The 72,089-nt window shown below is 42.1% G+C and overlaps 1 protein-coding gene across 1 annotated transcript; it reads right to left on the reverse strand.

Annotated features, from left to right (window-relative positions):
• Positions 1 to 4,307: 4,307 nt before the first annotated feature.
• On the reverse strand, positions 4,308 to 35,302 carry NAMPT (nicotinamide phosphoribosyltransferase). Its single transcript, XM_075712191.1, has 11 exons — positions 35,243 to 35,302; positions 23,642 to 23,798; positions 22,194 to 22,297; positions 19,258 to 19,386; positions 18,621 to 18,779; positions 18,121 to 18,257; positions 15,248 to 15,473; positions 13,944 to 14,063; positions 8,636 to 8,776; positions 8,354 to 8,488; positions 4,308 to 6,627 (listed from the first exon to the last, which is right to left on the reverse strand). The coding sequence occupies exons 1-11, from the start codon at positions 35,300 to 35,302 to the stop codon at positions 6,514 to 6,516; spliced, it is 1,482 nt and encodes a 493-aa protein (XP_075568306.1). The 3' UTR covers positions 4,308 to 6,513.
• Positions 35,303 to 72,089: the final 36,787 nt, after the last annotated feature.

Here is a 72,089-nt window from a genome sequence, read left to right on the forward strand (position 1 = left end):
CTGCAAAGCCACCCCTCTTCTCATGCTGGTTTACAGCACACCTCATATTCAACAACCGTATGGGTTCTTGTCTCAAAATGCCGTTGGGCAGGACCCCGTTGTAGCATGGAAGAAACTAAAGAAACTCTGTCCAGGCCTTGCCTAACCTAGTACGGGCTGTGAAAGATGGGTCAGGGATACAACATGTACATGCTTTCTTACAACAAAACAGCCACGGGAATGGTCTCCACAGCTAGAAGCAGAGCCGGAGCTGAATTAGGCTCACCAAACCCACCAAAAATGCTTTTTTAACTCTGGGGTTCAAGATGGCAGCATGACATGTTATTTCATATAGCGCTGGACTTTCTCACGATGAATCTGGCCGAGACTGGTGAGCCAAGAAGCAGCTGCAGAAACCAAGCTAAAGTGTTTGAGTATTCAGCTGTTTTATTAATTACTAGAAAGATTATATGTGTATGTTTCATTAGATGGCATTTATAAGGAAAGCGATTTTTAAGAGAACAAATTCTCTTAGTTTTGTGAGCTCTCATGTGTCTATCAACATTTTCATGGTCACAACTCAAGACACAAAAGGCAGCAAAGGGACAGCTTTCTCTTTTGGTTTTACCATGTGAATCTATTTGCTTCTGTCTGAAGGTGTAAAGATTGCAAAACCTGGTACAGAGGTAAAATCTTCCTTTTTATCTTCTGGAGATTTATAGTTGTGCAATAAAAGCAAATAATGGTCTTCAAGCAACAGTGCTGGAGGTGAGGCTGCAAAAACCACAGTGTGTCGGTAGCTTTAATGAAGTTTGTCACTGGCATTTGGCTTAACAAGCCAAATTCAAATGGATTAAGGTTCGACTGGGGCACATTAACAGACCACTGCTTTGTTATCACACGGGCCCGGCCACGCCGTTTTAGTTGAACAGCCTCCATGTTTTCACAGCAGATTATAGGATAGGCTTGAACCTGCTCAGCTGAGACAGAAATCGCGGGGAGGCACCCTCACCAGAGGGAGATTAGTTGTCATGCTCTGACCTTTCTGTGACTTACAGACATAGCTCTACCCAAAGCCATCTGCCCAGAGATTATCCTCTTAAATTGCTGGGGTATGTCATCCTTCTGACACATCCAACAGCGAGCCACAACTCCTTATGCTTAAAATAGGGTAGCATCTTTTGGAATAGGGAGAACTTCCTTGAAAGGGAAGAGCGTGACAGCCTTGTTCTTTACACTCAGAGAGCAGAGGAAACTGCATCCCAAACGCTCTGAGAGATCAGCTTTTTTCTTCTCCCTGTTCTGGGAAAGGGAAGGAAGTTTGAGACTGATGTTCTTCACTTTTCCTTAGAACATAGAAGGTTTAGAGTCTACGCAGCTCACCTGGTGTGAGAGCATAGTACTTCTATTAATCTTTTGGTGATATGAATACTCAGCCACTATAAAATAAGTTTCCTCAACTCCTTTTGTATAAAAGAGCTGATGTGAAAGCTTTAAATAGCTACACTAATAACCTAAACTAGTGACAAGTAAGTAAAAATGTCCAGCCCTCAGATCCTTCCATGCACTTTAACTACCCACTCGAATTTCTTAAATACTTTAATTATAGAAAATTCTGAAGCCATTTTCAATAATTTATTATTACCTGGCTACATACATTGACTTGACACAAGCATAGGAACAACCACCAAGAAGCAGAAATTCAAATCCCATAGACCAATATTAATCAATGAAGCATAAGAAAATGCAAAGTTATGCATATTAATAAATTAGAGTATGCTTGTGTAAATATGTTTAGTGATCTAGAAACAGCTTGAATTGATTTAGAAACAACTTAAATTGCTGGGAAAAAAAGGAGTTATACAACCCAAATTTTCTGGGTTTTTGGCTCAAAGGTAAACAAACAACAAACTTGCCCTTCTAATCAGAAGAGTTGTATAAGAGGGAAGTAAAAATATTGCTGGAGGCATGATGGCTCCCTATCTGTCCTTAAGAGACCTCTCTGCCCCAGCCAAGGGCAGGAGAGAGGACTGCTATTCTGATTCCAGAAAACCTCACCATAAATTGAAAATTCTAAAAATTCTATTCAAAATGCCATTAGGAGTACTCAGATAAAGATTGGTAAGGAAATGATATCAAACAAAATATGTTACTTGAGAAAAATCCAGCTGACTTCACTCCCATATGCTTTGAATTGCTCTGGATTTTGTTACAGTGGAAATCAGGTTACCTTTCAACAAAATACTGCACCACAGGAAAATACTTTTTGGAAATGCTCTATTGCTAAGTGCTTTTCATCCCTTACCATGAATTAAAACCAAACACCTTTAGATAACTGTGGAGGGTGTTTTAAAATCATTAACAAGGTCAGCTGTGCTACTAGTAAAACGGGGAAAAAAATGAACATAAATAACATCCATGGTTAACAACTGTGATTTCAGTAAGTGTGACTTTACAGAGCATCTTTAATCTCAGTATTTCCTTATTTCTGATCACCAGGTTATTTAGAAGGCATGCAGCTCTCCACATAAGCTGCCTCTTCCCACCAGGTTTAAGACAAGAGGAGCATCTTTCACTCACGTGTTTACAAATGTCACAGAGAAGGTGTGCACCTACAGGACACTGACGGGGCTCTTGTGGACAAAAAGCCCCCCTACGTTGCCAGGCAGAGATGCAATTGCCATTGCTCAAATGCATCCTCCCAGTTCCTGCCCTGAGCAGCTCAGCACAGATACCATTTTATTTATTACAGTAGAATTAGAGGACATCGGAAGAGACACATTTGTGAGTCCCTTGCCTTCTCCTGCACAGTCTGAGGCCTGGAATTTCCCTGCAGACTCCTTTGTGTGATGACCTGGGAGCCAACCACCGCACTCTCACCATTAATCATTTTTAACTTGCACAAACTCTGATTAGCGTGAGAACAGCTGGAGTGTTGTAGCTGGAGGTTTTTACCAGCATGGAAAGGAGGAGGAAGAGGCCTGGCACTTAGGCTGTGCATGTTCCCTGTGAAGATAATGTTGCAGAGACTTTAAATTTAAGTGCTAGAAGGCCATTATTGTAGGCTGCAGGGGCCCCTTTTTACATTACAGTATGACTTGAAGGGACCAGCAACAAATGATGGTAAATAATCTTTCACTAGGTACCTTATACATCCATATTAACAGCATCTGTGTTTGTAAGGTACCCTCTGCAATTTAAAGTTATATAGAAGTGTAACTTCTTCCAATTATGAAAATCCTGTCCGAAGGGACATGAGACATTCCCTCTGTTGAAGAGCTGACATTTTTTGACAGATACTGAAGTGAACGGAAGGCTGCAAAATCTTTGGTTAATTTGCTTTTAGACAAGCATTTTTAGTAGCTTTAGTGGTAAAATTTAAATAATGAATCTTTATTTGAGAAAGGATTATGGGAAGTATAAACAGAGGATAATTCCTTGTATCAAATTCAATTAGAAGTGCTTCATTTTTAAGCACAAACACGCAAGATGCTGAAGCACAGATGCGCTCACACCCTAAAAAACATCCTCTTCTCTAGGGCTGAGCTGACTGTAAATTCAATTACTTAACCACAAACAGCAGGCAAGCCAACTGCGCAGCTCTCCCACAGAGGGCTGAGATGACAGCACAGCTATGCTCCAGTCTGTGTTTGGCAACAAAGAGCACAGGAATGAAATCCAATGCCCAACATCACAACTTTAAGACACAGTCAAATGGCTATTATTTTCACTGCCAGAACTAAACTTTATTTCCATGTGTATTACATACTGGTATTTGATGCCAAGTACATTAAAATTACTTTAACAGAGGATTTAAGTGAGGAATATTTATTCTTCACTAAACAGTTTAAGAAGGAATGTAAAAACCTATAAGAAAAAACTGTTTAAGCTTTGTTTTGATTTTGGCAAACCAAACAGTTAAATGCTCTTCTGTTCCTTCCTCAGATCTTTCAAAGAACCAAAAAAGCATCTTTTCAGAATCATGCAGCTCAAGAAAGAAAAATAATCTTATAAAAACTATTTCTTATGATAAATATGGTTACAAATAAGAGTATTAACACAAAACTCTCAACTCCTATTTTTAAATACAAATACTGTATTATATTATGAAATGGGGATAATTAAAATATATCAATGACTACAAATCTAGTAATTTAAAGCAAACTTAAACATGCTGTTTGCTTTCATGTGGAAGAATTAGGATATTGTATGGTTCAAGCACTGCAGTAATTTCTGTCAACTCCCTGATGGCCAGAATGTCAAACCACCAGACACATGTATTCAGGTCTGAATAGCACCAGGTGTTTTTCTTTTTCTCTCCCCCCACCCCCCTGCCCTTTAAAGATATTAACATTTAATAAAATGAGTGACGTGACCTTCTGTAAGTGACATGCACAACTAGACAATTTGCTTTAAGTCTCAAACCATTAAGCTAGAAGTTTTAGACAATACTGAACAATTACTAATGTATTTCATGGTACACAAGAAAACAGTGCTTCCACAGTATATCCTCAGTTCTCAAGTACAAAAATATCGGTTATGGGTAGTCAATAGTTATCAAAATTTTTATTGGTACAGAATGAAAGCAGCATTTAATTTATTGTTTTTTAAACCATACATCATAAAATTCCCTAGTACACATGTGGAGGAGTGAAATAGGCTCTGTACTATTTACCTGCTACTGATCCTAGGTCCAGATTTAAAATCTTTCCTGGCCAAATACAAACAATATCATTAATAGCCAAGGGAAGGCAGTTCCTCAGTGTGAAAGGTCAGCATTTAGAGTCCTACTAAAGCACTATTTTTGAAACAATACATCACTTAAATGTATAATTACATACACTACAAGTGGAAAACAAGTTTTTATTAACAAGAACTATTGAGACTGGGCATAAATGTCTTAACCACAAACCCTGGAAATATTATGGGTGCTTTGACGTGGCCCTTTTTGGCAAGAGAACAAGAACAATGAAGTATGGCTTTTCAATCTTTCTTTAAAAGCACGTTTTATAAAATTTTGTAGGCTTAAATTATTTTAGAGAACCCCTAACAATTTTCTGTAACATCGTTTACTAATTAGAAGCATTCATTACATCAGTATATTAAGCCATTGGCTGATAGTTGATCACCAGCATAACACAGGAGCCATTTGCTTTTGCTGTTGTTTTTTGTTTAAGGGAGGTACTTTTCTAGTGAGATTCATCCTACAGTACTACCAAACATTTCAGAGGTTACTACATAGCTTCTCAAATAAAATCCTCAACAGTTTTGTTTTCCAGCAGATACTCAAATCAAGCATGTGCAGAGAGCAAATACAATCAAGCGCAGACAGTTCAAAAGTCTCTCTCAAACGTATTGTTTTACAGTTACCCTCTGCAAAATAAAATCCCCTCTCTTCACCCCAATGACACGGGGCGAGAAGGGGAAACAGGTCTGCCATTCATGTAGGAGTTTGGCTAGCATAAATTTTTATTAAAGTTGTTAACAAAAATAGTTAAACATTTTTACAATTTAACATCCAGTCTGACAAAAGGCAAATCAATGAAAAAAATACAAAAAAGTAAAAAAGTGCACTACCCAGTCCAGTATTTTGCTTTAAAGTCATGTCACTTAGAGTATATGAAAAATAAACCCAGAAGTGTAATTACTTTAAAATACACCGCTTCCATATTTCAGTATTTTACACATATATTCTATAGTGGAAGAGGAGATCTCTTAAAAACTTTACTCTTAAAATATTGAGGTGCATATGCCAAGTGGGATAGACTTGGCAAGTTAAGTTGCAGTAGAGAATCCTTTCAAATTTGGCATTTCATTTACATACCTTACAGTGCCAGCAAGGTCTGTAGTTCCTAAACCTTCTAGTAAGAACAGTAATTTTCTTTAATGCAGATTTACTAATAGAGACAACTACAAGAAACGGTGAGGTCAGCAATTCTATGGGATCTTGAGGAGATATGAGTCCTGATTTAGTTGTCAAATGGTACAATGTCACAACAAACTTTAAGGCCATGTTTTATTTGCTGATTAATGGACAAAAGGCAATGGATTCCCCCCCACCAAATATTTTCTTGAAAGTCTGTGCTCATAAAAATCATGAAAAGTTGGAAAGACTTAATTATTGAAACTTTAAATATATTTTACACAATCTTGTTTGTACAAAAATACAAGTTAAATATAAACATAAAGCAATTATGATAATTTTATGTAAATCCATTTTGTGATATTCTGTTATATATAAAAAAGTTTCTCAGCTCTGTCTCATTTGTGAAAAGATCAATACCAGATTGAATCACTACTGGCAAAGGGCCCTAAAAAGCACACTTTAGCATTAAATATGTTTTACAATGTAAGTACCACTTCCTGATTTCATCTTTTCTAAAGACTGGCAAAAGATAGGGCAGTATGTCCATAAACCAACAAATAATTTGGCTACAATGTCATAAACACAAACACACAAATCTGTACAATAAACCCAGTAGCTATGCAGTACGTACTCGTTACACACACACATACACAGACATGGAATGAAACTTAGTGAGACGCCACTTCTAGTTCACTGTTCTTCAGCCTGGCATTTTGTCTTACTTCATCAAATGAATATGACTTCGTTACCTTTCCATTCTTAAATACTGTATGAAGGAGATCCTGCAAGAAACACCACTGCTTTAGCAAGAGTGATTTGGCAAATGAACAAACAACAGAGGTTACACAAACTCAAAAGCGAGCACCCAAATCAAGCCTGGTAAGACTAGAGCTTTAGACGGTCAAGAGATAAAATCTTTACAGCTTCTTCTGACTCCTTTCACTAACAGTTAGGCAGAAGAAAGGATTTAGGCCATCCTGTGCACAGACAGAAGCTTTGTGCCAAGTAGTCCCTAAAGCGAGTTGTCCACATCTGGCCAAAGCCAGAAACACACCTGCCAAATATACCCTGCTGGAGCCGCTAGTAACAAAGGAGATGCTCAGCCAGTTAAATTCCAGAGGTTTAAATGAAGTCTTTATTTCCTCTAGAGCAACTACTGGGGGGTGGGGGAATCTTTCTTTGCAGTCTCCTTTGCACATATATTTTGCAAAACAGTGTATCAAGAAGTGCTTGCAAACAGCACACAGAGAGAGCAGTAAGCACAGCTTTATACAGAAAAGTTAGCACAAAAGCTATGTTGAGTAGTCGCTCTGCTTGATGACCTATTGCAAAGACCTGTGGCTTTAGGAAAATGGGCCCACAAGAGAGTACATTTCCCTGTCATTTCCCAGGGAGCCCCAGAATGTGTACCACACAAATAACCCTCTCTATCCCAGGGCAGAAAATTTCTTAATTATTTCACCTGTCAAAAATGAAGGAATTATATATTGCCTAATCTCAGAGCCCAAGTCTTGTGATTTAAGAGATTTCTCACCATCAGGTCCCTCCCTGTCTACATACGTACTTATATATATCTCTCTTTCTCTGAATGTTCATCACAAACATATATACATGCATATGCATATATATGACTTTGAAAGTCTTTTTTCTTCGATCAGTGTACATAATTCAGTTTGTTTTCTGTCTTGAAATTTCTCAGAGATACCTCAGTTTTATGCTTACTGTTGCATAAAACAGTATGCCTAGTAATATCCCTCTGCCTAGTAGCACAAAAATGTGCTTCCGTATATCAGAGAACTCAAGAAACTTCCATCTTCTACAGGCTGAAGTGTAGTTTGATAACTTATTTTCAGTCCTCTTAATTCAGGAAGAGACTCAACACACAGTTAAACATTTCATCGCTTGCACACTGCAAACGTTAAGAGATATCAAATTGAAAGCCTGAGATTGGCATAAAGTCTGTGCTTATTTTACTGAAATAGTATTTCATTTTGCAATTGTAGAGAATTAACAGGGAAACTGAATTCCTGGTTTAAATTTACATCTTTGAAAACTAGGCAACTACTCCACATACAGAACATTAACACCTGAAGGAACTATTTAACAAATCTCAGTGGGGAAGTAGAAACAAATTTTAGTTACATCTGTCCCTCTCCCACCTCCAACTCGGGTCACTACTCAAATTGTGCAATACAGCCCATACAAAACTACTTGGCTAGCATATATTCTGCAACATTGAGACAATCGTGTGGGGAAAAAGCAGCAGTGTTCTCTAGTTTCTGAAGAGAAACAAAGAAGAAAAATCTCCAATTGCAAAGCCTGAACATTCTACTGGCATTCAAACATTCTGCTGTTACTGAATTTGGCACTGTGGGAACTTCTGAGGTAATAAGACAGGAGTTGAACAAAAAGACAATAAAAAATAAATTCTGAAATTAAGTTATAACCTGCTTTTTCTCAGTCTATTTTTGCATGAAGAATGATGTAATATATTTTGAAAATTCCTACCTGTCCATACTCCTCAAGATCTCCCTTGCCTTCTTCAAGTGTCACGTAATCTCCAGCAGGCGTCCTATGCAACGACAGTCTGCCTTTCTTTGACCTTTTGTTCGGATCGGCAACCGGATCCTTGAAGACATTTACCTAAAACGAAAAGACTATTTTTTTAAAAGGAAAGGGGCTTGTGAACCTAATGCAGATGGTGGTAACGTAACAGAAAACGTCAAATGGGTTTTCAAGTGGGGAGGCCCCTATTGAAAACATAACAGTAGAAGTTGTAGAAAGACATACCCCGAGACCATTGGTCACCACATAACTGCATTTGAAGGAACAGTTTAAGAGATCTCTGGTTAGTTTCTGCAACAAAGCTCCACCAGATCCAAAGGCAATATTTTCAATACTCCATTTATTCTTCTTCATTCCCTCCACAATCTAGTAAGAAAAAGAAAATTATGATGGAGCATACTTTTAGGCCATGCCGTTTTTCCATAAAAATACTGTACTACGTAAACAAGATGCTTTTACAGACAATTAAACCAACTAACATTCAGTTTCCAGGATATGTATGTAACAATTCTGTCAATACTTGGCACACTGCTTTCAATTTTATTTGTGATTCCAGCATGGCATAATTATAGAAAGTTTTTGCTATAAAACTATTGTCATGCTGGCATATATATTTTCCAAACTAGGGTAGCACAGTAATGCAATGCCCAGACAATCAGAGCTCTAAAGAAAATAAAAGACTTCATGGGAGTATGTCAGAGCCTTCTGATTTCTCAGAATTATGGGAAGACCTCAAAGCACAACATATATCCTGAAACAAAGCAATCATCTTGCTCATCGACTCCAGAAATGTATTATCCACTTTGACCAGTGACTTCAACAGAGCAGTTCTCCTGAAAGTCACGTTGGCTAGAATTAGATTAGCAGTTTCGAAGATAGGAAATGGAAATACGTAAAGCTGCTCAGAAAGTTTGCTTTGCCACCTTCTCAGGCAGATACAGATCGATGTGAACTGCACTGCTATCAACAGTCAAGTTAAAACTTGCTATGTCACTTCCCCCCACCCTCATTCTATCCAGACAAACATGCCATCCTCTAGCCTGGAGTAATGGGTGCTGCTTTAGTCATGCTCATACATGGCCAAGATTTGTTTTCCTGACCTGTTACCCTTATGACAGCCTGAAATGATGGTCATAGTGCAAATAAGAGAGTGAACTCCCATCTCCTAACCATTTTACTAACAAAAAAAGGAAATACCAGAGTAACACTGAACAGGACTGTTTCAGGAGCTACTGATGTCAAGCCACTTTTTTTAAGGGACAGCTAAGGCAAAATTTAAGTTTCATAAGGAGGAAAAAAAAAAAGGAGACAATTCCAATTTCAGACAGTGGCAAATAGGTAACTAATGTAAACAAAAGAGTATACTATTATTTTGTTTATCCATTTAGTCACATGCAGACAGTCTCTTCACAGATACCTTCAAAGTCTGAATGCCTGACAGAGGCCAGCCAGCAGCAAGAGGCAGACTGCAGAGCCATAACCTTCTGAGGGTATGCTCTGAACACCTTCCCACTACATTTTTAGCAGAGATTTCCCCAGTAGAGATCTCATCAGCGGCCTTCCATCATTCTAATGGTACCAGCTTATTCAGCCTCATGCAAGGAGCCAAGCAAAATGACTCTCAGGCCCTACCACCACGACTTTCACTTAAGGGAACCCTTTGGAAGCTTTGTATCCTGAAAAAATACCCCCTCAATATGTGACAATCCTGTGGATCTTAGCAGTAGCCACCGTATCCTTTCAGACAGTGACTGTGCACAAAAGGAATCTGTATTTTCAGGTTGTCCTGGAACCAGTTAAAAGGGATACTCAGGGAGGATAAAGGACTGAAATGAAATTCTCCCTTAAGCATCTCAGAAGTAACTGAAGACAACAAAGGAAGGGTAAGAAAGGGGATTTTGTATACCCTCTCTTTAAGCATAAGGCCCAACAGTACTGTAAGAAACCAGATTTGACTGGGCCTGGATATGGACTCTGCTTATCTACACTGTCTTTTGAAAAGGCAAATGTAGGTAAACTCCACCTGGACTCTGATCAAGTTCTGTCCAGACACTGACCAAGCCTGAAGCAGTGTGAACTGTTGGCCAAGCCTGAGCCAACATGTTGTACTCCTTTCCTTATCCAGTTTTATAGATCAGGTCTGGCATTGAACTCACTTGAACATGCCTGCAAGATGTAGCACAAACTACCCTGTATAAACAACATCCTACCAAGGCACATGATGCTTAGACTTAATGTTCAGTGATACCTGTAGGTTAACAGATGCTAGTACAAATATAGTGTAGCTGAGCCATGGCCACTTAACCTTCTTGGCTGGGTGAGAAAAAAAAACGTGATCCCTCCCCCCTTTCAGCTAGTGTTCCTGCTCTCATTTACAGATGGTTTGTTCATCTTGTGCCACAGGCACAACTCCTCACTTACCTTGGGTGAGGAACTGGCTTCCACCTTTCCACTCTCTCCCAAGAGCTTTCCTTACTCAGACTGATCATTGGCTGGTGAGGGGTGGAAGGGGAGGGAAATCGAGACTAAATTGAAAGACCGCTCTGACTCTACCAGTGACCCGCAGCAGAGGCCCAGATAACAGCTTCCTTAGGTATGGGGAAGAGATGGCAAACAGCAGCAGTAATAGGGAAGAAAAGGGGGAGATCTGAAACAACTGAAGCCTCCCGCAAAGGAAAACAATACAGAAGAATTTGTCTCACACTTTCAAACCTATACAGGGGGAACAGTTCAGGTGTCAAGGTTTTGACCTGCTTCCTCTGACCATTATGAGCATGATTACTATATCAACTGTGACTCCAGATTAGAGGATTTTCTCTGTATAAAAATTCAAAAGACATCTGGAAATTGAATGTTCAAAGAAAATCCTTTGAAAGTGTAGTATATTGTGGAGTTAGCAGATTGGAATGATTTTAAAAAGTGAAAATGCTAAAAGAAAGTCAGAAAAGGTTCCTTACCTGTTCTACCAGCATCCCCTATTAAAACAAAGAATTTTAAAATCCAGTTTATACTCTGAGTTGGTTTTGATATTGTTGTTTCAGCTACTTTGGATAGTTAAATGAGGCTGATCGGTCATTACTTATTCTAGATTTTCCTATTGTACCCATTATCTTTAATCTGATCCGTAACAATAAATCATGCCTAGAATCTAAGACTGATATGGAATAATTAGAATAATCACTTCCATAGTCTGTAAGAGAGGGGAAAAAAAAAGATGGCCACAACAATATATTCGTATTTGTTCATGTAAACTCCTTTTTGAAAAGGATGAATTATACTTCAGGTTTGGGTTAGTTGGTTTTAGTTTTTTGTGGGTTTGTTTTGTCATTTTGTTTGTTTGTTTGGGGTTTTTTCTGGGTTTTGTTTTGGTTTTTGTTTTTTTTTAACATGGCAAGCTATTACCCATTCTTCCAAAAGTCAGCATGGTAACCTTGGTTTTGCTGACATAAGAGGACAAAGGGATCCATGAAATTGAGACATGACTAAAATTAGGCTGCAGGATCATGGTCTTTTTGTTTCAACATGCTGCTGTCAAATGAGAAGTGTCTCTTTCCTTCCTGCCTGCTTCTCCCAGCTCAAAACAACAGTTTGTTTTCTCTCCTGTGTTCTGGTGAGTACTGGCCCCTTTTTTGGGCCAATTTAATTCACTAAACCACAAAATGGATCACTTTGGGCTAAGTTAGTTTGCTGCTACATGTGTGGGCTATATTAGTTTAATGACCAGTGTTTCAACAACCAAAGCTGACATGAGGTGTGCAGCAAGACTACAGTCAAGAAGAGATAAGAAGGTGGCCACTAGGCAGCAGTGAGTTACGCCTGCTCTGTACGTCTTGTGGAACTGGCTCTTCAACTCTCTTCTATGTATTACAGGTAGGCTTTTGCTCATAATCAGTTACAGTCTGATGAGGAAAATATGTAAACAGGCAGATCATCTGAGCAAAGAATTGCTCCCTCTGCCTTTTATCCTCTTCTATCCTTTTCCCTAATTAGCTGCTGGAATTATTTTCCTCCTCTATTTAGAACTTGGAGAGCAGTGCATTTTTTCCATCTAATGTAAAGATTTTAAATACTAGTTTTAATATTTTGATTACAATCGATGCTATATGAGCATCCTTGAGTTTTGTCCAGTATAACTTACAGAAAGTGTCCTTTGAGACTTTGCCTAACACAGGCATCAGTCCTGTTAAACGGCTGTTGAGAACAAGCAGGAGTTTATTAAAAAAAAAAAAGTGGAAAAAAACCCAGTCTCTTCCCCTAGTATCTAATGATAAGACTTTCTTTCCAGCTATTAACCTCTCATGCTTGTGTTCTGTTAAGCACATTAGCACAGTTGTATATTATCAAAAAGCTACATGGGACCAAAAAAATAAAGTAAAATAAAGTTTGCTTTAAAGGCTATTGGAGGAGGAACAAAACTATAGTGCGTGACTGCACTACAGTTGGCCTATCAGGTAACAATCTCAATATTAACTGCTGTCTAAGGATCTGAGTGACAAATTTGAGTTCTGTCATTGAGGTTCACATTATGTGCCCATGCTAGATATGCAGATAGTTTCAGACTAACTAAAAAAAAAGCCTGATGTCTCTCTTACTCCTAATTTTGAAGAGCAGCAAAAGTCAGCTTTGTTAAGAACCACCTAAGGATGTGTCAATCTAGAAAGCTAAGACAAGCATCAATAAAGTCAAGTAAAATTAATCTTAAATTTATGCAACTTACTTCTGTTTTTGAACTCTAATACAGCTGAAGATGAACGATCCAAGACAAACCTGATAAAGTCAAGTCCTCCTCCTTTTACATGCCCCTCATCACCTGTAGTTACTGCAGTCTGCACCTTTGTAACCACATTATATTACCTAGTATATCCATCTAGACAATGGTGGTGAATTTATAACTAGTTTCAAGCATGCAGCATCTACTAAACCAATTTTTATCTTGATGAAATTGCACTTTTGACTCAGACTACAGTCTAATCTGGTATACATATTTTCTGGGCTTTCAACAATCCTTATTCCACTAGCTGCCAAATCAATGAACTCAGCTCCTTCACCCTTGTTTTTAAAAAGTCTCCTTCAAAACTACACCTTCAATATTTGAGTGCAAGCACACTTCAGATGGTACGTGACTAATGAGCCAGACCAGTTAATTACTACTATTGCTATAGCACAGCAATCATGCAGTGTGCCTTAGATATCAATGGAAGGACCAAACACTGCCAGATTTTGATCTGAATTAGACTTGACAAGCAGGATGAAAGCAAACAAAAGGAGAGACAGTGGGAGGAGAAGGGTTACAACAGGGGGATTAGGAAATGTCTTTTAGGGTTTTGTTTTTTTTTTTTTAATGTATCTTAATAATTTCCTGTGGAATTTTAATGAATTTGTTTTATGCATTAGGGTATCACTGCCAGTGTCTGGAATGAAGGGCAGTGTGGGGTCAGCAGTCTCTGCTGCAACATCTGACTAGTCATAACAGAGTCCAGATTAAATATCAACATTGTCAGTGTCACCCTGACACATGAGCAGGATCTCCTACCTCTTGCAATGTGTTGATATCCACACCATCCCCTTGAATAACTCTGAGATACGGTGGCAACAACTTGTAGCCTTTTGAGTTCTCTGTAATGGGAAACTTCTTCCCTAGGATCTCCAAGACCTATTGAAAAGGGAGACAGTTCAAAATAAAAATCTGCCATTCCAATAAAGAAACAGAATTTCCACATTTGAGTCATGCTCTCTCTCTCAAAAAAAAAGTCCATAAATATACCCACATATCCTGCTGTAAGTCTATCCACATAGGCACACAAACAAAAAGCATGTCAACCATTGTGGTGGAAGCCATTAGATTAAAGCAGTCACAGACCATATGGCCTTTGTGAACTTGTACCCGAGAGCTAATCAGAACCATGCTGCCCTCCTTTCTCTCTTTGGTTGCTGCGAGTTTTTACTATTGAATGTGTCAACTGAAGATTCGGCTCTTCTTCTGACCTCCCTTAAGATGGCGGATGAGGCTTTCAATTTTCTGCGATTTTGTAAGCCACCAATAATTAAAACGGAACACTTCAGTTAGGAGTTTTTCTTATCAGCTCTGATAAAGATTATTCAAAGTTACTATTTGTGATATGTCACTTATCCCAAAGGAAAAAAATAAGTGTTAAAGCTGTATGGATCTAATTTGATAAGAGTAGCAACATAACTAAAATCTCCCCTACTTTCTTATTGAAATAGTGCTGACAGCTACTCCAATTCAGAGATATCAACAGCTTTTATTATAGAACTGTAACAATCATTATGCTCTCTAAAGAGCTACAATGCAAGAAGCATTTTTCAACTTGAAGGTCATGTGCCACTGACTCAAATGCACATCTTACAAATGGGAGAAGAGTGCTAAACTTGTATTTGTAGCATAAAACAGTGAATTACATTAATACAGGACACCAAGATACCTAAACTTGGTGGTAAGAAGCCTTACTGGCCTAGCATTTATAATACTCAAGTTGCTTCCCATTTTATTTGTTATTAAGTGATGAAAGTTTCTCTTTATAGAATCATTCCAGCATCATTAGACCAGCCAAACTGGTAACTGTTGTAAAAGCTTCAAGAATGGTATGCACGGGTTTGATGAAAAAGATTGACTATTCAGACTGTAAGAGTTCCCATATCTATATTGAGATGAGGTAAATGTTTACATTTCTCATAGGTCCAAATTATCCAGCATCAACTATATACTATGCATACCAAGTTAGAGCATTATGTTTCCTACGTTTGTTAGCCAGTCATCACAAAACAAACAATTGTCCTTCCCAATCTTGTATAGAAATGACTTCAAGAAAGGATTACCTTTAAAACCGTGTCAAGGGGATTCCCGGAATCTGGTCTAATAATAAGCGGTGCCTCTGGACTTCGGGCTTCAATTATATGCCTTAAGTCATCACCCCATATTTTTTCACAAGCATTGTAAATGTCGTAGCTGTCACTAACCACGGATACAGGCACTGAAGAAAACTGTGTCACTATGTGTTCAAAAGCATCTTTTTCATGATCTTTCCCCCAAGCTGTTATGGTACTGTAAAGTCAATTGAAAAATCCATATTAAAGCAGCATTTATATGTTAAATGACACATTCTGTATTTCCCAGCAGCAACAGTTCAAGGTAACGATGATATGATTACAAGACAGCATAAACTACGTGCTTATCAGCAATGAGTTGTGTGGATAGTAAATATACTATATACTAAATAAACAGCACCCTGGATTTATCTTTGGCAACTCCGACAAACACTTGACACATGAAAACTTCTTTCATATGTAAATGTGGGGTGTTTGGGGTATTTTTGTTTGTTTTGGGTTTTTTTTAACATTTGTGAGAGAGTTTCTCTTTTAAATCTGAAATTCAGACAGTTAGGGAACTACAGGTGTACAAACAGAACAAGTGCTCTGGCAACTTCAGACTACAAAATGGGAAGTAGAAGACTAGCAGCATATGTTAGAAAAATCTTAGAAGAGAACACAATTTATTTTTTTTTAATAGTAATTTAAAAACATTATGCTCACTCATACAAACATTCTTCTAGAGGAACCTCAGGGCATTACCTGAGGTAATTGTACATGGCATTACCATGTACAAGGGTACAGGCAAGCACATAAAACAGAGCTGCTAAGAGAGGTAGTAAGTTACTGGATGCCAGCTGATCTGCAGTAGCTGACATAACTGACTTCAGTAACTTGTGTGTGAACACCTAAAACGCTCTCATGCAAAGCACAAGTGTGCATTAAGAGCTAGCGGGCATTGAATTTTTACCACAAAATGCTACCATTAACTACTGTGTGGACAAGCCCCAGATCACAGTAGTGAAGAGACAAAACAAAATTTGTTTCAAAGAAGTTGGGGTGTCTGAGGAACAACCCTGGCAGCGTGCCAGAGGCAGGCACTGCACTCACAAACCAACCTCACATTGGAGGTTGTGGAACAGTAGAACAATTCTGGAAAAATTCAGGTCTCTTGCATGAGACCCGTTTTGTGTATTAACTTGGAATAGGTGACTGCAGTCTGCATTTGGCAATGCAAACTTTAACTAGGGCAGTTTAAGCCATCTGCTCTCATACCACCACTTCAACATGCTGTGCAAAAGATGCTTGTTATGACTCTGCGTGTTTGCCTTCATTACAAAGAATTTTATAGTTGCTTGGGCCATCATTTTCGGATTTAACTATACTATTAAGCTAAGGTAAGAGAAGACGGTTCAGACTGTGCTGGTTTTGGTAGAGTCAATTTTCTTCATAGCAGCTAGTATGGGGCTATGTTTTGGATTTGTGCTGGAAACTGTTGATAATACAGGCATGTTTTCGTAACTGCTGAGCAGTGCTTACACAGAGCCAAGGCCTTTTCTGCCTCTCACCCCACCCCACCAGCGAGCAGGCTGGGGGTGCACAAGAAGCTGGGAGGGGACACAGCCAGGACAGCTGACCCCAGCTGACCCAAGGGATATCCCACACCATATGATGTCATGCTCAGCATATAAAGCTGGGGGAAGAAGAAGGAAGTGGGGGGACATTTGGAGTGATGGCATTTGTCTTCCCAAGTCACCATTACCCATGATGGAGCCCTGCTTTCCTGGAGATGGCTGAACCCCTGCCTGCCGATGGGAAGTGGTGAATGAATTCCTTGTTTTGCTTTGCTTGTGTGTGCAGCTTTTGCTTTATCTATTAAACTGTCTTTATCTCAACCCACGAGTTTTCTCACTTTTACTCTTCTGATTCTCTCCTCCATCCCACTGCGGGGGAGTAAGCAAGCAGCTGTGGGGGGCTTAGTTGCTGGCTGGGGTTAAACCATGACACAGACAAAATTTGTCACTTCTACTGATCAAGCAGGAGTTCTAGAACAGCACTACAGCAATGGTCCAGAAAGTTATATGAAGCAGTGTTCCTTTAAAGATGATCACTACCCTATGAGGGCCATTCATGTAAGTCTTTCCATTACCTGTCTTGCAATCCTAAGTGAAAACATTCACTATTTAAAAGCACTAGATTTTGTACTCAGTAAGAAAAAATACAACCATCCCTTCCTTTATATTCTGCTCATTTCAGTATGCAGACATACAAGTGAAATCCAAGGATTTGCATTCACCCCTGACCTTGTACAGGATTTGGATATAAAAAATGAGAGCTCTTCATCTCAAATGTCTCTTCGAGATCAGTTCCTTACTCTCAAAAACTCATTCACAATTCCTAGTGAGAGATCAAGGATTTACCATTGGCTGAATTAGTTATGCTGATGGGAAGCTTTAGAGCAAGCGCCTTGTCTGTAGGGAGAACATGACCTGGGAGAGTCCAGAATTGCAACTTACAAGGTTTTTCATTTTATGTTTAAAACAAAATTTAAAGTTCATAATGTGAATCCTCCATATCTACTCTAAACTGTAAGCCTTCAAGTCCCTCCTAAAAAGAATCATCCAAATTTACTTAGATGCTGATAAGAAGATTATAGTTAAAAACATTTAAATCATATTTATAGTTAAGAACAACCATGCCACTGTCGTGCCCTTAGAAGAGGCATCAGTATTGAACTTCAGCCTCAACAGCTGGATCAGTCATGGCTAAAACTGTGTGATGTAAGTGAAATAGCTTAATATTTCTGGATACAAAGATGGGTAAGAAAACATTACATTACATTTTGTTAAGCTATTTTTAAAAAGGCTTTAATAGCCCAATACCTGTGTTCAGCAGCTGGAACAGAGTATCCTGGAACTGGATCTTTTGTACCATAGTACTTTTTAATTAATGCAATTCCTGCTACAGTGTCCGTTCCTTTGAAGTTCACCAAATGAGCTGAAGCTCCTATTCCTGCAGTCTGAAAAAGATGCAGCTTTCAGTTGCCACGCCAAATATAGAACCCTAAATCCAGTCACCGCCTAGCACTAGTTTGTAACAGCTAAACTCTTATACTCAGTTCCTGTTTCACCAATACCCTCTTCATGCATTTGCACAGGAAAGACAGCTTCCATATAAAAAAAAAGCTCTCCCAGCCTAGTGCTCACAGTTCAGACACATACCCACTCCCCACCCCAAATCACCCCGCTCCACACTAAGTCCAGAGTGCTCTATGCATTCACAATTTCACTGCTGAACAGGGACACAACTGTTAACAGATATATGCTACAATCCTTTATAGTTAAGAACAATTAGACTTCTCAAATTATTAGACAAGTATTACCTCTTGTGAAGAAACTCCTCTGTAGCCAAAGTCATGCAGTTTATACTCCAGTCCTTCTAAGCTGCCAGAAGTCTCTAGCAAATATTTGGCCAAAATCTTTTTCTGCTCTCTAGAGTTTGTAGCCACTGTGATTGGATACCATGACTGCACAAGAATAGTCTAAAACAAAACCCATCACATTATTAGGTGTATGTTTGCTTAGGACTTAAAAATCCCCACATGGCATTTAATCAGGCACAAAAATGTCTATTTATTTTCATCACCCATTCAGAAAATACGGATGCCTCCAACAGTTTGCTTTAGGGCTAAAGTAATTAGCCTTTATAATACCTTTATAAGGTATGCCAGGTATTGACCAGCTCAGAAGTTATCACTCCCAAGCTACAGACACGCAATTCCCCCCATCCTCCTTTCCTTGCAGATAGAAGTACTGTTGTGAGTTTCCTGTAAAAGTATTACAATCACTTGCCAGGTAGGGGGAAAAGGTCTGTGTAAGAGCACTAAAAAAAAAAGAATACAGGCTTACTTAAAGCAGAAAACAAAAGCTACCAAAGATTCCCCTTAAACCAATAAGGATTCAGCCTTTAAGTGCATTAATATTTACTTAGAAAAAACATGTTAAATTTCTAAAACTGACCTCAATCCAATTTGTGAGCCAGTAGCACTCTGGATCTGTGTTTTCTACTGTGAAAAGAACATTTCCTCTGGGAATTACAGAGCCCTCAGGAACCGCCTTTATTTCTATAGGAAGGTGGCCATCATATTTCTGTGTAAGAAACAGTAATCTTGTTAGACAACAGGAAAGATTAGTACCTACCTCTCTTTTATTTGACTGCAATAGATAAAAGTCAGGCTATGAGTTTATCAATAAAGCTTTCTTCTTCTTCATTTCTTTCAACCCTAAAAATAATTTGGTTTGTTTGCACACACACCAGCCCAAATAAATAAAAAAAATCCATTTATCAAAAAACGAGGAAAATCCCGTAACACAAAAAATAGTCTCTTTATCAAACCAAATGATGGTTTATTAGTTGTATTCCTTGTGCAAATTGTGTCAGGAAGGCTTAAATATTCTATAAGAATACATACGTTCTACCCACAGAATAAGAGATATTTGCTATTCAGTTTTCTTCAGTGCTTTCACATGAAGTAAGCTAAAAAAAGTCTAGCTATTATCTAGGCCTTCAAAAAAATCTCTAGTTTTACTTAGCATAGATGTGTGCTTTGTTAAATTATTAGAGCAGGATCCATTTAATATATATTTTAAAGAGTATTTTATCATCTCAATTATTCACTAAACATGAAATGTAATCTTGAAGTGTCATTCTTTTGTCAAATTCAGTCTTTCACCCCTGAAGCACTAAACATTGTGTGAAATATGCCTTTTGAAAAAGAGTAAGTTGCAAACAGCAACTCTTTTAGAGTAATTACAACTTTCTGAAAGAGCTCTGCAAGCTAAACTAATAATACTTTAAATATTTTGTATATTAATATTTTTGACAGAAAGCTGCTCATGAGATACACTTTAAAGGCAAAAAAAATGCATCAATTCAGAGAAATTAAAGAGATTCATAAGTAGCATCAAAACATATTCTCCAGTGTCCAAAACACATCAGAAGCCTCTTCTGCACTACAGTTAAAAAGTTACTTTGAAAGTGTAACACACTGAAGCAAGTTGTGTTTATATATCACACAGGGTTTAGTTGTCAGACTTGGAGATGCCTGTTCTGGATTAACAAAGGTCAACAAAGCCTTCAAAAAGGCTCAAAATAATTTATTAATGATTCAACGAACACAAAAGTATAGTTAAGTGAAAAAACAAAACAGATTTCAAAGTTGCTATAGGTGTTGACTTTGTCCACACAAAAAAGCAATATGATCATGCCATAGCACTATATTGTAGCCCTTTTCAAAATTTTTAGGTAGAATCAATTTGTACAATTCAGGGCTTACATCTCTATCACTCATCATCAATTCCTGCCAACTTCCAGCCTTTACAGCACCCCTTTGTTCTCCAGGCAGTCCATTCCTCTCTTCCACCCCTTCACCCTATCAGTATTTACTCATTCATTTACTCTCGGTACAAATTCATGCGTGTACATTTCAAATTCATTTTGGCATTTCACTCATACAGCCATTGCTCCCTCCACTTTACCTAACACTACACATTAGGTAACAGAGCCAGAGAGCAAACAGTGGTAGGTATGTTAATATATACAGGAATTCGGTGAGGAGAAGCAGGGTCTCTGTGTGCATGTAATGGCATACAGAGACCCAAAGGGTACATACACTTCCAGTTTGAGAGCCATCAGCATCTAAGATCAAGGAGCAGAAATCATATTTGTTTATGTATATGCACAATTTTAACAAGAAAATTTGACAAAGGAATATGTGTATACGGGGGTATGCAGGAAGGCTGCTTCTGACTACATCAAAAGTTGCACAGAATTAGTTAAACCACGTTAAAACTCAGTGTGGACAGACATGAAGTATTAGAAGTGTATCAATTCAGTTCAGCCAAAGAGGGATCAAGGCTACTTTAAATACAGATGAGAGCAGTTCACAGTGTATAATGTAGCTGAAACAAAAATGGATTGAATTCACATCTGTAGTTATTTGAAATGGATGCAAGTCCTTACAAACCCCTCTGTAACTCCCTCTTAGAAAACAGTGGTTTTATTTACCTTGCTGCCATTTGCAACATTTAGTTGAAATTCACTTTTCTCTTGCACACCTTATGGTCCACCCTGGCTGCAAGATGACATCCAGATATATTCACAGACAGATGCCACCACAAAATACATACAGTCAGGGTATCCAGGGAAAAAGAAATGCGAAGAACTAGAAATTGTGTTTTCAAATGCCAAAAATATCCATTCACTAGAACCCACAATGAAACTTAGCATTTAATTAATCTGCAGATTAGAACAGCTCTGATGAATGCTATTAGTCTGAATCTGCTGCTTTTGCAGAGAAGCGATGTTTGCAATTACTTGAAGACTGACACCTTTTTAAACAAAAGAGATAGAGGATAATTGTGGAAAGACTTAATTTGGAAGGATTTGTGTGTCAGAAGTGCTCAAGCTTTGCATTTCATAATAAAGTTCAACTTGGGTATCTCTGAAAGATTTAGGAAACAATTGAACAAAACATGTATTTTCTGAAACTATTTACATACACAAGAAGTTGTAATGCTTTCTGCATTAGAATAAAAGTGGTTACAATTAGTTACAGAAAGCAATGTAAATGATGCAGGCAACCACTAAGTACTACATTACATACGGAGACTTGCCAACAAGCCCCCACTTCTACTAGCTGGCTGACAGCAGCCATAAATCCTTATTACCTGCAAAGCCATATTTGGCATCTGAAAAGATGAAAATTACTTTTCTCTAAGGAATTACAATTATATGATTATTCTTTGACAGATGCTACTCCCTGTACACCAAACATAAAAAGCTAAGTTTATCCAGTCTTTACTATCATGGTTAAAAGGAGAGACTGCTGTATTTATTCTACAGTTGATTCATAAATCCTTCACTATGATCTCATGCTATTTTCATAAATTTTTACCTCCAGAATATAGTTCCATCCCTTTTCATTGAAGACATCATCTTGAAAATGCTCCCTATATACTTCTTTGGCTTCCTTGATTTTCTCTTTGGTCACCACTTTACCTGTGGTTTCAGAAACAGATGAAAGCTTAGAAACTTATGATAATCATCAATTTATAAAATAAATAACAAAAAGGTTCAGACACAGAAAAGTCACTTTGCCCCCATGGAGAACATGTCAAATGCAGTATACTAGCTATGTTAAAACCAAATTTTACTTTTATTTATTGTATAGATTAGGATGCTCAAGAAACCAACAGGATACAATATGCTTGTGGTTTGCAGGTGACTCAGGAACAACCTGAGATTACTCTTTTATGACGGTCAAAAACCTGTCAACAGTTTAAGTAGCAGTGCTTTTCCCAGATGAATGCAATGATTGTGCAAGCTGGCACATGCAACAAGACATAACCAGACTAGCACAAGGGTTAAGCTACATTGTTCCAGGGAGAATCCCTATGGGCAGGCCTTACAATCAGTCTTTGATTGACCATCTTGCGATAGCAACCAACAGACTAACCACATTATTTGAATAAGCATTGCTACTGCTGTAGGACCAATCATCTACTGGAAAACGTTAGAGAACAATCCTCAGATTGCTAAAGAGAAAAGAAACAAGATTATCGAGTGTTTTGATTATAGTGGAATTCCAATCTTTGGCAGAATTGGCAGATATGTATGGATTCTGGATCATGACAAAGATATGTAAGCCATATGACTAAAGTTTTCCTTCTAAAGCTTGGCAGAAGGAGACTTGCATTCAGGTCAGAACAGGTGATATTTGCACATAATGCAAAAAAGCAAACAAAATCTTAAATGGCACCAAGGAATTTTCAGGTGTTACTCTTAAAACTGTCAGTATTGAAAACACTTTCACATGTAGCTGCCATATCCAATGGCCTAAGATGAGTGGCAACCAAAATTAAGGGAAATTAAACCCATTATTAGTTTATATAGTAAATAAACCAGCAAATACAGACTAAAGTTAAATACAGACATGTATTAAAATAAAAGTAATATTAAATTAAAATAAATACAGACATGTTCAAAATGTGAAATGTATTTTCCCTCGAATCTTCTATCTCCTTGTGATTCTATGCACAGTCTTGCTCTATTTCCATTCATTTCAATTTAGCCCACTGAAGGCAGGATATGAACACCTCTTCATTTTTAATAAACCATTGGAATAAATAAACATAGTAGAGAAGTGTCTAAATTAAGAAGCCAATACCATCTTATGAGGATAGACATCTCATTTTCAGAATCAAATAAGTAAGATCTTAGGCATTTCACTGCTTACACTGGAGCAAGTTAACCTGGAATTGTTTCAACTATAAGACTCCAGGCTTGAGAAAAATTAAGATATTTATTTACAGGTCAAGTTTTACTGGCATTTGAGACAGTTACCTTTTAAGTATTTATTCAGAATGTACTGCAAACCGTAAAAAACCGTTTCTTCATATTTCAGTTTCCTTAATTTGGAATTTTCAGTCTTCTTTTCACGACATTCAAAGTAGGAATATACTTTGCTTGTATTGGGTGGATATTGCTTGTAGTGTGTAACCTACATTAAGAAAAACTTTAGTAAGAGCTCAAAACATCACTACAAAGCACAAGAGAAATCATATTTGTACGTTAAAGCTTAGAGTAACTCCCAACTCTTCTGGACTATTGTTATTTATCCATTCACATTCTATGCAGTATTTAGGGGATTTCCCCTTTTTGACCCACCTTCAATTTTCAGTTCAAAAGACTGTCTTCCCTACCTTATTCTTTGCTTCTGTGTCAAGCCTTTCTCCCTAAAGTAATCTTCGTGGTCAGCTCTTCCACTCCTCTGACGACTTTGCTTTGATTAACTGAGAAAGACACTGGGTAGGATTTTAGGAGCAGCACCGAGCACTGACCTGCTGGGTCAGTTTTCACTCTCCCACACTTTGGCCAACCCCAATAGCTACAGGAAGCACAAAGTCGCCTGCCACTATCAAAGTGGAGGTACCTGCTTGTATTTGATTGAAGTTTAGAAGTCCGTAATTACGTAGTTCAAATAAAAGCCATCCGGACTCAAGAGGGCATTGACAACAGCCTTTACCCAAGCATCTCAATCACCATCAGCAGAGTGGGTTTCTCAAGCCCTGGTTACATCAAAGCCAGCTTGCAAACCTGTTACTATCAGTAATGCTGTTAAAATCTACTTGATGTTTGTACCTCCCCACAAAGTTTGCTAGATGGACTTTTTTTCCAATCTTCTAAGTTCACATTAGGCATAAAGGAAGCATGAAAAGTTGCAGCCTGTAAGTGTGTATTACATGGAAACTGGTCATATGGACACACAATGTTATGCTGGATTCAACCATAACAGCTTTTTTTAGCTACTGATAGTAAATCTACCCAGAAATTTACTTTGAGTAATGTATCATTTGAAACAAGTACACTCTAAACACTAACAACTTAAACCTGCAAAATTTTATCTCCTGATGTGTAAGAAGTGAATTCCATGCAAAATCCGTAATTCCATATTAAACAAAAAGAATACACAATGACATAAATTTCATACTATCAATGTTTAAATCACAGGATACATAAATCCTCTTAAGGCATTCCCGAAGGTGAAGCTATCAAAAGTTTCCTTAAATTATGACAAAAAGTCTGTGAATAAGTCTATACACTCCATAAAGGAAAACTGTTCCTATGGCTGAGTAAAGCACCATCATACATCAGAACAAAACTCAAAAGGGTGTGAAAGTCATGTCTTAATTTTTCTTAAAAAAACCCCAGATTTATAGGTTAAAGCATGAGTTCATTATAAGTTTCTTGCTGTTGCTTCTTACTCCAAATCACCTTAAAAATTTTTGGTTCTAATATCACAAGGAATTGGGAAAGGGAGAGTTTTACCACTTCTTCCTTATTGTCCTTTTTTTTTTTAAATGTACCTCTGACACTTTTCAAAAAAAAGTATTTGAAGGTTTCCCTTACCTGTATTGCTAAAACTGTATATCAAAGGGTTTAAAATACAGTTTTCTTTTTCCTCTCAAATGTCATTTATATTTAGTATTTCACTCAGTTTGGACAATGAACTAGACTGCCCAACTGAATTTTTCAGTTCTCCTATACCAGCACGATACTGTTATGGTTGTGTTACCAATGTTGCAAGGAAACATTCAAATAACCAAAAGGTCAATTTTCAGATCTTGCCATTATCTTTACTTGTATGAAGTTTTCAAGGCCAATCAAATAAAATCCAAGCTTGTCATTGCAAGTTTTCTACCTTTACTTCAAACAAACGACTGCAACGCAGGCATTTAATGGAGCACAAACCTGTTCTGTTTCAATTCCACAGCCACTCAAAATCAGAATGCTTAAGAGTACCAATATTAGACCCAAAGACAAAACCTGGCTTTGGGATTTAGTTCTAGCTATTAATAAATGTCTCACTCCACAAATTACAACATGTCCTTTTCTAGTTCTACACACAACTTCCAAAACAGTAAATCACACTGCCAGCTCACAGAAAACTCTCTCCAGGATATCATCGTGTTTAAATGAAAAAAACCCCAACCAACCAACAAAAAAAAAAAAAAAAACAAACCCCACACACACTCTAAATCTCCCCCCCTTACTGTGAAGCAGTCAAAAATATGGTTTGACATGTCTTTCTAACTAATGGGCTATGAACACACACACACCACCCCCCCTTACAAAAAATTGTATTAAATGGACTCCGAGAGAAAGAGCATGTAACAAACCATTAGAAGGTTCATTCACTGTAAGGCACAGAGAGTAGAAACTCCTTACTTCTCACTGTTGCCACTTAAGTTACAGCAACTGTATGAAAAATTTTGCTCTTTTTTATGACTGGGGCTGGACTTTAAGTTGGTGCTTCTTTATGATTTGATTGTATCACCTGGGAACTCTGTTTAACCTTATTTCCATTCTTCTTGCTATTGGCATGCTACAGCTTCGTGATTTCAGAGTAAACGCTCAACACAGAGCTCAACAGCTTCCAGTGTACATAGCAGACGTCCCAGGAACAATTCCCCAAACCAGTATCTGTAATCCTTGTGACAAGCTCTAGAGCAAACCAATGTAACGCTGTTGTTCTCACCACAACAGTTCAAGCAAAACAAAGAAAACTACATCTGCGTGAGAGTGCCTACTCCAGTTTCTTAAAAAAGTTTAATTATCCAGCTAACTCTGGGCAGGTTGCTGAAGGCAACACCTATATTATAATGAAAATTTGTGTGATCTTCAGCTACCATCTTTGAAAAAATATTTGACTTTTGCAGTTCAAAGACATCTCCTCCAGCTAAATGCTTCTTTATCAAACAGGTTACAGGTCGAGATTAGCTTAAGATGTACAGTGCACACATTGAGTTGGTGCCACCTTTTCCTGTTGCGTTTAAATACCGGGTTTTTTAGGGTCCTCCCTTTCTAGCTCTGCTTTGAAGCATGATCACAAAACACGGTGCTCTGGCTGCAAATCAGAACGTGAGGGCTGAAATCATATTGGGATAACAGCCAGATTTATCCTTTATATAGCACACCCTGGGAAACAGCTCCTCCAGTCTACCTTGCTGGCAGTTTCAACCTAAAAAAGCCCACTCAAGTTCCTCAAACATTAAATCACAGGTTTAGCTAATTTTTCTGACATTAGATTAGATCAGATCTTAACCTGAAAATATATACTGGCTAGTGTCCAGAAAAATAGTTATTTCTAGGGATTCAAACTTCAATAAAAATTTTGTGTATGACAGAAATGTCATTTTATCAATGAAATTGCTTCAACTACTTGAAGGAGATAATGAACTAATTTTACAACAGTTGTATGTGTAAGATCCAATTATATTCTTCACACATTAGAATCTATTTAAACAGTGAAAAATACACATCCCTGGCAATTAAGATATTTACATCTAGGCAAACTTTACATAACTTGTGCTTCTTTTGACATTCCACAACACTATTAGTTTTATCTATATAGCCGAAACACGCTTTGGGTGTCCACAAAGCTTCTCACAGACTACTCAGTATTTAAAGACACAATCACAATCTTAAAAAGTACAATGCTTTCCAAGCACTGTTTACTCCAGGCACTCTGTATAAATATGTGATGTTAAGCCCAAGACCTACAGCCCCTGTTCACTTACCTGGCCACCTATTTTGCTTCCAAGTTCTCAGGCAGGGCACCATACCTAGCAGGTGCATTTGCCCACAAAACATCACGGCAGCTCTGACCGTTAGCTGGCATTTTTGGACTACTAGGACATGGGGAAATAACACCCATCCACCGTAGCAATGGTCAGGTTTGGCATGCAGTGAAATGCCCGGTCGTAAAAAAGTCTGAAAAAGGATCAAACTCTAGGGAGCAGGGACAGTTCACAGAAGACACAAAGAATCCCACCTGAAAACAAACCAACCAACCAAACAAAAAAAAGAAACAACAACTCAACACTACAAGGCACTTGGACAAGGGAAACTGTTTAAAAAAATGCCTCAACTTTCCTTGTTATTAGCACCGTGTTCTAACCAACTGAGCTAACCCGGCTGGTCTGTTGTCAGATGAGGTTTTGCATCTTTCTGTATTCTAAAGAAGAGTGGAAAGAACAACCAGTGACAATGTACAGTATTTGAAATGTATTTTATGTGACTTAAAAGATCAAGACAGTATTGATAAATCTATGCTTTCAGTTAGGGGATGACAGAAGCAGGACTTGTACAGATGGGCTCTTGATAAGTGGGAATGACTATAAAGTCAACAGGAAACCCCTTCTCTAAAGGGAAAAAAAAACCCCTAACACCCCCCCCCCCAAAAAACCCTCAAAACCCAAACAAAAGCCCCTGCTGGGATTAAGAGACCCTTACAAGGAAACAAAACGCAAAAATATCTTCAAAGGCTTTTTGATACTTAGTTCAAAGGCTGTGGTTTAGGTTTTGTCTACAGAAAGTATGACAATCAGCCTTGGAACAATGACCTACAACAAGGTTATGTACCGTGACTGAAATAGAGCACTTTTATTCCAGTTGTGATAGCTCCTTATTAAATTTAATCCAAATAAAGGCATATTCTGAACAAAGAATACTTCCACAAGGACTACATCTACTTAACTAAATCAAGATAGCCACTTGAGAAAAACCATGAAGCACAAATTGCATTTAGTTCAGCCATACAAAACACCACCCCAAACATTAAGAGTTAAATTTTAAGAAAAAGGAATTAACAGGTATTCATCTCAAAACAGGGATGACTGAGGTAAAGGCTGCATTTTTATAGGCTAGATAAGAAAAACTCTGGCATAAAAGCCAAATAATCTTATAATCTACAAGCTTTGTTGGACAAGAGATTGCAATGAAATAACTTTAAAAGGTTATTTAAGTCTGTGTAACTCAACCATTTAAAAACATAAGAAAACCAGGTCTGAAAGGAGTAGAGAAGTTGGGCATGGGCAAATTCTCCATCAGTGGTTCATTCCTGGTGCTCATCTAGGTCAGATACGTGGTAACATGAGCCACCAGAAAGATGCTTCTAAGCCCTGCCTACAGTGAAGAAAACAAAACCTCAAATATCTAGCCAGCAGGATCTTGCCTGTACCGTAATTCCACAAGTGGTAAGATGATCCCAGTTCAACTAAGATGGTATTTGAACTTTCTGGAGTTACTCTGAAAAATCTTTAGTGCAAACAGGTACAGAACAACCCACCTACTGAACCCATGGCACTGTACAGCCACAAACATGAAGAACCAGAGGGACAGGTGGAAGACAAGCCAGAAGCAGCATGGCCCTAGAACCTAGTAGCCGGGCCACTCAGCGAGGGCACTTCAGGCCTGCAGCAAGTAATCAGGGCCCAAGGTACGGGCTGGTCACTGTACTGCAAGCCTTGTTTGTACACTGCAGCACGCTGTATCCTTTCCAGTGTAGGTGAAAATTGACTGTAGCCTGGTTTACGTGGCAAGTAAAAATGAGAGCCACGGTTGTGGGGTGCAGTGTCAGAATGGTTTGTTGATGCTGGAAGAGACATATTTGGGGGATCCTCACCCCAGTATACAACTTACTGAGTTAGATGATTTTACTGCAGTGGTGCTTCTGACATTTACGCTGGGGAGACTTCTGCGAAGTACTTCTAAGATCCCCGTTAGTTATGGCATTACATATTACTTGAAAACATTGTGCAAAGAGGCCGTGATTTGAAAGACTGCTTTACCTAAACCTTTAAAAGGTTTAGCCAATGGAGTGGTTAAAAGCAAAGGTTGCCAATAACCTATATGGAAAACAAGACTGTTAACAACAATGAGGAGATGAGCCACTACTTGGGAACAAAGGGAATGTTTTATCAGATATACCTCACTGGGATGAGACATAACTAACAGAAGTTATAAGGTAGCGCTGACCCCCTTCAGGAAAAAAAAAGAAAAAAACCCAAACCAAAAAAACCACAACTGTGACTAGCAGTTATATTCAACAAGGATGCTTTTGTAGCTTTCAAAGCAATCACAAAAGGAATGATGCACACCACAAAAAAAAGTGGAAATGAAAACCAAACCAAAAAAGTCAGCGTGGTTAAATGATAAGCTTATTTGAACAAAAGAGGGAACCTCAGGAGAATCAATCTTTAGTAACTCAACAGAAAGGGCATCCAACAATATCAGGTAAAGTGCAAGATAATTGAAGTGAGATTTAAAAAAAAAAAAAAAAAATCTAAGTCAAGTACATTCTTACTATTTTGGTTATACATGGGCTTCAAATTACCATAGGAAACTAGCCTTAGAGAGACTCCAGACCCCTTATTAAAAATGCGTGAGACAAATACAGATTAAGATAATGTTTAAGAACTAAAATGAGAATATCGGGAGACATCTGCTCTTATGAGAGGGATAAGCTGATGCAGGTAATGACTGAAGGTTGATCTTGTACCACTTTCAGTATCTCTGTATTCTAGTTCATCCATCATCTCTTATATGTGTATTGAAAAATAAAAGGACCAGACAGGAGCAAAAAAAGTCAAGAAATCAGTCAGTAATAATACTAATGAGAGCACATGCAAGCAACTGAATTCCTATAGAAGCTGCACATTATTGGCAGAGATGCTGTAAGTGACCATGTCCACATTCATTTAAAAAACAAGGTCAAGTGTAAGCACTAGAACCGAATGTATTCTAGATTGCTCAGAGAGAAGACAATGTTCAAAAAAGGTAACTTTACAGCAGATTTCTTTACCACTAAATTTCCATGTGTTTTGCACCCAAGATTGTAATAAAAAAGATGACAAAATGCCTTATGTTTATTTTATTGTTTACACATATGTGAACAGTCAGCTGTACTACTTCACATACTGCTACAACTTTCCTGTTCCTTAATGAAAAAAGTGAAACATTTACCTTTTCAACAATGAAAGCTGCAATTACTCTGGAAGGGGTTACTTCCCATTAATTTAAAAATTGGCTGAATCCTGTCCAGCTGCAGTGTTCCTTTAAAGCAACGACTCCAGATTTGTAATAGGACTGTGTGACTGCAAATCAAAACTTGGAAGAAATGAACCTAGATAGAGTGAAGATTGCTTCTTACAAGGAGTGCTGAGCCAGAAGTTTCCAATGCTTTTCCACTGACAGAATTACAGGAGGTAAGAGAACCATGCACACGCCCACCACAAGATTTTAATTAAAAAAATAAATATATATACATACATAGGCTGCTGCCAAGAATATTTTGCAGTCATTAAGCACTAGTTAAAACCAATAAGCTAAAGAGTACTCGTGTCTCTTCCTTGCATACCTCTAACCTTCTAAACAAAGAATACACAGGCTCTCGGAGCCTGGAAAAAACATACACTCACGTGAAGTGCCTCAGAAGTAAGTGCTCTCCTGCATCCATGCAGAGTAAAAGACGACATTCAAAGTGACAAATACTTAAAATTCAACATGTAAGGCATACAGAGTTAAAACGCATCTTTTAGGCTTCCTTGAAGCATCCAGAAAGAACTGAATTCTGAAACAGATCTCATTTACAGTCTGGATAGCAAGTCAGCTCCTCCTATGGGGTAATTGCATGGCAGCTTATTATAGCTATCAGCTTAATTACAAAACATTCCAAGCAACAGTAATACATTTCATTGGTAAAAGCAAAATAAGCTATTCCTACTTCAGCAAACAAGGTTCAGTCCTCATTTTGATAGCCCTTCCCCACTTGCAGCTCCTGGTCCATCCGACCCAGGCCTGGTATACGCCAGTCACTGTTATCTGCCAAGTGAACAACACAGCTCTGCTAAGCTGATCCTTCCAATACAGTTTCAGACTACACATACCCTGGAAGGTTTCTTGCCTGTGCAGAAATAAACAAACATGGGATAAACAGAGCATTGGGAATCAAAGAGAAAGAAAATGGAGAGGTGGTGTGTCAACATCAGATGAATGAGGAACTGAAGGGCATGGACCCTTTTGCTCGGGAAGCGCCATAAGCGAACAGAATCCTCACTGTCACAGAGGGGCAAGATTGCAGGGACTTCTTGGTATAGACACAAGAGTAAGACATCATGCAGCACAAACAGTGAGCTTCAAGGAGCCTGCTGATATCCCCTCACTTGCAGCAGCAAGGATTTTGACTTCAAATGCTTCCCTTTTTCAGTAATACCGAGTCACTAGCAGAAAACTTTACTATTAAGTGTCATTGCTATACTGGACATTGACACAAAGCAGTTCTCGTGTCCTGGTTTCGGCTGGAACAGTTGCTTAGTTGCTGGCTGGGGCTAAACCACGACACCCAGAAAACACCGCATTGATGAATCTCTTGCAAGTCTTACGATCCAAAGAATTAGAGAGACCACTGTTATTTATCAGGAAGATGCACACACACCATACCATATGCCCACACCCAGACTCTGAGAGGATGAAATATAGTACCCAGCACACAGGAGGAATTATGCTGTTGGGGGATTTGGAGAAGCTTAAGAATATGCAACAAAGTACACAGGAATAAAAAAACCCTAACTGATGTAAAAACATCTATCTTGTTATAGGTGTTAGAGATAAACCGGACAATTTGAAGCCCAGCCTCAAAATCCTGGGCACTTGTACAATTCAGTAAGGCCCAGCTCATCATGGAAGCTCAGTCCTGGGTCCAGCGTGTAGCAAGTCTCTGAAATTCACCCACTGGGAACTATTCCTATCTAAAAATATCAGGTATACTAGAAATTAGCATGATAATCTGTTGTTTTTCAAAAACAGCTTTTAAGATTTTGAAGCTGAATATTTGATAATCTTCTATGACTTAAGAGGAAGCATCACACAGACAGGAAAATAGTGTAGAGGGAGGGAAGGCTGGATTAACTGTCAACAGACAAGTCTTTGCCTACCAAATTACTTTGCTTCTGTATTGATATAGGCACTAAACCAGTAACCAATTTTCTTTCCACCCCAAATTTCCAACTGGAGCAACAGAGAACTGGGACACTGGAGCTAACACTCAAACTAATGAGTTGTGACAGATATGACCCTGAGATACCAGAACTTTTTACTCATGGACAGCTGCCTAAGCTAGGGTTGTACTGTTTAGGGCAGTCTGCACATTTTTTTCCCCTGAGCTGTTTATTTCCACATAACTTTCGTCACCAACATAGTTTGTATGGATCGGCATCTACTGCAATAGGACCACCAAGTAAGCTTCTGAACTGATACATTTTCCCTCAGAGTCTGAATGTTACATATGGTACTGCACACAAACACGCCTCAAGTGTGGATATGGCAGAAATATCTAGAAAAAAAAAAAAGAAAAAACCACACAAGATCAATTCTCATTTTTGTTTTAATTGCTAGTTAAGAGTGTTTGGTAACTCCTGTAGAAAGCTTGATGTTGCAAACTACCAGATATTTTAGTGCAATTGTTAGTGAAAGTGCTCTCACTAAGCGTGTTTCATTGATTAGGAAATGACAGTATCATCCAGGGAGAAGATAAGTGATGTTTGCTCATATTACCTAACAAGATAAAAGAAGCTACTTGTTTAAGCATTGTTCAAAGATGTTGGAGTTCCTAAGATTTGGAAAAAAGCATACAGAAAGAGAGACAAATTGAACAGTCCTAATAAAGCAAAATAGACAATTTCAACTGTTTGTAATATAATACAAAATGCTCCTAGCTGCCGCAGAAAACTTCATCTAAATTCAGTTTTAAACTGCAAAAAAAACTCAAGCCTTTACTTGACCTCTTTAAGATTTCTACCACTCCTGGAATGTTACCAAATCATCTTCTATGAAACAGGAAACAAAAACAGAAGCAAACTGGTCATCTGTCATCCCAGCGCTCCTTGCTACCACTAATCCTAGAGCAGATCCAGTGAATTTAAGAAAAGTAGTGTGCAAATTAGATTTAAAATAGATACCGTCTAAACCCAGGCCTACAGTATTTGATGTGATTAGTCTCAGACATGGAAGAAAAGTGAATCTTCCATATTTGAGTAAGTTTGATAAAGAACACTTAAGACATAGTTCTTAAAGAGCAATGTAGCTAGACGAAGTCCTTAATGAAAGCAGTTTTGCAAGCCCTCAATAGCAGTGTCAGGATGCTCCAACTGAGCTGCTCTTAAGATTTATCAGCGTCTTCCGACACACCTTCCCACAAACAGCAACAATACATGTCAAGAATTGCTTCACAAAAAGTGCATCTTTATGTAACGTCATATAATAATAATGTCACAGAAGAGCTGGGAAAGGTACAACAGCACAAGTCAGCAATAGGAGCACGTACTGAGGCTTGTACTTTGGTAGTTAGCCAGTAACAAGACCTGGCCATAACATCATATTTGTTTTTTTCAACTCTTCTATCTAGAAGTACCCTCCCCCCTGAAACCCACCTGAGTGGTCAAATCTTTAAAGAGCTATAACATAATAAATGCTTTTTAATCAGAACTGTTACTTTAGGGCACCAGCAACCTCTCTGACATTGCAATGCAGCAGGAAAAAAGTTAGTTTTTCAGTCTGGGAGACACAGGGCACATCTGTATGAACCAGACTCGGGGAGTCACACGCTGGCTCTGCCCAGTGTCTAGAAACCGTGTGCTTACATTAACGTAACGCTGCGCAGAAGTAGGACTCGGGCCTGGGCATACTCACGTTGTGAGGCACCTCAAGAGCTTCTGGGTCAGAAATCGCTGGATGGGAACGCGGACAGGGCGCCTGCACTTGGCCGCTGCTATCAAGCAACACCGTTTTCAAGTAATTTCACGGAACGAAGTGGGGGCTGTGAGGTGTGATTCCCTACTCTGAAGACCCTGCCTAGCAAATTTGACGCCGCAATGACCAGAAACTAAGCGGAGGACTAGAAAATACGTGTTTCGAGCCAGCCGGGTCCTCAGAGCGCTCTGCATGGCAGCCAGATACGAAACTGCGGGCAGCCAGCAACCGGCACGGCTTCGCCGCCCGAGCTGAGCAAAGCGGGAGGAAGGAGGGACGCGGAAAAGGAGCGCCCGCTCTGCTCGCTTTGCGCCCTCCGGCCGAGGCAGCGTGTGCGCCCGCTCCCGCCAAGGGCCGGAGGATGCTCGGCGGCCCCCGCCCCCGCCGTGCCCGCCATGGCCGCCCCTCGCGCCCTGCCCTGCCCGCCCCGCTCCGCGCCCGCAGGCCGGCGGCGCCCACCCCGCCCGCTTTCACTTTCTTTTCTCGCCCAACCGCCGCCGGCGCCCCCCCGGCAGCGCGGCCCCGGGCGCCGGGCGGGGGAGCGGGCTCGGCCGCCGCCTCGGGGCTGAGGGCGCAGCCCCGGCCAGGCCTCCGCCGCCCCGCTCGCGCCGCAGCGGTCCCCCCTCGCGGCGCCCCGAGGCCGGGCACCCCCCTCAGGGCTCAGGGCGGGGGGGGGGGGGGGCTCCCGGCTCCGGCGGGGCGGGCAGGGGAAGGGAGCCGCCGGCGGCGGCGGCCTGGCTCGGCGCCCCGCGGATGGAGAGCCCCGGCGGCGGGCCCGGGGGGTCCGGGGCGGCGGCGCCAGGGCGCCCGCAGAGGTGACCCCCTCCCTCCCTCCCTCCCTGCCGCCGTGCCCACCTTGTAGGAGTCGGTGGCGAGGAGGATGTTGAACTCGGCCCCCGCCGCAGCGCACTCCATGTCGCCGAGCCCGAGGAGGCGCCGGCACGGACAGGACTGGGCTGCGCCGCCGCCCGCCGCCGCCAGGCGCTCGGTGCGGGGGGAGAGAGGAGAAAGCGGGAACGGGGCGGGGACGAGGGGATACGGCCGGGGGGCGGGCACCTCGCGCGGCCTTCCGCACCGCTGATTGGCTGCGCGTCTCCGCCGCCGGAGGAGGTGCCGTGAGGTCACGGCGCGGGTGGGGCGGGGCCGGGACTCCAGGCGGGCTCTGATTGGCCCCGCCGCCCGGTCGGTGCGGACCAGAGGAGGGGGTGGCTGTGACGTCGCGGGAGGCGGGGAAGGGCCCCGTGCCGCACATTCTCTTTCATTGGATTCCGGGCGGGGCCGGCTCTGTGACGTCACCGGGCGGCCGGTGCGCGCTCTCTCGCCGTTGGCCAGCCGCGCGGCACGCTGGGCTGAGCGGGCGACGCCGCCGGCGGCGGGCGGGGAGGGGGCGGCCGGAGGGGGACGGGGGGCGCCGTGCGCTGCGCATGCGCGGGCGGCTCCGGTTTCGATTCTCTGCGGCAACCGCCTCCGGGCGGAGGTTACGGGAAGAGGCGGGCGGCGGCCTCAGCCCCCGCGGGGGGCGTGCCCCGAGGTGCCGTGCCCCGAGGTGCCGCGCCCCGAGGTGCCGCGCCCGGGTCGGCTGCTCCGCCGGGAGCGCGGTGGCCGTGAGGGAGGGCCGGCTCCCCGCCCTCCGCCCGCCTGCCCGCTCCCTCGGGCTGCGAGGAGCCCGGCGCCCTGAGCCGCACCGGGCCGTGTCAGCCGGCGCGGGGCTGTGGGAGCTGCCTCGGGGGAAGGCGGCGGCAGCCGCACCGGTGGCGAGGGGAGGGGCAGGGCTGGCTGCGGGGCGGCTGCCCGCGGGCCGGCAGCCTGGCCGGCCGTGCCCCCGGGGCGAAGGCTCCTCCGGGGAGCACCGAGCCCGGGGGGTGCGGAGGACGGGTCCCCCAGGAGGGAGGCGGGTACCGCGCAGAGCCTGCCTGCCGCCGCGCCCGCGCCGGGAGAGGGCAGCGGCGATGGGTGACGCAAGAGCTACGCCTGGGGCGTGCGTGAGGAGGGGGAGAAAGGTGCGGGGACGTCTGCTCGGGGGGAAGAGCCGGAGCAACGCGGTGGAGAACGTGGGGAAAGTCGAAGGCACGCGTGAGCCCTTGAAAAAGAGCTCCCGTGTGGGGAATGATGGCCGAACGGCGCAGCGTAGGAGCTGCTGCTCCTGCCAGGCCTCCTCTTACCGAACGCGGGGATTGCCGTGTGCGAAAGGGCTGCCAGGCCTTCCAGCGCATCAGAGTCTCCGTCTCTACCTCCGCTGGTCAGAACCGCTTGCTCCAGGGGAAGGATAAGACACTTTTCTATAGAACAACACTTCCCAGCCCTCTTAAGTAGGTGTTGATATGAAGTGACCTGTAAGGATACATACACCTTCCAAAAGCTTCCTCTTGTACTCATTATGATTGTAATGGGTTACATTACAATGTTTTTGAATCATACTTCGCTATTAGAATCGTTCTGTGACAGTAGGAAACGCTGCTTCTTTTGGAGCAAGTAGCAAATACGGGTTCTGGCACAATCACGGCTCTTTCATGATGGGACGATGGTCATCTTGCTCTCTACTAATTAGATGTATGGAAAAACAGTAACATTGAGCAAAACCAGTAACACTGACCATACTGGCCATACTACTGATTGGTACTGCATTAAAAAAAGCTGCTTAATTAGCCTTTTCGGTAAAACCATTGGTGAATTAGCATGTAGGTTGACATTCGACGATACACAAATCCAAACCCAAAATGGCATAACTAATAACTGTTTATTAAGGTGATTCAGAAAAGATGGTTTTCACCAGCCAGTTTTTTATAGAAATGTGAATATCCAAGAAAATTGCAAAGAATAAGATCAGGAATGGGATCCAGATATTTTGGACCTGATTCTACATCGGTCCTGGTTGATCCATAATTGCACTGTGAGCCGCATTCTTTTGATTACCCATGTATGCCCCTCTTGACTTCAGTGTGCTCTTGCTTTATGCCATTTAACGTGAGAGAAGAACCAGGTCTTTTTGTTTAATTGTGACTACTTACTGTTAAACCACTTACTAGTTTTTTTAAATAAAAAAAGGGTAAACACTGACAGCTACTAACAATAATCAAGCTATATGAAACTACTTTTATTAGTTTTCTCAGGAGGGAAAGGGTTCCCATGAAACAGTAAAAAGTCAGCAAAGCAGTTGTAAACAATATGTGTATCGTGAGTTTCCTGTACGCTTCCCTCTGCCAGCTTGTCTGTGTGCTCTTTTGCAACAAAATCTGGGAGTAGCAATGGTAATTGCTATTATTGCTATTACCCAGCATGAACTTGCAACTAACTCTTCTCCTTGACTTAGATTTTCTGCTTGCTCTTGTTCAGTTCCATGGACACAAAGTTCTCTTCTTACCGTTACTTCCCCATCACAGCAAAAAAAGTTGAAATTTCCATTTTCTTTCTCAGGGCCATCTGTAGCTCTTCCCCTTCTTATCCATTTGTCTTGTTTGCTGCTGCGTAGCCAACCCAGTCTGCTCTCTTCCATCAGCAAAGAAAAAAAAATCTTGAAGTGCTATTTACCTGCTAGTCTAGAATGCTGCTCTACCTTTTTCCACATCCTCCTTAAATATAAAATGATTTTTCTGAAGTTGTCTGGACTTGACTCCTCCTTAATTCCTTCTGAAGATTCCTTTCGTGGAATGTCCCATCAATGTGACAACATGATTATGGGATAGTTTGAAATTATATAAAAATCTCTCTTGTTTTGTCCCAAAACTTTTTTCTGTGATGTTGTTTACATCAGAATTTTCCCCCTTACCACGTCCTTTATCTTTGTATTTTTCACAGTGAAATTTCTCTGCCGCAAGGGACAAATCTTAATTTTTGTTTGGAAAGTCTATTTTAATATAAGGCAGATTAGTAAAAAGAAAAAATAAATTAATTTGATCAGATCAGTCTTTTATATTAACTGCTGCAAGAAATTAGAAAAGTCAGAGAAATACTACAGGGCTCTTTTTTTTAAAAAAAAGTGACGTTTGTCGCTACAGAATTCTGCTGATATATCTTCAAGCCTTCAATAGAATAATTAATGATGATTTGCTCAGACAGAATTTTTGTCAGCATCTTCTTCCTCCTCCTGCTGGCTCTTTTTTGTATCTTACGAAGTGCCAGAACTTGAATAATGGTTTAATTTAGCTCATATGAACATATCTAGAGCTGTATCTGTAATGAAATATTGTAAAGTTGGGACACTTCAGAGTATTAATAGAAAATGGTATTATGCTAAACAGAACTATATTAAATCACAGTTTGCTGGTGAAGAGAACATATTTTAAGTTTGGAAAAAATTAAATACAACTCTTGCAGCAGTAGACGGTGGGAGTATAGTTACAACGGCAGAAGAGAAATAATCCTAGGAACCTCAAACACTTGATTTCTCTGCTGTATTTGTCATCTATTATCTGTGAAACGGATTTGGACTGTTCATCTGGCTTATTGAAGTCAGGATTTGTTATGTATGTGGGGCTTAACTTCTCTCTTCAGATGGAACCTCACCAAGAAATGATGTTCTTCAATTTAAATGCAAGTTCAGCTAAATTGTTTCTGATACGATTTAGCCTACTGATAGAGTCGGAGTTCCTCAGTAATTATCTTCTAACATTTTCCTTTGGCATGTGAGAGATTTTTAGAGGTACTCATTTTAGATATTTTTAATAAACAAAGCTCTAATGGTAGCTTTAATAAGTTCATGTTAATCCAGGGACATGTTTTGTTCCCCAGGGATTTCTGAGAATAAATTATATTCTGCATAACACAAGTGTCCAGTCAGCATTTTATGTATATAAAGTCTATAATGTAGTCTGCTGCTGTATGTGGAGGAAAGCTGTTCTGCAAATATGTCCTCAAGTTGATGACTTAGGAGGTATACAAGGACAGCCAAATTACGATGGATATTACATTACATCCCTTTTTCAATCACTATTGCAAAACTTGGTACTTATTTCATCTAGCCGCAGGAGTCCCATCACAGTTGCATAAAGATCTATGTGACTGAAATTTCTGCACATGGTGTGGTTATGCACAGAGGGTGAATTTTTTCCCCTGAAGAGTTTCTGGTTCTTTTGGTCAATAATTCTGAGCCTAAACCAATCCCCCGTGCTCCCTTTATCTTGGTGATAATTCCAAGGCATATTGACAGATGAAATGTCAACATTACCTCTTAATACTGTTATTTTTCTGTTCAAATATGCTGGCGAAAGAACAGAATTTTAGCTGCACTCCTTTGTGCTTTAGGTTTGGTGCAACTAGCGCTTATGGTGGTGCTTAAGCTTATAATGATTGGCAACAAGTCCCTTGGTGCCTGACAGCCAGGCTGGTATTGCTGGAGTTTATCAGACATCTGTCACTGTCCACCTCGGCGCATACAATTCTTCACTGTGGAGTTATGAGGAAAACAGAGCGGAGCCTGTAGACTTTTTTCCAATGCTAAGTCTCCTAAATCTCCTTTTATCCTTCCTAAAGCTTCCTATCCTCCACCATTCTGCAGCATCTCAGTGTTTCTTCTGTGTTCTTGTAGTGTTCTTTCACCTTGGATACCTGGCTGGGACTCCGGAGTTAATCAGTGCATAATTGGTTAAGATCGTAGGAGATTTTAGTGGGCCCGAGAATTTAATTCTCATTGCTAAACAGTATCCATCAACAGTCTTGGTAACTAGTATCCCAATCACAACGAATCATGGAGAGGTAGATTATTTTGCATAGAAGTGAATAAAAAAATCCTGACACATCATTTTAAATCATATTCAGTGAATGAAGCAAGCCTAAGATTTCTCCCCTGTAGTGGCTTGTGTAGAAGTCTGATTAAATCATAACTCAAAATACTCTTTAAAAATTATGTGTTATGCAGACTATATATATAACTGACTATGATATGTGTGAAAAATAAGAGGAATTGCTTTATTTATGCAGTATATAGGACAAGGTTAAATCCAGTGCAAGATTCTGTTTGCAGGAGATGGCAGATTCTTCTGGTGAGCAGTCACGCTAGATTGTATGTAATTTGATATTTAGATCTTTTGTCTGTGCGTGTGTGTATACATAAAACCCTGTAATATTCTGTTGAAATACTGCTTGAAGGTCTGCCTGCTGAAGTTCGTGTTCAGCCATGGCGTAGCATCTCTTTTCTGAACTCCAGCGACCAAGAGGTGCTTACATGACTGCAGGACCAGGGTCAGAAAATTCACAGCTCAGCACGGCTAACCTTCAAATGTTTGTCAGGTTTTGTGCTTCTGAGTGTGAGTCACAGCAAGTCAGTTTTTCTTTATACCTTCTTAAGAACTGTATCTTGCCGTGAAGCCTTATCTTCGGAAGTCAATGCATGTATTTCTGCTGGGAGTTGGATTACTAGCTTTCCAGACGTGCTGTGAGACTTCTTGCCTTGATTTTTGGAAGAGGTGAATTTCAAATTATGATTGTGGCATTGTATCACAGCACATAATTTTTTATTTCTTGGCACGCATTGCATAACCAGTACTGAGGTTTTTGCCTTTTCTTCTAAGAGTAACAGAAGTTCAATTGCTTCATTTTTCAGAGTAATGTGAAGCTGAGATAATTTGAAAATGCTGGCACACAGATTGATGAATGCCACAGGACACCCTGAAGTTTCCTGTGTTACAGAGACACCTGACTGGTTCTGCAGCAGTCACTGTGGAACCAGCACAGTTTACCAGCTTTGGCTGAGCCCCGAGGCTCCCTCCACAAAGGGCCACTCGGGTGGATCTGCTCTGCGTTTTTTCAATGCTTAAGATTCCTCACGAGCCGGGTGGCAAGTAAGTGTTGGCGCATGGATATTTGAGTGCATCTGTCTAGCACCAGCTTGGATCAAGAAAGATCTTCCTGAGCGGGACCTTGCTGAATCTAAGGTGGCTCCAGGAAGTTAAAGGTGCCGGTGTTGCACTTCTGCATTTTCCCAGTTTTGTACTGTGGTCCAGATACACAGTGAATGGAGCTGGCTTGTGTCAGTAGAGCTTATTCTTCATGTTCCAGATCATATAAAAATGGCTAAACCGCTTCCAGATCTGAAGCGACACCGAAAGCTGTTTAACCTTGTTTTTGGAGCTCTGCACCTGAGCCAATAAATTAATAACCTTTAATAACATTAATAACCTTTGAGCTATACAGTGTGGCCATGGGACAATTAAGGTGCAACTGAAATAACCCTCTACAGCCGGTTAAGTGATGGCTCTGGAGTGTGGGGCGCAGTGCAAGAAGGGAGCTGACATGAATATTAGACTGGATCACCTGTGCTTTGCCCACACATCAAGGTTTCCAAACATCCAAACAACTGGGTTTCTTTCTCTTTTAACTCAAGTAAGCACAAACTATTTTCTTTGCCTCCCAAACCAAATTTCCTCCACTTCATTACAGTGCCCTGAGGCTCAGCTTGGGCAAATAGAGTTCATCATAATGAATGCATCTGGCTTTTACAGGAAGAAGAGTAAAATATTTCCAATAAATATATTTCAGGATTCAGAAGTACTTCTAAATAGTTTCTTCAGCAGTGTTTGGCCAATGGAGAATTTGCGGTTATGACAGAGTGTGAAGATTTTACTGCCGTTTGTCTAGAATGACATTTGTAATTTAATCAGTTTTTACTGCTCTGGAGTAAAACAATAAATAGTGAGTCCTCTGGAACTGAGACCATTTCTAGTTCTGTGTTTGTTTATCACCTGACATGGTGAGGACTGATTCAATCCAGAGCCTCTGCACTGACACGGTACCAACAGCAGCCGCAGTGTCTGCAGGGCATGACTGGGCTTTGTATGGATAAGAGGGATAAGAGACCTAAAGTCAAACTGATTAATTTTTGTTGTGGATTTCACAATACACAGTATGTATGCAAATACGAGAGAGAGATGTGCAGTTGTGTGTCTAGGTCAAGATCCAAGGTGGACCGCATCCACTGCACCGAGTGAGCAGAACATGCACCCTTCACCCAGGCTGCCAGTCATGTCTGAGGGCCAAATGGCAGTTCTCCAGTTTGGAAAGACAGAAGATAACTTTCTAATGATCCAGGTCTCCATGTTCGTTCTAGCAAGCTGAGGGTTATATTTCTCTTAATTTGATTTCTACCTACCTGGGAAGACAAGGAAAAACCCAGAACCCCCTAGAAACACTGGTTGTCCGGAATTTCTGTTTTCACTCTGTAAACAACATGGAGGATTATACATACTTCGTGATTGCCCAGTTTCTGTAATATTCATGCTGGTTTTGCAGAGAATACCTGAAGCAAAACAAGATGAATCAACACATTTGTAAAAAGCAGCAGAGGGCCAGACACTCAGCATTTTGCTACAGCCCATCAGTTAGGAGTTGCAGCTTCACAGCGAATGACATCAACCAGTCTCCTCCCATGAACTTCAGCCTTGAAGTGTCTTTTCTCTGGGGTTAACATGCTCAGACACTTTCTGCTTAGGCTTGATCCTGTAACATGCAGTGCTTCTCCAGTGAGCACTCTGAGCTGCCACTGACTTGAGTATGCTCAGGATCTTGTATGCTGTTTCTTTAAAGACAGAAAAAAGGGAATAATTTATTTATGCTCTCTGAAAGAATGGTATGGAGGGCAAGCTGTACTGAACAGACAGTTTTCTGGCAAAAAAATATCACAAGGCTACAAAATTTATCGCACTACAAGTTTAAAGAAACATATGATTTTTCCCTTGCACCCTTTCTAAAAGGGAACTAGGAGGTTTATCAGGCAAAGACCTTGCTCCTGCTGTTGCTGAGGAGTGCGAATTTTTAGATTATAAAAGGATCAGGGCAGAGCCCCAACTGTTGTCCATTTTCATAACAGTTCATCGCAGATTATAGTTTGACTAGGGAACAAATTGAGACCGTTTCAGTAAGTCAGCAAGGGTTTTTGTAACTGTGGCTAGAGCTGGGATACTGCATAAGGATGCAGGGCTGTTCTGCTAAGTCATCCTAGCTGTAGGTGAGAAAACCCTGCATACAGATGCAGGATCATTTCTGCTCACTCAGTGCTGGTGCATGCAAACTGCTGCTGGACTGTGCCATGGCTTGTGCTTCTCCTGTGCAGAGGTGGAAAGCAGAATTGTCTAGGAGAACACCTTTGAAACGAGGGAAACCCTCATGGAAATTTATGTTTGGGTTTGTATTTTGTTGCTTCTTAAGGTAATAATGAAGAGAAAAGAGATGGATTCCCATAACCAGCAAAACCTACCTCAGGTGCATAAATTTAGGATGTTAGCGGTTTATTGACTTGAGGAGGATTAAAGTCAGCATGTTTGGTGAATAATTGCAGAAGTGATGAAGTAGCGAGTGTGTGTGCACTCATTTGCGGAGCTGGAGATCTTTCTTTTTGATGTCTCAAACAGAAGTGATCTCTGAAAAAAAGGTTGTTTTTTTTTTTAAAAAAGCGGTCTTACACAATATTTGCACTGCGCGTAGGGCACTTTGCTTCCCAAGATCTCTGTGGACTGATTTACGTGAAATGCAGAGTCATTGGAGCAGCACACACCCTCCGAGAGCAGTGCCCCGCAATCCTTACGGTTATAGATGAGACATAGGTTTCTGCTGCTCTCTTTCACACCCAATCCGTCTTCAATGCTTGTCACACTAGACAGCCCTGAGTAGGTTGGCATGCAGCCTCGGCTCGCCCGTAGCCAGCTGGTCAGGGAGCTGCGCTGGAGGGCACAGGCTGGGCGCATCCACACGGCCCCTTTCTGCGGTGCTGCTGTTGAAATGCGTGGGCGGTTTTCTGCTCTGACTCTCCACATGGAAAAAGATTGCAGCTGCATTTTGCGAAGAGCTTAATCCCATTAGTGTGCACGAAGCATGGCCTAGAAATGCCTGCTGGATGTAAGCAGAGGGATGGTGTGTGTGGATGCTGACAGGCTGAAGAGAGGTAGGCAAGCAGTAAGGCCGTGGGCATGCACAGAAGCAAACTGACAGGCACCGAGAAAGTCTTTGGGCTATACAAATAGGCGCCTGCTACATTATACAGAGTTTTCTATGAATGGTATATTTGGATTTCAGTCTTTTTTTCTATTAAATTCCACTTTACTCACCTTTGTCCTAATTTTAATTTAGTGCTTTGTAATTAAACATGAAATGAAAACTGGAGATTGGAGCCTACTGTGGCAGAAGAGGAGGCAGGGATGAACTTTATGCATCAATTTCAATACAAATCAGACTGATGCATAAATTAAGAAAAACACGTTACCTCAAATTATGAGGTGCTACAAGAGGTGCTGAGAAGTGGAAGGAAAAGCTGCCTGAGCCCGGTAGGAAGAGAGATGGCAGGCATGATAGCAACAGCTTGTACTGCATCAGGAATCAATGTGGCATCCCAGTTTGAGCTATTTGATTTGGATTGCACCTACCCAGCAGATACTTGTAGGGTCTGGCTTTTCCCTTTCACTTTGGTGACATTTGGAGAGTTTGTCAATCTGACAAATTGCAGTGAACTGAATTACAGCATAGCCCCCTGCACACAGTGTTTTCTTGCCAGCTTCTCTTCTCCTCCTGGTTTGCCAAGCTCCCGGAATTCAGTTCTTCCTTAGTGGTCTCAAGAAATGAACCAAATAATTAAAACACACCCCTGAAATCCACACTTGTTTATAGCTAGTGCTTCCTCTGGGATCATTAGCAAGGTGTCTTTTATATATCTCTCTCTGTAAATTTGATCCTGAGATCTCAAAGGTAGTGGAAACAGCAGTGAGATTTTAGATTGCTAATTTTTAGAGGTAGGATTTATGTGTCAAAACAGCACTGAGGTTATTGCTTAGGAAACAATAATCAACTCTCTGGCAATATTACTTTTTAAACATGGAAATGAGATAATCTTTAGCAAAAAAACCGCCCCCCAAACCTCCGGCATTTAGCTAATTGGGTAGCAAGTAGTAATCATTCCACAAATGTTTTGGGAAATATGTGGTTCAATGAACCAGTGAGGTGAATAGTTGGCTTGTGACAATTCTTGGTGTCAAATGAAATGTGAACCTTTCCGTAGCCTCTGTTAATTTTACTATATTGAACCAGTCCCTTCCTTATGTTTTTCTTATTCATTTTGTCTTTCTGTCTGAAGCACCTGTTTTGATGCTTCTGGCAGGAGTTTCTTCTTGCTGGGGAGGCAGAAGGTATCTGTTGTATTTTTTTCTGCAGATACCTCCTCCTATGGATTACATAGTAATATTTTCTCTCTTTTATAAACTGATCATAGTAGTGGAAATTAATCCATATTCCTGTTAAGAGGATTTATTTCTGTGTCACTTTATTACTGTTTTTGTATTATCCAGTCACCTAATTTATACTGTCACGAAGATCTGCCGTTTGATAACTTGATTCCAATTAAACTATTTCAATTTAGAAGACTTTTAAGATCTAAATAACAATTAACTGATAAATGTGCAATATTTGTTAATCCCAAAGGTCTCTTTTACAGAGAGAATGGAAATGCAACACTGGAAATTTGAGGGGGGGGATGTCTGAGTAGCTCAAGAAACAGTGTTCTATTTGATGCTGAAATACTAAAGAGTCAAAACTTTTCTTCCCAAAGGGAAATATTCAGAGGACAGTGAGGGTCAACTAACTAGCATGGAGCGATGGAAAAGAGTGAGCGTGAAATTAAAGATTGAAAACAAACGATCCAGAAGACAACACTGAGAATATATATGTAGAAGAAATGGTCAGTAGTCCTTGTTTATGCAAACAGTACTGGAGCAATCTTCCCCACCCTCCCTATGAGTCCTGGCTATGGGGAGGTTCTCAGGAGTTGCACTAGATCAGGAAATCACCAGAGGAGTTGTGTCCTAATTTATGTGTTGAGTCACACTGTGGTACACTGGTGTTCTGGCTGCTGGTTATCCAGTTTAGCATCTCTTCTAGCATATCAGCTTTCCAAGAGATGTACCTGGGATTATTTTGTATGGTGCACAAGGCAGGGTCAGGGCAAGGAGGATGGCTGTGAAGTTCCAGTCTCACAAAGGTGATATGAGAGCTCCAGATGCAGTCAGGAGGTGGTATGGTTCCAGATTGAGACCTGGGAATTAGACGATGTTCCTGGATGCAATGGTGTATGTGTAATCTCTAAAAACATCATGTTATTTTGAGCTGGTGAGAGAGGAGATGCATCAGGAAGGGAAATAGGTGGCCTGAAGTCTTGGCAAGTCCTGAGCCCATTTCTTTTCCCACCATTTCCTGCTGGATCTCAGGCAACTCACATTCTCTGTGATAATGCATAGAGCTGTCCAGGTTGGACGAGACCTTGTAAGACCTCTAGTCTGGCCTGCTGCTGAAAGCAGGTCGCTAAGGAATTCAGACCATGTTGTTCAGGGCTTTAGTTGTGTCAGATCTTGAAAATTTCCAGGGACAGAGGTTCTCCAGTGTCTCTGGACAATTTGTTCCAATGCCTAATTATGATTAAGCATTGTGATTGTCATTTTCCCCCAACCCCCCACCCCACTTATATCCAGCTGGAACTTCCCCTGTTTCAACTTCCATGTAGGCATCGAAAGGCTGCTATTAGGTGCTCCCTAAAAGCTTCTCCAGGCTAAATAAGCTCAGCCTCACGTCACAGGGCATGTGCAATCTGATCACATTGGATGAGTCAAGATTGCTCAAGAGATACTTGCCTTAGTCCTCTTCCAAGAAGATAGTTCTCCTTTAACTCCCCTCTCTAAGCACAACAGCCTGGGAGACCTTGCTGGTGAAGGCTGAGATGGAGGAAGCATTGAGTACCTCAGCCTTATCTGTGCCCACTGTCACTAAATCACCCATCCTGTTCAGTAGCAGGCCTGCATATGTTTATTCTTTTAGTGCTACTGTAGCAGTAGAAGCTCTTGTTGTCCTCGATGTCCTTTGCAAGTTTCAACTCTAGCTGAGCTTTGGCTTCCCTGACATCATTCCTGAGTGCCTGGGCAATGTTTTAATATTTCCTTTGAGAGCCTTTGTCTGTCCCATCTGTTCATCCATCCATCCAAGCATCCCAGAACTCAGCTGGTGTGACTGATCTCGTAACGTCTCGGTGATTCCAGTGATGCCCTTGCTCTGAATCCAGATGTGGAGCTCTAGCTGCTCCTGTTTCTCTGGCTGCATGTGTTTGTGTACAGGAATTTGAGATGGCCTCTTTACACTTATTTTATCCTTCCCAAGGGGTCTCTTGCTCTTGTCACCTTGTCTCACCTACTTACCACCCCAACCTCCCTTGCTTAACTGCAAGCTGTTATCACCATTCCTTGATGTAGCTTGCTTGAAGTCTTCTTTAACAGTTGGCAAGCCTGTTCCTTCCCTGTAACATGAGGATGGTTGTACCTTTCTGTCTTACTGGCATATCATAATGATAAATACATGAAAAAATTGTGAGCAGAGCTGGCTGAAAGCAGCCTTGTGGGAAATGTGCATGTGATGAAAATCTTTATGTTAGAAACAAAGGTAGAAATGTAAATATTTGATGTGGAAGGATTTATTAATAACTGTTTTAAGATAAATGCAAATCTTTTATTAAAAACAGTCTTTGAAAATGTTGAAATTGAGGCAGGGAGCTCAGCTTCAAGACACCAGCTGCAGTGCACAACTTGAATGCTCTGTGTGGAGCCCCAGCAGGATGAAGGGAACTGGGAGACTGGAAGCTCTGGGAAGAGTAATGAACCTGGAAGCTTTGGACCCAATGGTTGCAGGGTTTCTGGGCTCCTCTCTCTCTGTCAAGCGGTAAATAAAGCTGGGACAGCCATACCTTCAGGGTTTCCTGGAAGCCCAAGCATGCTCTAGCCTAATAAAAGGGTTGGAAACAAGCAAGGTAAGGTTTTATTTGAACTTAGAATCATAGAATCGTTTAGGTTGGAAAAGACCTTTAAGATCATCCAGTCCAACCATTAACCTACACTACCAAGTCTACTCTAAACCAATCAAGGGTAGACTAGACTAAACCATGTCCCGAAGTGCCACATCTACCCGTTTTTTGAACTTCTCTTTGTTAATAAGAAACTCTTGAAAGCCTATATGTATTCATGAGATGTGTTAGTTCTAGCTACTCAGTATTTCCTGCCTGTTAAGTCAGAAGATTCCCCAACTGGTTGCTCAGATAATGCAGACTGTTGGGAACCCAGGAAATGTTGGTCCCTGTCATCACAACCAGAGATTATGAAAGACACTGAATGTTATGCCAACAGTGAGGGAGGGTGGCTACAGTGTAGTACATGAAGAAGCTGTTCCCCTTTTACTGTGCACAGACAGTAACCTCTTCATGAAGATAGCTGACTTTTTTTGATGACACTTTTCTTCAAGTGAGCTGACTGGAAGGCCCATCAGACTAGGGAACGTAGCATGCAACTGTGGTGCCCCCTTGAAGGACACTACAAACAATGTAAATACCTTTGAGCAATTGCTGTAGTCACTATTTCCTAGGATTGGCAACTTAAGGTGAAAGTGATTCAGAACAGTTCTGGTTCAGAAGGAAAGCTCACTATGGTGGGGCAAGTCTGTAGAAACACACTGAAATCTTTCTCCATATAGATATTTCTGTATACCTTTTGAGAAAGATTTTAAAGTCTAAATTTGTTATAAGGAGCCAAGACCTTCCAATACTCCTGTGAATACTTCTGCGAATACTACTGTGATTTATTCGTGTATAAAAGACTATGTTCAATTTTATCTTCTATGAAATTTTTGATCTTCAGTTATCTAGAAAACTGTAGTGAATTCCTGCATAGATTTAATGCTCTTGATTATAAGTGCCTAGGGAAAACCTGGACTTTGCTTAACATTTTCTGAGCAACACGTAGCACTTAACAGAAGCAGTGAGATTGAAGTGCTTTGATCTTCTACAGCTCAGGTCTGTGTGGCTCACCTGGCACTTAGTGGCAATCACGCCAAGTTCAGGAACTCCAATTTTTAACGGCACTGCTGGAGCATAACCTTTTACTCCTTTCATAGATACTAATTACATACAACTTAGCTGTGTGAATAGGGAAGGTTAAGTACATGGGCCTTGTTTCATTTTCTGTTACATTGATCTAAAATAGGCGTAAACATATTGAAATCAGTAGTAGTGACTGCTATATAAAACATATGTAATGATTACAGAATTAGGCAAATTTAAGCTGAAATTGTCCCCTCTTCTGGTTTAAGTAAAATGGATTGTCAGATGTGAACTCTGATTCAACAAAGGCAAAAGACTTCATTAGCACAGCACTTCAAAAGGTCTTTTCTTCTGATTCATGTTCAGTTTGGTTAAATCATAACAATTAAATCAAAGATCAATAAAGGCCTGTACCATTAGCATATTTCTTTTAACATATTGGATAAAAACAGATTTTCAAATAATGAATAAAACTGCTGTATGTTACATTAGTGTGACTTTATATCATATCAATGTCAAGCCTGTTAAATTTAATCTGATTAGGCTCACAAGGGCTGAGTTTCACAGTATTAAAAGCACCATCAGGAGCAGTAGTAGATTCTTATCTTCTATGGACTAGCCAGTGGACAAGATGAAAGGTATATTCTCTTATTAAAATGGACTACATTTTTACTTTACAAGTATCAGTCACTGATTATTTATGCCATTATCAGAAGGTCTTGCATTGTAGAATGAAATGAAAAGTGTCCACATCACTATATTGTCATGTACAAATTGTTGGAAGGTTTTGCTAATGCCCTCAATACAGTTAGATTTTGAAAACATACCTTTCTTTAATGGAAGGTTGATTACATACACATTCTGTGTAGTAAAAGACTTTTTATGTACATCACACAGATTTTTTTAATAGGTTATTTCTCCAAGAACTGAAATTTACATTCTTCTGTCTCCTGCTGCAGCCAGATCAGAAGCCCAAAGAGATTTGAGATGAGAAGAATTTATACTCTGTATTTTTTTGTGGGTTTATTATCCTACAGAACCTTACCCTTTTTTTTTAAAGAAAGAATATTAATCCAGCATTCTGAATAAATTTCCCATCTCTTCAGCTTAATTGGAACAAGGGTCTTCAGGTTATTTTTCACATGTAGTCAAACACTGCTATGTGGTTTTGAAAAGTCACTTCAATTCAGGGAGACAGTATTTCCAAATATATGAGAGATTTGATCAGTAAGATGGTAATCAAAAAGAGTATCTTTTGTACTTCTATACCAGTCTACCCTCCTAAGATCATAGAGCCCTTTGAACATCAAAGGAATGAAGCCTATAAAATGTATCAAGTAGGTAACTTATTATTTTCATTTAATAAATAGGGAAATTAAGGCATACAAATTTGTAACCATTTTTTAAATGTCCACTGGAGTTTTTTGGGGCAAAGATTTTTTCCCAGGCTCTGGGTTCAGAACGTTTTCCAGCATTTAATTATGTTTAGCCCTTGAATTTTCAATTCCATGTAGTCATCTGGAAGAGTTAGCATTTTTTGTGGTGCCTTGGTCACTGTGTGTACCTCATTCTCTGATCACTCCACTTTGTTTGTGCAGGTCCTCCATGACCTGTATTGTAGCTCAAAGAAGCCCTCCACTCAGCAGCTTGCTGCCAGGGCCCATTGACACAGGCACGGCATTTTGCTGCTGTTTGCTATTATTCCTTCTGTGGTTTTTTGCTGTTCTTTTTCTATCCTTCTTCCTTGGCTATTCATTTTCGTTATCCAATTTAAATTTAGGCTTTTACTTTTTGCTTTTACTTCTTCCTTCTCCTCAAACAAAGGTAGATATCCCAGACTTCATCCTCCTACAGAAGGAAGACATGGGGTCTAGAAATGATGTTGTGCATGTGAGGTTATGCTGGAAGAGGGGGGTCAGGTTTTGCTACCAGGAGGATTTCCTACCAGTAGTGCTAGAAGGGGATGGTTATAGCAGCATATTGGTTCAAGATTTAGGGCAGTAAGTGTATGGTCAAGGGCTTGTCAAAAAATATCTCACTTGAGATTATCAGGTTGAAAGCTTTGACTAAGAATTCATCGTGGTGCTGCATGTAGTTTGGCCTTCATGTAAGGCCTGTCATGGTAGAGGAAACCTGGGACACTGGCTTGTCATTCCTATCCGAGGTCAAGAACAGTGATCTAGGTGAAGTCCGTGCAATGGAATCAGGAAACTCCTTCCTTCCTCTGTCACCACCTTCCTCAGTCTTCTTGCCACGGTTCTTGACTACCTGGAAGCCTAACATTGGTGACTGCTTTGCTTTGTACAGTTGCTTCAACCCTAAGAGAAGGGAGAAGGGGGCATGAAAGCAACAGACTGTGAACGCAAGCATTTTCCAAAGGTGTCCCAGCCATTCTTGCTGCTGCAGACCACCTACAGACAGTATAGTGTACTGAGTTTGTTAAAAAGAAATTTCCCTTGTTTGGCATCAGCTGGAGAGAACTTCTGTGCAGAAGCCGGCTACATCCCATCAGTCACTCTGGTTAACAGCATGCTGCAACTATTGTGTTGTTTGTGTACATTGTGATTGCAGTTCTGGGAGGAAAAATTGCTTTGAACAGCATCCGCTTTCATTTCCTGCCACTGGCCTGGTGTCATGGTGTTACTGTCAAAGTGCAAATGCAGTTACATTTATTCAGCTTACATGGGAAAAATCAGTGCAGCACTGTCTTCCCCCTGTTCCTTTTTGCTTTTTCAGAACTTTCTTGGCTATAGTGTCCCCTTCTCCACCTTCTCCACCTTTCACTAGCCTTGGAAAATGTCTACCTGTTGTCAGGCCACATTGGCATTCCCAAGAGTCCAAGCAGTCATCAGCAGAACTATTCCAGTGATATGGTGGATGAAAGGAGAAAGGCTGGAAGAAACAGGTACTTTCTGGTAAAACAAAGCAAGATAGGAACCTCTTAATTCTTCACATAGACGGGCCCCAGGGTGCGCAAACAATTGTAAGTCAGCATGAGACCAGTGTATGTTGGAGATATCTTCCACTAATAGCCATTAGAACTTACCCTTCCAGTCCCTACCTGAACATAGAATCCATGGCGTGTCACTGAGCCCACTGAGAAGAGGGCACAGAGGCAAACTCCAACAGCAATGAGAATTCCATGAAGCTTATAGAAACATAGAATACTTCAGGTCAAAAGGGACCTCAGGAGATCTCGAGTCATTTATGGAGTTAGACTGCATTGCTCGGGGCTTTATGCAGTTGGACGGAGACTCCACAACTTCTCTGAACAATCTGTTCTAATGCTTGACTGTCCTCATGGTGAAAATGTTTTTCTCAATATCCAGTCTGATACGAACTCTCTTGTTTCAGTTTATGCCTGTTACCTTTCACTCTTCTGCCATGGATCGCCTAGAGCCTTCTCTTCTCCAGACTATAGAAGTCCAGCTTCTCCTCGCAGAGCATGTGCTGCAGCCCCTTCATCATCCTGAACCTCCACTGAACTTACTGCAGTTGATCAACATCTCTCTTCTATTGGAGGCCCCCAAACTGGATGTGGTATTCCAGACGTGGTCTAATGAATGCCAAGTGAGATAATCACTTTGCTCAATCTACTTGCACTGCTCCTGTTAATACACCCCAGGAGGCTGTCTGCGTTTTCTGCCGGGGCACACTGTTGGCTTATGTTCAGCTTGCCATCTGCCAGGACCTTCAGGTCTTGTTCAGCAAAGCTGCTCTCCAGCCAAACAGTGCCCAGCCTGTATAGTTGCAGAGGGTTCTCCTGTTGCAGGTGCAGGACTTTACATGTGTCCTTGTGGATTTTCAGAAGGTTCTTGCTGGTCCACTCCTCTAAGCTGCGTAGGTCCCTTTGAATGGCTGCTCCTTGTGGATTTTCAGAAGGTTCTTGCTGGTCCACTCCTCTAAGCTGCGTAGGTCCCTTTGAATGGCTGCTATGCCCTTGAGCATACGGTCTGGTTCTCCCTCCTGCCCTGTCAATTTGGTGTCATCTACAAACTCTATGACAGCACCTCCTTCAGGCGACTGGTAAAGTTAATGAACAGAGTAGGCCCAATGATAGACCCCTGCAGTACTCCACTTGTTACTTGCCTCCAGGTATAGTACTACCCAATAACCCTTAAGCTGAACCATCCAAACAGCTTTTTCCCTCTAGTTGTCCAGTTATCCAGACTGTAACATCCCAACTTGGATACAAGATTATTGTGAGACAGCATGTCAAAAAGCTTGCTAAACTCAAAGTGAGGGACATCCACTTCTCTCCCCTCACAACAAATCTAGTCATTTTATCATAGAAGGCAATCGGATTGGTTAGACATGATTTTCACTTTGTAAAAACCGTGCTGACCGTTCCTAATCACCATCTTCTCTTTCATGTGCCCAGAAATGTGCTCCCAGAGGCCTTGGTCCATGACTTCTCAAGGGATTGTAGTGAGGCTGACCATGCCCTTTTTGAAGATGGGTGTAACATTTGCCTTCATTTGCACTCATTGGGGACTTTCCCCAACCTTTCAAAAATTACAGTAGCCTCACTACAATATTGGCCAGTTCTCTCAGGACTATTGGGTGCAGCCTATCTGGTCCCATGGACTTGGATGGATTGAATTGTAGCAAATCGTCTCTGACTTGACTGCTGGTAGTTCTCCTTGAACCCTGCTTTTCAGCCCAGATGCCCAAGAGACCTTGTAAGTGAAGGCTGAGGCAAAGGCGGCACTATGTAGCTCAGCTTTTTCTGTGTCCACTGTCACTAAATAGCCTACCCCATTCAGCAATGGTCCCATACTTTCTTTGTTCAGCCTTCTGCTACTAATGTAGTGGTAGAAGCTCTTCTTATTACCCTTCACATCTTTTGCAAGTTTCAACTCTGCTTGAACTTGGCTTCCCTAACTCCATCCCTGTGTGCCTGTGCCGTCTTTCTGAATTCCTCATTTGTTGCCTATCCCTGTTCCCACCTCCTGTAATGCTGTTTGATTGTGCTGGGGCTCAGTTGTGAGTTCTCTTTTCACACTACCCAGTCTCCTGATAAGTCTACTTGACATCCGATGTATTGCACTTGTGCTTGGAGGATGCTATACATAAGGCCTTGGCAGCTTTCCTGAGCTATTTTACACTTCAGAGCTGTCTCCCATGGAATCCTACCTGTCAGCTGCCTGAAAATCCAGTTTGCTCTCTTAAAGTCCAAGGTCTGTACTGTCCTACTTACCTGCCTTACTCCCCTCAGGATCTCAAAGCCCACTATTTCATAGTCACTACAGCCAAGGCTGCCACTGATAATCACATCCACAACTAATTCTTCCTTCTTTGTGAATATCAGATCCAGCTGTATGTCACCCTTGTTTGGCCCATTTAGTTCCTGTGTAAAGAATTTATCCCTGGCATCCTCCAAAATTCTGTATTGCTTACATCCCATTGTGTGGCCCTTCCAGCAGATGTCAGAGAGGCTGAACCCCCCAAAAAGTACTGAGAAGTCTGATCCAGAGACTTCCATGTTAGAGGAAGACTTCATCCACTTTCTCAACTTGATCAGTTGGTCTGTTACAAGGTCCCACCACAGTATGATCTTTATTGACCTGTCTTCTGATCCTGACCCACAAGTTCTCAACCAGCATGTCATGTATCCATAGGAGAGCTCCATACATCCAAGCTGCCTCTTCACATAGAGGACAACTCTCTTGTCCTCTTCCCTTGCATCATTCTGGAAAAGCTTCTGTCCATCCCTCACATTACTGCTGGCATGCAAACTGTTCCACCACATCTCAGTTGTTCCAGTGATGTTGCAGTTCTGCATGTAGTGCTCTAGGTCTTCATGCTTGTTTCTCAAGCTGTGGACATACATTTGAGATGGGTGTACTTTTGCTCTATCTTATAATTCGTGACATGTCTCTTGTTGCCATCCATTTGCATAATTTCCTTTCCACTACCAACCTCTGTTTCCTCACCTAGCTGTGGGTCATAACCTCCATTTCCCAATCTTTCTGGTTTAAAGCCCTTCTTACCAGGATAGCCAGCCTTTTGACAAAGATGTTCTTGCCCTATTTCATCAGGTGTGTCCTGTCACTCCCCAGCAGTCTTCAATCCTCAAATAACATCCTGTCTTTGTAAAAGCCAAATCCCCGCTTGACTGCCTATAAGAGTGGGTTAAAGTGTTCAGAAGCATACTGGACCAGACCACTTCTCGGTCTGGATGGGTCACAGCATAGCATACAGCAGGTGAACAGCAAGTGTGGGAAGGGCTTTGTCTTTGTACTCAGGCATCATCCACTTTCCTAGAGGACTACCTGAATCAGCAAGAGGTGCTCAGTTCACTCACTAATTAGAGTTGCTTATAAAGTCCCAGCAGACAAGGGCATTTACCATGGTGTCCTTCATATACTGTGCATAAATTGACTCTTCCCTTTCCTTCCCTTGCCTGTGCTTGCTTAACTCCTCTCTCTGTGATCTGAAGCATAGGCTGCTGCTGAGCTGAATGTGTTGAAAGGGCCTTGCCACTCAATGGCCTAATCCTCTTAGAACACAGGCAACAAATGAACAAGTCTCTCTGAGGCTTCTCATTCCACTGCTGAAAATGTAGACCTCGGCGTTGAGTGCACTGTAGGGAGCAGATAAGCAGTGCATTGTATTGTGTGTTTTCAGAAATCTGCAGGGATTGATACACATGTTCTCTCCACAGGGTTCTCAGGTGGAGAGACACTGGCTGCTGCCCTGTTACCATGACCAGTCCTTCAGCCCAGGGCCGAGAGGTAAATGGATACTGGTGACCCTATCCTGTCAGGGACCCTGAATCAGAACTGGTCTGTTGACTTGCACCTGGTCTGCAGTGGGAGCACCGCTTCCACTAAGGGTGTGTCTGTTGACCATGTGGGAACTAGGTAGCAGAGCAGCCACTCCTAATGGAGTAGCACCAGCAGTCCAAAGGGAAGGAACAGGACTGATAAATCCTTTAAGACCATGCAAGAGCATGCTTTGTGAGCCTCCAGCCCCAGAGATTCCTTTTTGTGTGGAGGAACCATCAGAGCCAATGAGTTTTCTGCCATTAGAAGAACACTTCCCTCAGACTTCTGCTCCAGAGGCCCCAGTGTCACGTTTTGTCCTGGAGAAGTCACTTATTCCATATGGACCCCATTGCAACTTCTAGATCCTATGCCACTAAAGACATCGATAAGACCAACGTGCAGCAGATGGATGAGGTTTGTGGTGTGCATTGGAGGTGTCCACGCCATTTGCGTGCAATGCACATGGAAGGGCTCTTGAGCCACAGTGCAGTGGAGACATGCCCGATCTGGATAGTGTTCTAGACCAAATTAATGATCCCCAATCTCCCACTAACCGCCAGTGAGACATAGCAAATTGACTGCAGGAGTTTGGGCCCCGTAGTTCACTCCAGAACATGTAGTAAAGACATACATACCCAGCGAGGAGCATATGTTTAGCTGAACATTTGTTTTTCATAATGCTTGAGAGACCTGATATTGCCTGAAACCTACTTTGAACTACAAATAACTCTGCAGTGGGGAAATTAGGCAACAAACAAAATCTGAACCAGATCTTTTGCAGCATGTGCCTTATAACAGGAGTACAATCAATCTGTACATAGTACTTGTACTCATCAGGTACTAAGCAGAGAAGTATCTACATAAGGTTGGACTCTCAAACTTTTAAAGAAAATTATGCTTTTTTGGGGGTGATGGCGATAAGGGCTCCACCTACACTAGAGTTAAGTGTTCTCTTATAATAGGACATTGCTCATATGTGGCTTTGAAAATGCTTCAGTTCCTCTGTGAATGCAGAGGTTCAAATCCCTTGAAGCCATGGTATGACAGTCTCGTCAGCTAGCAGTCCACAGCTCACAGCTTCCTGACTCAACTGACTCTGGAAAAATGTGATCTCAGACTAATTAAATAGACAGCTGCAGCCTTTCACAAGTTGCAGTAACATATTGCCCTTTGCTGTTTCCAGGGCTTTCAGGAGGAGTATTGTAACTCACATGGACTTTAGCGTAGCCCATATGCACACACTGAAATTAAACAACCCTTCAGTTGCCAGGTTTTTACATATATAATCATGTGCAATGAAAATGTGATTGGGGACTTCAAAGCCAAAAGAAAGTTTAAGGTAAAAAATAAAAGGAGTGCAGAAGGTATGAGGAAGACAGCCTGTATTTAAAGTTACCTTATGCCATTTTACCTATCAACATTTGCACAGGAATTCTGAATCAAATTAGTCTTTATACAAGTCCCCCCAAAATAGTTGGATTTATTCCAGGTATTTTATTATCTGCTGAGGTACCTGCCAGCTGAGAATGCATTGTCAGAGATCACCTTCATATATCCTCAAGGAAACTCCATTCTCTTGGCCTTGGGAGAATATATGCAACAAAACATTGTTGTTAAATCAGTTGTTAAATGGCTGGATGCTGCTTTCATCTTGTGTCTGAGAAGAACAGTTGAAGGTTGAGCATCTTTAAAGGAATTTGAGAAAACAGGCATTCATCATTTGGCAGACTGTATCTCAATTTACTATATCTGACAGATGAAAGATACACATGGAGTGACAGTAATTACCCTGGGGTAAACATCCTTAATTTGTGAGTCCCTCTGAGAAATCTTTGTGGTGTGACTGAAGAAGTTTGCAACTGTCCGAAGTAGTGAGATACCTATACAATATATATATATTTAAATACAGATTTTTAAATTTTTTAGAAATAAATATATATTTAGTCACCTACCTATTCCTGAGAGAAATTACACATAGGAATTCAATAGAGATACTATTGCCATAATAGTAAAAAAAAATGCAGTATGTGGCAGGTTAACTAACCTATGTATATTATTTCTGCCTGATGAGGGGGCAGAACTTGTACTAACAGTGACATTTTTTGGGTGTTGGTAGACAGCCGGCTGAACATGAGCCAGCAGTGTGCCCAGGGGGCCAAGAAGGCCAACAGCATCCTGGCTTGTATCAGGAATAGTGTGGCCAGCAGGAGCAGGGAGGTGATTGTCCCCCTGTACTGGGCACTGGTGAGGCCACACCTGGAATACTGTGTCCAGTTTTGGGCCCCTCACTACAAGAAAGACATTGAGGTGCTGGAGTGTGTTCAGAGAAGGGCAACAAAGCTGGTGAAGGGTCTGGAGCACAGGGCTTATGAGGAGCGGCTGAGGGAACTGGGGTTGTTTAGCCTGGAGAAGAGGAGGCTGAGGGGAGACCTGATCGCTCTCTACAACTACCTGAAAGGAGGTTGTAGTGAGGTGGGTGTTGGTCTCTTCTCCCAAGTAGTTAGCGATAGGATGAGGGGAAATGGGCTCAAGCTGCGCCAGGGGAGGTTTAGGCTGGAAATTAGGAAAAATTTCTTCATGGAAAGGGTGGTCAAGCATTGGAACAGGCTGCCCAGAGTCACCATCCCTGGAAGTGTTCAAAAACCGGGTAGCTGTGGCACTTCGGGACATGGTTTAGTCTAGTCTACCCTTGATTGGTTTAGTGTGGATTTGGTTGTGTAGGTTAATGGTTGGACTGGATGATCTTAAAGGTCTGTTCCAACCTAAACGATTCTATGATTCTATGATTCTATTCTATGATTTTCACAGTCTGCAACATCTAATATTACAGTATAACGTATCTATGACTCAGACCCTCTTGCACACTACATAACTTAGGTTTTATATGAAATGTTCACCAATGTTTCACTTTCACATTGGTATTTGTTCTTCTATCCAGGGGTGTATCACTCAGACATCCTGTGTCTGTGATTAAGGGGATCTTTAGCCACCGCATCGGCTGACAGCAGAATTGACTGCCTTGGCAATTGTGTAATAGTACAATTTTATTTCCACTTTTGATTTAGTCAAAGTAGGATTAGGGATCAGCATTAAAATTAAGTGCCTGGCTGCTGCAGACAGCATTCCCTGAGAAGCTGCCATGGCTTTCTTCATTTAAAAGCATATTCTGAAAAGAATCTTTAGATTTCACAGTGCACTTATTATGGAGAGCAATATCTGAGGGTATCTGAGGACTGTATAACTGCTACCAGACTTGACATTGTTCTTTATAAATTTAGATAAGTACAAATAAAGCTGTCAGAAATTATTTACATCAATGAAGTGATAGAATTATAGCAATTGTTGTACCTTCAGATATAGCAGCATTGGTGTGAAAAACAATCGAGCGTGACAACTCCAAGTCAGACAGCAGAAGTGAGAAGGATGGAGTCCACCCAAATGCACCAGCTCTGCAGGCTGCCCCCACACACTTAGACCTCTCTTAATCCTTTCCCAAAATGAGCACAACTGGAGCAGGACTGTACAGCTCTTACATGATATGAGGAGACTGTTTTCCTAGCTCAGAGTATAAGTACACAGAGGCATTGTTTGAGGCACTTCATGTAAGCCTCAGTGGTCCCAGATCTCCATTTAAAGCGTAGAGAGGGTGGTAGCTACATGCAGTCTGACTGTGGGTAGGGCTTTGACTTCCATTCTGCAATCTCAGCATATTCCCCATTATACACACACACACGCACACACACACATATGCACATGCACACAGCAATTACAGGACTGAAACTCATCCTAAAGTAGGAACGCTACTTGGCAGACATCAGGCTGTCAGGTTTCCTCCTTTGCAATGCTTTTTAAGAGATGGACAGACAGCCATTTTTCAGACTCCCTTCATTTGGCAGCATAAACAAAAAACTCAGCTCTGATAATCTTTGGCTCTACTTCTAAGATGGTTACTACAGTTTCTAATTGAAGTGAGCCAACTGCTGATAGGCAGAGTTAATCCTCGTGTCCATGCTTTTGGGGATATACAGAGCTGCTGAGCTGTGCATCTTTCAGAGGGAATGCTATAAAGGTGTTTTAATAACCATTTGTCACGCAGCCCAATGTTGCATAGACACTCAATGACAGAGTGTTTGTTTAAAATAAAAACTTTTTTTTTTAATCTTATCATAAGGTAACTCTCACATGGGGGATCAAATCTCGCAGAATGGTTGCTTTCTGTCCCGTGCCAACAGGAGTCTCCACTGCAATGGTCATACAGGTTCTTTGTTACAAGCTATCCCACCATCCTGCAAGACCACACATTATCCGTCCCTGTTACCCTACCTGCTGCAATGGGCAGATGTTGCAGGCTGTATGTAGCATCGGTTTGCAGTGGTGACCTGCCTGGTGTGAGACCATTACCTACCATCTACCAAAAATGGTTCCAGCCTGCCTTGAAGTAAGTGAAAACCGTATGGTGGAAAAACACAGCCGTGGGCAACCCATGCCAGAGCAGGAACACTGAGAAAGAGAGCAGCAGAGACCGTGACATGCAGCGCGGTGGAAACCATTACACACAAAGCGTGTCAGGAATCATGAAGTGCAGCCCGGCAGAAACAGTTACATGCAGGGCAGCAGAAAGCCATCACATGCACTGCTTCCACTTCCTACACCGCTTCCACTTCCTATGCTGCCTGTCCTGTTGCCAGAAGGAGCTTTGATGGACAGGTTGTAATTGCGGCAAAAATAAGGGAAGTTGAGGCTGGGAAGGAGGGAGCATGGAGTTTCATGTAAGTGTTTGTCTAGCTGTTTGTGTTCTTCTTGCCCTCGATATCCAAACTGGGAATCAGAACCTTGTGTGGCCTGGCAATAAATTAACTCAAGTAAAATTTTCCTGACTCTGGACTGTTTTGTCCGTGACAGCTACATACAAAACTGGTTTAAATATCTTAACTGTGTACAAAAGACTGTCCTACATGAGTATTTTTGCATCTGCAGGTACAGTTTGTACTGATGGTTTGCAAATGTCTTATCTATGTACAACTTGATCCCTTCTGCAACTGCCGAAGCAGCAGAATTGTGTGAGAATCTCAGGGATGCTCCACCCAGGATGTTAATCAACACATACACATTTAGGCATACAAAGGAGATGAGCTCCAGTAGGAGCTACCTGGGGGAATATGTAGAACTGTCCAAAATTCCCATCTGGAGAGCTCCTATGTGTCAATTAATTATGGAGGTGGTGAGGAGTTCAGACCTGCTTTTAAGGCAGTCTGTTGTCTCAAACCAGCCGTACTGTCTCATCTGTGCTGATGACAAGCTGGGGTGTTCCTGGACCACCCAGGGAATTAATGACTTAAGTGCACTGGGTATGCGGAGGGGCACAGCCCTGATACCCAGCTTTGCCACAGTTATAACTATAGGACAGACTTGAGTTTCATACTTAGAACTTATGTCTGACAGCTCTTACCACTCCAAGATATTTTCCTGGTCTTCAGAATTTGGAAATATCTGTTCTTGGATTACTGATTGAAAGAATTTATTCAAATTGAACACACTTCCAATTCATTCTGGATCATAAAACTTCCCAGGAAAAATTGTAATATTGTCCAAAGTAATCAATCAGTTTTGCAGATAAGCTTTTATTTATCCAAATCTATGACTTAGCTCTACCATTTTAAAGGAATCACTGGCCTCTGTCACATTTGTAGCAAGACAACCTTATAATGAGTTGTAATTGGGTGTAAATTATTATGGCAACCATTACATTAACCTTAACTTTTCTTCATCTTGATACTTGCCATCAGTGGATTTCACTATTTGCATGTTGTCATGCACCGGGGCACAACAGGTACATTCATCAAGCAGTCAAGGCTAACAGAGAAAGCAAGGTGGCCTCACAAAACCTCTTGAGATTACGCTCAGCTGATTTCTTTTGCAAAGGTAAATAGGGGTTGCATTGTGGCTCTGTTTCTTCTGCTCTCCAGGTCCCCAGAGACACTTTGTCTTTCTGAAGTGCTGTTTTCCCCATCCCCAAGAATTGTCCAGGCCAACTCCAGACCTACTATGTGGAACGCTGAGCTGCTGAGGTCCTCTGAGCTATGTTAGACCATAGTGTTCAGAATCCGTAGTTTCAATACAGACTTTGAGAAGGGTAGTGGATTTGTCAAGAATTGCTTCAGGGAAATGTTTCTATTACCTACACTACCTCATGCAGTCTCCCTTTCCCTCAATAAGGAGAAAAAAGCTGCCCAAGGGCCACATCTCCAGCAGAGTGTCCACAGGCAGTTTAGCCTGTGTTTTACCAAATCAAACAGCTCTCAAATGGATGTAGGAGGCCTAGATTGGATGACAACGTGGCAGGGGATGTTTTGATGCAGAAACGAGAAGCAGCTACTCCCAGCAACCCCAGCAGTAGAGTTGCAGCAGCCTCAGCAGTGCCTTGAAGGGTGTCTTCTCAGCCAGTCTGGTCAGCAGTTGCTGTAATACAACATCTAGTCTCCTCAAGCTGGGGAGGAAAAAAGAGGAAACCATATTGCTGAGAAATGGGTTTTGAAATAGTAGAGAAAAGTATTTGATAACAGCCTGATGTCAGGGCAGTCTGCATCTGGGGCTTTCACTTCAGGTTTAGGTTTCTGGGGATGAAGAACTATAACTCCCTGTGTGTGTAAGTGAATAGTGCCCAGCTGAGTGTGGCTTCACTCCCAACTGAACACCGCTGAAATACCAATGAATAAATAATAATCATCTCCAGCTTAATAACTGTCTGTGGGAATGGAGCACAACACTGTTTAGTTTCGACCAGCAGTAACCCTGAACAAATCAGTACCATCTGGTCTCAGCTCAGAGCTTTCCTGATCGGCATAAAATAAAATAGATGCAAAAGTTTCAGAAAATAACAGCTACTCCCAGAATTGTCAGACTAGCATCGTATGTCAGTCTTTCTTTACAGCAATGCCCCCAGGTCTGTGCCCACCGTTACTTGGGAGTGACAAGGTCTGGATCTCAGGCAATCTGAGGCTCAGGCCTCAGTTCTGGCTCTTTGCTGTAGACTAAAGCCTCGGGTGTTGCATGGAGAAGCCTGCTCTGGCTTGAATGGAGGCGGCGTGGGCGACGGGGTGCCACGGGGTGGGCTGCCCGCCCTGTGCTCAGCTGTGCAGGCTGCGGCATGGTACCTGCTGGCCCAGCTGGCCTGACAGCCAGGAGGAAACTGGCTTAGGAGCATCATCGCTGCCTGTAGACCACAGTGGGGACAGTAGAGGGGATGTTTCCTGTCATAAATGTGTGCACAAGGCAAATGATTTATGGTAGGAGAGTTTTTTCAGGGAGGAAGAGAAAGGATGTGCTGGAGCTGAGGGCTTTTCCCTTTTCCCTGGGACTCAGGGAAAAAAGGAGAGTCTACCACCTTTGGAAGAAGGGGCAGGCAAGTCAGGAAGAGTACAGGGATCTTGTTAGGTCATGCAGAGAGGAAATTAGAAAAGCAAAAGCCCAGCTAGAACTCAATCTGGCCACTGTTGTAAAAGATAATAAAAAATGTTTTTATAAGTACATCAACAATAAAAGGAGAGCCAAGGAGAATCTCCATCCTTTGCTGGATGTGGGGGGGAACATTGTCACTAAGGATGAGGAAAAGGCTGAGGTACTTAATGCCTTCTTTGCCTTTGTCTTCAATAGCCAGACCAGTCGTCCCCAGGGTATTCAGCCCCCTGAGCTGGAAGACAGGGACGGGGAGCAGAATGGAGCCCTCATAGTCCAGGAGGAAGCAGTTAATGACCTGCTACGCCACCTGGACACTCACAAGTCTATGGGGCTGGATGGGATCCACCTGAGAGTATTGAGGGAGCTGGCAGAGGAGCTCACCAAGCCACTTTGCATCATCTATCAGCAGTCCTGGTTAACAGGGGAGGTCCCTGATGACTGGAGGCTTGCCAATGTGACGCCCATCTACAAGAAGGGCCGGAAGGAGGACCTGGGGAACTACAGGCCTGTCAGCCTGACCTCGGTTTCGGGAAACATTATGGAGCGGTTCTTATTGAGTGAACTCAACAGACAAGCACAGGTCAACCAGGGAATCAGGCCCAGCCAGCATGGGTTTATGAAAGGCAGGTCCTGCTTGACCAACCTGATCTCCTTCTATGACCTGGTGACCCGCCTGGTGGATGAAGGAAAGGCTGTGGACGTCATCTACCTGGACTTCAGCAAAGCCTTTGACACCGTCTCCCATAGAATTCTCCTTGGGAAGCTGGCAGCTCATGGCTTGGATGGGCGTACTCCTTGCTGGGTAAAAAACTGGTTGGGTGGCCGAGCCCAAAGAGTAGTGGTGAATGGAGTTAAGTCCAGTTGGCGGCCGGTCACGAGCGGTGTTCCCCAGGGCTCTGTTTTGGGGCCAGCCTTGTTTAATGTCTTTATCAATGATCTGGATGAGGGGATTGAGTGCACCCTCAGTAAGTTTGCAGATGACACCAAGTTGGGTGGGAGTGTCAGCTGAACATGAGCCAGCAGTGTGCCCAGGGGGCCAAGAAGGCCAACAGCATCCTGGCTTGTATCAGGAATAGTGTGGCCAGCAGGAGCAGGGAGGTGATTGTCCCCCTGTACTGGGCACTGGTGAGGCCACACCTGGAATACTGTGTCCAGTTTTGGGCCCCTCAATACAAGAAAGACATTGAGGTGCTGGAGCGTGTTCAGAGAAGGGCAACGAAGCTGGTGAAGGGTCTGGAGCACAGGGCTTATGAGGAGCGGTTGAAGGAACTGGAGTTGTTTAGCCTGGAGAAGAGGAGGCTGAAGGGAGACCTTATCGCTCTCTACAACTCCCTGAAAGGAGGGTGTAGTGAGGTGGGTGTTGGTCTCTTCTCCCAAGTAGTTAGCGATAGGATGAGGGGAAATGGGCTCAAGCTGCGCCAGGGGAGGTTTAGATTGGATATTAGGAAAAACTTCTTCATGGAAAGAGTGGTCAAGCATTGGAACAGGCTGCCCAGAGAGGTGGTGGAGTCACCATCCCTGGAAGTGTTCAAAAAACGGGTAGATGTGGCACTTTGGGACATGGTTTAGTAGGCATGGTGGTGTTGGGTTGATGATTGGAATGATGATCTTAGAGGCCCTTTCTAATCTTAATGATTCCTAGTTTTTACTTTCATTATAAATAATGCAGCCACCAAGCCAGGAAACATGAAACTGCTACTCTACCCTTAATTGGTTTAATGTGGACTTGGCAGTGTTAGGTTAATGGTTGGACTGGATGATCTTAAAGGTCTGTTCCAACCTAAATGATTCTATGATTCTATGATTCTAAAGGAGGAATTGTCCTGAACAGGAACTGTTGGCTTTTTACAGGCATTTAGGGAATCATGAGAGGAGGGCATGATGACAGCAATAACCCATCTCAAGTGACTGCACAGGCAGGCTCTTCAGCTGGGGATGGAGCAGGCACTGAGGGAGCAGCCACAGGCTCCAGCAGTTGGGAGGGAGGACTTGAGACAAGAAGAGGAGAAAAGGAAAGCCTGTGTGAGGGAGCAGGCTTGTGCAAGGTGTTGAGGGTGTCTGTAAAAGAGTCTGGAGCAGGATGGGATGGTATGGAGGAAATGTCAGGTTTTAGGAAAGGAAAAAGAGAAGGAGAGATTAAAGGTAACTACTAATTCATCCTCTCTCCCCATCAAAGCTATATGATGCTTCCTCCCCTTATCTCTGAGCCAAGCCCTGCTTCTCCCCTCCCTGTCCTGCCCTACTTCTTTCTCCTATTTTTGACTTTTATTACTGTTCTTCCTCCTCCCCCCATCCAGGCCCTGTGCACTCTCTCTGCATGAGTTAAGCATTTACTGAATGCATCAGGCAGGGGTAGCTTGGGGGTATGTTGGTGAGAGTGGGGTCTGTAGCCCTCTCTAAAATCTCCCCAAGCCTTATTTCACTGTTGGGCTAATCATGGCCAGTGCATGTGCCAGCACTGGACATGACACCACAATGCCCTGGAAGAAGATGCACAGCACTGGGAGGTCACTGTGCCTGTGCAACAGCCCCCAGTCGGGATTTCCCAGGGGGCCTTCAAGTTTGTGGAAACAAGTGTGTGGCAACTTGGGCTGAGCATGAAAAACAGCAGGTAGGAGTCGGTTACAAGGTCTCAACCCTTTGAATGTCCTGCAATGTCATTTGTGAGACAAGTGGTGGGAATTTATTGGATACCTGTGGGCTTCGGGTTTGAGCAAAGCAGATTTTTTGAAATCCCACAAGCTAAAGAGCAATGTCAATACAAATGGGAAGTATTGAGCATTTTGCAAAGCCCTTCCATCAGCACCAGTCTCCCTTTCTGGGTTCCTTTAGCAGCTGCATGCTGCATCCACCCAGCCCCCGCTCTCCCCGCTTCTCAGAGAGACCTTACTGATTTTAGAGGTGCATGGGCAGAAACCTGCTAGGAGGGGGCAGGGGTTTGCCCTTTTTTGCAAACCCAGCTTTCAAAATCAGTGATAGCCACCTTTTACAGCATGCAGGAGCCATGATTAGCACTCCAACCAGGCAGAGGCTCAGACGAGGGGAGGAAAGTTTTGGGGCCAAGGAGGGCCCGAGAATGAACATATTTGCCAAAATACATCCAGTTTTGGTTTAGCGCAGCAAGATTGTGAATTGACATACTTCCCCTCCCAGCACAGAGGTGCCACAAAGGCACACAAAGGGTTTGTGGCAGAAAGTGTTTCTGCTTGGCCATCTGGGCTCCTGTGCCTGAGAGGGGATTTGGCTAACCCTGAACATGATGCCATCTGCTAGATCCATCCATTTCTCCTTTGCTATCTGTGTAATACTCTTTTTATGTACCCACAGCAAATGGCAGACCACCTGCGTGTTTTATCTTTTAAAAAGAAACTCCTAACTTGGCTGGCTTTGAAATGCAGGATTAGTTGAGAAAAGTTTTCTTCTGGGCACAATGTTACTTTTATAATGTCCAAATTTGAAGTCAGGCAAAGACCCATGCCTGGATTTAATTTATGCTGAGGGCATGGATGGCTCATGCAAGGACGCATGTGATTGTGTATTTTTTTATAAGCTCAATGTCTGTTTTACTGCAGTGCCAGAAACCCACAGTCAAGACTAGGGTGCAATTGTGCTAGGTGCTGTACAAACGTGATGAGAGAAAGCCATTTTACATTGAAATACAGCTTGAAATTAGAAGGCTGTTTGTGGCTGGAAATGCCAGTGACTATTTCCACTCAGGCCAAGTGGTTTTGCCTCCATTGCCTCTCTTTCGAGGGTATCTCTCTTCCTATTGCAGTGCCAATCTCATCTCATTTTCCAGGCTCCAGGGGGAGATGAAGGGTATTTGTCATGCTGAAGGGAATATGAGCTGTGTTTCAGATGAAAGGGCTATTCAAGGGAAATGACACCACCAATACACTCTTTGCTGCAGAACAAGCAAACTCACATTGCTACTTGAAATTAAGAGTGAAGCACCGCAAATCACCCAAATTCCTAGACATGGGAGAACCAGCCAAGTCCTGGATTCTCGCGCACATTTTGCTTAGATCTGTGAGCAAGCAGACTTTTTTTTGGAGCGTTTCCTCTAGAGCTAGACAGAGTTTTGTTTAGAAAAAAATTATCAGTGTTTGCCGACACATATCTTACGTTCATCACAGCTATTTACTGATTCAATTGCTGTGATTAATGGGATAGCAAATGATGACTTTAATGGAGAGCACTCTACAAATGGTCAAGGTGACTGCAAAATAATGTTTCAGAGCAAACAATGTATTTGGGAACATCCCTTCCTTTGCCCTTGTATTTCTTTTTTCTCCCATCCCTTGTGGTGTATGCCAGCTGGGCCTTGGGCATAGCTTTGGCAGCTCTGATTATGGTACAGCTTCTCCAGTGAGGGGCATGGATGCCATAGAATAAATGTAAATTTGGGATTTTCTGAAGGGGAAGGAGGAAGACTTATGATAGCTGTGATTATAATTCTACTTCCTGATAATTCCTACTTCCTGATGCAAGAGCATTTTAACCTATGTCTCTTTAGGCAGTACTAATTGTAGTTGTACGCACAGAATATTTGTGTCTATTAAAATGACCTTATCGGAAGATTAGCAAACTTCAGCCATGTGAACAGAAACACCCAGGATCACAATGAAGCTAATTTGAGGGGGATGCTTCAACCACACTGAGAAGACTGCTAAGGAAATTTCATGGCTCTGGGGTTGTTTGCCAGCTGCTCATCCACCTACTGCCATTATTTGGCTTTGCTCTCCTCAGTCCTTTCCTCCATACTACCTCTCTGTGTCCCTGCCTGCCCACTGCTTTCCAGAAGGAAAGAGGCCAGATGGCTTCATGGGGAGCACTCTGTACCGGCAAGGTAACGGCACCACTGAGCAAAACCCGTTGACTAGTTAGGATATTGTGCAGTCAAGGAGCCGAACTGCCTCTGCCTGTTGAGGAGAAGTTATGATATAATATAATTCCCATCGACTTGCTGCTTACTTATTAAGCTGTGTTTTGAATCCTGCAGCTTAGACCAGAGAAAATATTTTCTAGAGACAGTTGACTTAGTGAGTAACAAGAAGGTTGGCAAGCTACCAAGGGAAGTTGAACAAAAAGGTGATTTTCATTCTCCAAAGCCTGCCGAGCTGACTGCTGCTAAGGTGCCAAGCGCTTCCTAGCTCTCACATATCTGGACTCCAAACTCACAGGCCTCCTGAGGAATTTAGGAGTCTCTGTTAAGCTTATTAAATCCCCCTGATGTTTCTAACAACAGCTTAGATTTTATCACTAATGAAAGAAAACTCACAGTTCCTCTGGATTCAGTCCATTTTATCTCAACAGCTGAAAAAGAGCTTGGCTAAAAGGATAAAAGGACTTTTTTTTTTTTTTTTTCTTTCTATCAGTGTATTAAGCCATTCTCCTTGCATCAGTCCAAAACAGACAAATGCTCTGACATACTCTTCAGTATTTGGGCTGGAGTGATTGAGAGGGTTACAGCTCTGGCACTGTGGGGGCTCCTGTCCCTGAGCAGGGGCAGCAGCAGCAGTTGTGCATTGAGCTCCTCATCCATCTGTGTATTAGTGTGAGTGGTGCCACTGGGACTGGTGACAGACAGCTCAGGTTAATTGAAGAGGGAACAGGCTACTCTTTGACTGCCTGTGCCGCAGGGCAGGAGCTCAGGATTAGAGCAGGCACCTACAAGAGATACCATAGGAACGCAGAGTCATGGCATGGATGAGGTTTGTAGGCACCTCTGGAGATTATCTAGTCCAGCCCCCCTGCTCAGAGCAGGGTCAGCTGCAGCAGGCTGCTCAGGGCTGTGTCCAGTGCACTTTTGAAAATCTCCAACAATGGAAACACCACACACTGTCTGGGCAACCTGCACCGTTGTCTGAGCACCTTCACAGTAAAAAAGTGTTGGGGTTTTTTATGTTCAAGTGTAATTTTCTGTGTTTCAGTTTGTGCCCATTTCCTCTTCTCCTGTCACTGGGCTCCAGAGAGAAGAGTCTGTCTTCTTTACTCCCCCATCAGGTATTTATTTATACACACTGAAAAGATCTCCCTGAGCTTTCCTTTCCCAGGCTGGAGAGTCCCAGCTCTCTCAAGCCTCTCCTTTTGTGTCAGATCCTCCCGTCCCGTAATCATTTTCATGGCCCTTTGCTGGACTCACTCCAGTATGTCCATGCCTGTCTTGTGCCGGGGAGCCCGGAATGAGACACAAGACACCAGTGCTGAGCAGAGGGGAAGGATCACCTCCTTTGACCTGCTGGTGATGCTCTGCCTAATGCAGCTAGGAGGCTGGTGGCTCATGGCTAGCTTGTCCACCAGGACCGCAGGTCCTTTTCTGCAAAGCTGCTTTCCAGCCAATTGACCTCCAACCTGCTCTGGTGCCTGAAGTTATTCCTGCGCAGGTGACAGACTTGGTGTTTCCCTGTATTGAGCTTCGTGAGGTTCCTGTCCACTTGTTTCTCCAGCCTGTGCAGGTGTCTCTGAATGGCAGCAAAATGCTCTGGGGCATCAATGACTTCTCCCAGTTTTATATTGTCCGCCAGACTGCTGAGAGGGCACTCTCTCCCATCATTCAGGTCATTAACAAAGATGTCAAACAGTATTAGCCCCAATATCAACCCCTGGGCTACTCTACTAGTGAATGGTCTCTGTGGCCACTGACTTTGTGCCACTAATCCACACCTCACTGTGCATTTATCTAGTCCGTACTTAATTGGTTTGTCTATAAAAATGTTTTGGGAGACGGTGTCTAAAGCCTTGATAACACCAAGATAAACAATGTCCACTTTGCCTTGGTCTTTACTGGTGACATTTGCTTTCAAGAATCACAGGCCCCTGAGACCAGTGCGAAATGCTCTTCCTGATCAGGGGTCCATAGCAGACACCCACCACAACATTGCCCACATTGGTGGGCCCTCTAATCCTAACCCATAAACTCTCAGCTGGCTCATTGTCCACCCCAGGCAGAGCTCCAGGCTTTGCCCCTGCTCTTGCACATAAAGGGCAAACCCCCTCCTCACTTTCACAGCCTGTCCTTCCTGGAGAGCCAGTATCCATCCATGGCAGCACTTCAGCTGGTGAGCTGTCACACCATATCTCTGTGATCCCAATCAGATCACAGGCCTCGTAATTGCTCCTGTGTGTTCCCCATGCTGCATGTGTTGGTGTACAGGCACCTCAGAGAGGCACTTGGTCCTGCTGGTTCCTCAGAAAAGGTATGAGAGCTTCCCTGTAATGCTATCCTCAGTGCTTCCTTATTTCTCTGCATGCACTTGTATTACACTATATTCACTGCGGGTTATGTGCTGCAGACTGTGAGTTGGAGTCTAAGCCTCTTTAAAGACAAACCAAATTTCCTGAGGCTAGAGATTAAATTCCAAATTCCCTAGCCCTGTAGTCACAGAGACCTGTGGGGAAGGAGGCTGCAGTATAACCCACAGGTCTCATCCCAGTACCATCTGCTGCTGGGGACTGCTCTCCTTGCAGACCACATCTGCAAAATCCCAGAGTTATTTCAGACTATGTGTGGATTCACTGTAATAAACTTTTGTAATGTGGTCATATCTGATTGCAGCTATTGGGTTGCCTACCTCACTCCATGCATTGCTTGGAAGAAGGATTTAGCAAACTGGTAGAGGGGGTTGGGTACCTGAAACTGTTAGTACTGAAGTTTTGTGACATGTACAGAATGAGGAAGGGGCCTGCTAGAAACCAAGAATGCTCCTATGGCTTGGTAGATCAGACATGGAGGACCTGGATTGTTTCATTGCTTCTGCCATTGGCTTCCTGGTCATGACAGATGAATCTCTTTTGCAAGATCAGTGGAAGATAGTAATAACTTCCTGGCCCTCCACAACTGTTGTGAAAAAGTATTTTTTGAAACAATAATGAGGAGCACCATGGGCTGAGAAGAACCTGTTATGGTTGTTAGGTGCAGCAAATAAAACAGCAAATAAAACCTCTCAAGCAACTGAGGAGGGATGAGTTTCAACAGCAATACCAAAACTCTGCCTAGAAGTCAGCTTGAGTCAGGAAAAAAAAAGTGTTCCCTAGCAAGATGTGAAGTAGGATAAAAAAGAGCTGTATTGTTTCTGTTAGAAAATAATTGTTGAAATGTGTTTTACAATAGCTTTACAGCTGATAAGGCCGGGAGCAGAAATTTGCGAGTTGGCATAAGGGATATCTTTTCCTTCAGGAAAAGGATCTTTTCCTTCAGGAGAACTTGTAAAAGCTTCGGAGAAAACAGGATAAAATGTAACTCAGGGGATTCTCTGGAATAAGTTGATTTTGCATAAGGGGGTTTAAATTTTCTTGGTTTTGTTTTCCCATGGGCCACTTTGAGGGCTGTATCCGGGGCTCATTGTAGACAAGGTAGCTGAACAGACACGTAGGAGCACAACGGTGGGCTCCACACACTACCCCTTCCTTAATGGGTTTCTCCTGATTTCCATCTACAGGAAAAGTGATGTTTCTGTTCAGGTTCTCCTCCTGTGGCTTCCCAAATCCGTGGCTCACTTCCAGGGATTTGCTGACGGAGATCTCATGAATGGCAGCGTATGCTATGAAGCCAGTGTTTCATGGGAATGTCTTGGATCTGGGTACAGGATACATTTTTGCCACATAAACAGAGTATGACTTTGTAGTGTGTCAGCTGCTATTGGGTTAC

This window comes from Pelecanus crispus, chromosome 1 (genome assembly GCF_030463565.1).
Source record: "Pelecanus crispus isolate bPelCri1 chromosome 1, bPelCri1.pri, whole genome shotgun sequence".
NCBI lineage: Eukaryota > Metazoa > Chordata > Aves > Pelecaniformes > Pelecanidae > Pelecanus > Pelecanus crispus.

Coding starts and splice junctions, on each gene's coding strand:
- NAMPT (XM_075712191.1), bottom strand. CDS start 35,302: ATGGAGTGCGCTGCGGCGGGGGCCGAGTTCAACATCCTCCTCGCCACC. Junction 19,387..22,193: donor GATGGAACTATATTCTGGAG/GTAAAAATTTAT, acceptor TTTCTTACACAG/AAATATGATGGCCACCTTCC. Junction 15,474..18,120: donor GTTCCAGCTGCTGAACACAG/GTATTGGGCTAT, acceptor TTGACTTTACAG/TACCATAACAGCTTGGGGGA.